Below are 60,948 nucleotides of genomic sequence, written 5' to 3'. Positions count from 1 at the left end.
CTTTAGAATGTGAAATGTTTTTATTTCTTTTTTTGTTGAAAATTTGTATCAGTAAAAGTGTTTTTTATGTATTATTTTTTGAATGATATAACATGCAAGTCAATTGAATGATCACTCTAACGCCAGTGACGTTTTAGCTTAGTATGGGGTGTTTTCAGACGGTCCCTCGCGCACCGTAGGCGAATGTAGACCAACTTTACCCCGCTCGAGCACTCAGCATTTAGACTCGCTACTCGAGTTCTCACAGCACCACCACAAAATGTCAGTCCGTTACTGAATTTAAATGAAAAGTTTTTAAAGAACCTTTGTTTACGTAAGAACATTATCGAAGGAAGTGTGATTACTTGTTGTCAGGTAAGAGCTGTACAATTATTTTCTATTCTCTCTGTAAGAACTACACTAAAATGTAATGTGCTCGTTTGTCGACGCCTCATGAACTCAAGTTTTAAAATTCATAGGCTACTGTTAATGTAATTTCACGAAGCATTCATCACCTTGTGTGAGCCTGCTTAAAAGCAAAATGTGTCTACCGTGGAAACGTTCATTAAAACGTAATACTTTTTAATTAGTTCATGGTAAAATAAATAAATAAAGTAGGCTTGAAACCACCTCAAACTTTAACAACAACTTCTGATGAAACAGGAAATTTCACCACAGAAACCTCTTCCTATTCCCCCATGACATTGAGTGGTGGTGGGACATCAATGCAAGGTGACAGGTCTGCTTTCTGATGATGTCAGCTGTGCATTGACATTTGCTTTACATTTACTCATTATTTTAACATTATAGGTTGATAGCCAGTTTCCTTACAGTAATATGTTATTTTGAGAAGTCTTCTTAAAGGTAACTAAATATGAGAAAGTTCACAAGGATGTCAGAATCACTAAATGGGGTTTAATTAATTGCTGTACAAATAGACAAATGTGCTGTGTAGAATTACATGTTGCATTCAATTTATTACATTAAATACAAAAATGCAATGCAACACCTATTAATGTTTAAACCCTTGATTTAAACAGTAAATGTTTGACTTGTAGAGTTGCACTTAATACATTTGAGCGAACCTTAAAAACACATCCACATGCGCACAATATAGGCTACTGTACATACACACATATAAGCTACTATTGCGGCTTCGTGCTACATTTCATCACTCAAAGACTTAACATTCCAAAAGATTTAGCAAAGGATTGTAAACGTGTTTAATATTTATGTTTCTTCAAGCCAGGACCCACAGCAAGAATGTAGGTCAAGACAACAATTAATTATGCATCCTGAAATAATCAGGATAATTATTGGTATTGGATCTAGCTTTGGATTCTCTCCCATTCGTACTGTCACGCCTCTTGCCTGCATTGCGTCCTGACCCCGTTGGTCAAGGTAAGCTGTGCTGTGTGGACAAAGTTGGAACCATGTCAGAGTTTGGACACGTTAGAGCCACACGGGTCATCAGCAGTGGCTCAGACAAAGATGAGCGCCAGCGGCAGCCACAGCCAAGGGAAAGTCTGGAGAAGAAGGAATCAGGCTGGGGACAGACTGCTATGCTGGACAATACAGAGGAGTTTTTCCAGATCTGTGACAGTGAGGGAAAGGGCTTCATCACACGCACTGATATGAGGGTAAAGAGTACTTAAAAGTTTTTTTTTTTCTTTCTTTGACGAAAGCTGATGAAAGCAATCCACTTGGAGATGTTTGTACTAAAGTGGACAGGTCTACATGCAGGACTAATGAGAGATTAATAGCAGAGCCTTATATTTTCAGCGCCATCACAAACCTCAAATTAAATTTTATAAAATTTTATTTAGATTAAAATTATATTCAAAGATACAGTTTTTTTTTGTTTTTTTTTGTCTTTTTAGCCATTATCTGGCCTAACCAAATGTGTGTCATTATTTTCTTTAGAGGCTACACAAAAAATTGCCGCTCTCTGCTGAAGAACTGGAGAATGTTTTAGATTCACTAGACCTTGACAGAAATGGCTACCTCACCCTGGGAGAGTTCTCCTCTGGATTCAGTGAGTTTATTATCTTGGGACAAGAATAACACTTCAAAATCAAATCACGCTACAAAGAGAGCAAAAATATTAGTAAATGCCTTAATATCATACAGAGCTTAAAAGTGAAAGTTTTGTCTCATAGTAAATATTTAAAGCTGGAGCATTTCTGCGACACTAGCACCACCGAACAGAATGGCAAAATAAGCAATATTTTCAAACAGCTTTCCGAATATGCTCCTTGTCTGCTGTTGTTCATATCGTAAGATACACCATTGCCCTCAACTCACACCACTGGACGAGTAACATTGGTGGGCGGGGTCTTTGCGGGTCACTCTTAACAAACACACTAAAACACTAAACCACAGGGACAAAGTGTTTAGTTTTCGAGAAAATTAACCTCTGAATGGCTTCCATATAGTTGTCTCTGTATATTAAACTGGGATAGAATAAAGCATTTTATAATTGAAAAGGTTGCATACTTAAGCTTTAAGTCTCATTCATGGGTTCACTAGTTCATATAGTCCTGGATAACATTAAGGTAAACGTATTTACCATGCTGTAGGTAGGTGGAGGGATGCTGAAAAAAGCTTCACTGGTGCAAAGGAAGCAGCTGCAAATACATCCTTGAGATATGGCAGGCTTAGATGAACAAGCTTCTCCTGAACTTATGTTTGGAACGTCATTTGCATGGATTACAGCAATGTAGCTTATGCAGTATGTTAGATTTGTTGTATCTGTGACTGTTCCCCAGGTGACTTTCTTTATGGACGGAGGCTTTCCAAAACTGAGGATCTAATGGCTGCAGCCTCTCAGAAGATTCCAGAAGCTCTGCAACAGAACCCATGTGATGAACGGCTTTCAGGGAACGAGGACAAGGACGAGGAAGAGAGGCATTTCAGCATGTTGATGGAGAGCTTGGGTGCTAGCATTGTCTTTGAAGAGTCAGTATGCTGATCTGTTACTTCTGATGCTGCACTAAAGTGCTGTACATTTACACTTTAAAAAGCTTCATTTTGCTACAAACTTTAATAGTATTTTTTTCTGTTTGCTTCAGCCCGAATGAGATCCGTAGTCTTTGGGCTCAGCTGAGAAAAGATGAGCCTCACCTCTTGTCCAACTTTGAGGAGTTTTTGGCCCGTGTCACAAATCAAATCCAAGAGGCACAACAGGAGAGAAAGGAGATGGAGAGCGCCCTCAGGAGGTGACATTTTGATTTTGGAGCAGTTCCTCTGTCTAGAAATATCTATGGATCAAAATCGTCTTTGTTTAAGTCAATAATCTGCTTTTTTTTCTTAAATTTCCCCCATGCCACTTGTGAATAATCCCTGCTCCCAGAGTTTAGAGGCTTATTGTAAATCTCTATAGAATGCAATTCTATCCTAGTCCAGTGACCACTAAGCTTAGGGGTTAATTTAAATTTGTAAATAATATTTTTGAGACTAAAGAATGAATTTATCAAATTGGGTCAGAATAATATCATGCACATTGGACATTTACTGTATGGTTCATTGTTGCCTTGGTGTAGGGCTACATACTATGGTGTAAGTGTCATATACATGTACTATAGAATGTGGGGCTTCATTGTTTTATAAAATCCTATGGTCCTTTAATTATTAGCCAACTAGATGTGCAGGTCTTAGCCAATGTTTTTGAATGTAAAAACTGTGAGAATTAAGAATTTGTGGTACAGTATAACATGACAGGCTTATTTGTGTTATACCTTAACTATTTCAGTACTTTCATAAAAGTTTTTCAGTCCAAAACAGTGACTGTATATTTATGGTAAAATGTTTTACTATTCTACTTATACATTTAAAGCATTCATTTTGCACTTATAAATAATCTTTACTTTGTAAAAATTATGCCATTGTCTCACTGAACAGGAAAGCAGCCACACATGACAGTGAAATTCGCAGACTATATGAGGAAATGGAACAACAAATCATTAATGAAAAAGATAGAGCATTTCTGAAGGTAAACACATTGCTTTGAACTTGTATGTACATGTACTGTGCATTTGTTATCATTTGTTTAAACTAAAGCCTACACAATTCCTCAACTTCAGTAATTAGATTTTACTTGTATGCAGTTTTACAAAATGGCATGTAAAACATACTAACCTAAAAACAGAATCACTCCATTAACAGTCTCAATTAATATAAGACAGTTCAACATGTTTGGGAATTATCATTCATGTTTGAGGATGTACAGCAATGCTGAGTATTTAGATCACATTGGGCTAAAATTCTCTCTCTTCCAGAACTCTGAAAATCTGCAGCTGCGCAGTCAAGACCTTCAGAAGCAGCTCCACAGTAAAGAACAGGATTTGGAGCAGCTTTTCCAGAAACAGAGGAGGGTGAGTGGTGCAGTTAAACAGGAATATTTATACAAAATCTTAGATATACTTGAGGAAACAAAGTTATTATAGCAGCACCAGACTTATTCTGTAAATGCGGCACAAAATTCTAGGCCATTAAGCTAAACCTTAGGCTACAAGACAGCCATTAAATTAACCCAGGAGTTTGAGAATTAGTCTCAAGCTTAAGCATTCAGGACACGTGACTTGAACAGAACTGACCTACAAAGAATCTGCGTCTACTGAACTTGGCAGAAAGTTCCACAAATTTCCACAAAAAGAGAAATCCTCTCATTCATAAAATCTGCACATCCCCAGCCCATCTACTGTTAAATATTTTGGCTAATCTCAGCTCGTGTTAACACATTTGTATTTTATTTTTAAATCTATTTCACACAGATCCACAGATTTTCCTCAAAATCAGAGCAGCTTTTGGACCAAGTTCCTATTCATTTGTTGGTATAAAGGAAATAGTTTTGTGCAACTCACACATTTGTCTTTGTTGAGCAAAACTTTATATTTTGTTCATTTCTTCAGTTGGAGCGACAGTGTTGTGAGCTTCATAGTGAACACCAGGAGAGTCAGTTGGAGAACATTAAACTAAAAATGACCAATGAGGAGCTGTCTCGTGAACTTGAGCACACATGCCAAGAGCTGGTTTTGGCTCAGGAGCAGCTGGGTATTCTACAAGAGCAAGCTTCTCGACTACAGCAGGAGAGAGAGATGTCAGTCCATGCATTTATTACAAATATACTCACAGAATGCACTATTCTCTTTGGGTTTCTCTATTTAGCACATAGGCATACTCATAAGCATGTATGATTTTCCCTCTCTCAGGGAGATGTACAGAATAACAGAAGGACTGCAGAGAGAAAAACAGAGTTTGATGAAACAGTTGGATCTACTCAGGTGAGTACTGTATGCATACTGACATGTAGACAAACAAACTACTGAAATCTCACATGGTTTTGTGTTCTTTCAAACAGAGAAATGAATAAACATCTTAGAGATGAGCGAGACATTAGCTTTCTGGTAAGTTTACCAAAGCAGCTGACATTATCTTTAGTGCACTTTCAGTCAAAAGTTTGGACAGACTGGACCTAATTTAGTTTCTCATCTTAAAAGCCTCTTGATCTTAAGGATTATGCTTGAATGCTTGAAAAGCAGCAAACAAGTGAATATATAAATCATGGAAAAAAATATTATTTAAGACGTGGGAAACCTCATTAAGTTGGTTGATAGAATGCCCAGATCATAAAGAATTGGGTTCTAGGCAAAGGGACGTCTGCTTTGAAAATAATATAAGTTCATGTGCATGTGTGTCCAAATTGTATTCTGGTAGTACATTTTTGTACATCTTCCAGGAACATTTAAAAGCAAAATATTTCCTTGTACTTCACAACAGAAACACAGTAATTCTATGAAAAAATCATCCCGGAAGCAAAGACTGAACACAGCTTCAATAAAATACACAGAGAGGAAACCATCTGTCAAAAAGTGAGAGATGTTTACATGTTCTGCATTAATATAAGTATATGCAATGTAATGAGATGATAGCAGACATTACTTGCCCCTCTTTCTGTCACAGAGAAGTTAACAAAGAGGATGTAATTCAGCGCTCTCATAAGAAGGCCTCCTCTTTAGCAAATGGCTATTGCTCTCCCTTCACCACAGGAAATGAGGAAAAATGGGAGGTGGATGGGAGATCTGAGAAGGAAGCTGGTGACTTAGAAGGTGTAAATGCCAGAGTGGATGTGGAGGATGCTCCACTGGATGGATGGCCTCTACGCAGAGTCATATCCATCGAGGAGGATCACCTACCTCACCTGTTGCAAGGAGACCCTCATCCTCTTCTCCATCAGCTGAGTGAGGAGGAAGAAGAGCGGGGTGGAGAGGAGATAGGTCAGACTGATCTAGAGATGGGCTCCCTTTACCCCTCCAATGCATCCTTGGCTTCTGCTAACTCTCCACCACCAGTTAGGGTGAAGAAGCCCTCTAAGAAGAAATGGATCAGAGGGCATATGCCCTCTTCTGCACGGGGACAGCCTGTTGGCAAAGAGACCATCCAACAGGTAAGTGACTGATTAAAGGGGACAAATAAATGTCTTTGACACACGAATATACATATGCCTATGTTCACAATTTAAAGATGCCATTTATTGAAACTTAGCTGCAAAAATAATTTAGATGAACATATTTCCTCCCACATGTATCTATCAACACATATTCAGTATTCAGCAACTTTGCTCTCATTTCACAGGCAAAGAGGTTAGCCAATCATAACGGAGGTCATCAGAGGTTTACATATAGTAGTCTTTAAGATACAGCAAAAGCTACCTTTTTAATTCCAATGTCAGTGAAATGGTGGAAAATTATAAAAGCAAATGATAAATTACAGCTGTTTTATTTAGTGCAAGAGTCTTTGACTATAAGTGGATTTGAAGGAGTAGAATTCAATCTTACAAATGTGTACAGTATGTCTTATTTAAACGTTTATGCTACTTTTATAGTACTTGTACCACTCAACACATCTAGCCTTTAACTGTAAGAAGTCACTGTGGGTATTTTCGGCTACAGGGTCCTGCAGAGGGTGCAGCTGTGGCCCCTCAACGCCTTTTTAAGGTAATTTTGGTTGGAAATTCCAGTGTTGGCAAAACAGCATTTCTGCGACGCTTCTGTGACGGACAGTTCTACTCTACCACATCAGCCACTGTGGGTGAGTTTCACTCCCACTCCATGTGCTCTTACAACTTATCAGGAAATACAAATTTGGACTTGCAGAGTAGTATTAAATAATTGCAAAATCAGAAGAATGTGTCCATGACTCAAAATGTAATGTTGTGGACACTAGAGCAAAAGTTTAAATGTATTTTATTTTGCAATTTTTCTGTGTTCAGAAGGATGCAAAGATTCTCTCTTTTTTTCTGATTTATATCACTCCCAAAACCACTTTTCAAATCTTTAACATCATGGATAAAATATATGGTTTATTTTTGTTCAATAGTATTTCTCCATAGATGCTATACCGATTAAGCATCTATGGCGAAATACTATGAACAAAAATTGTTCATAGTATTTCTCAGTATTGAGTTTGAATATGTGAGTGTTAACGGAAGCCCGTTAAAGTATGCTATTGGATTTTTTTTAGAACAGCCAGAGAATGTGAAACTACATCACATGAAAGTGCTTGGGAAGTCATACTCCCTGCATTTGAAAGCTGGTACAAATTGCACAGCAGATTATGTCAAACGCCATTAATTCACTTTCTTCAAAATGTCCAGCCTTTAATGTTCTACACACTCCGGTGTTGAGAGAAATATTACTCAACAGTACTGACTTGTGGTCATTAGGCCTTACTACAGTTATGGTTTTGTGGTTGTGATGCTGCAAAGAAATAGGTTCTCAGCAGTGTATCTTATAATTATTACTTACACTTTTTTTTTTTTCCATTTGAGTGTGTGTAAACAGTATATACATATACACTCTGTTTATACTGTACTGTTTATAGAGTATATACACTGATCAGCCACAACATTAACCTGCCTAATATTGTGTAGGTCCCCCTCGTGCTGCCAAAACGGCATCAAATCTCCGCTCTGCACAATTGTGGTGAGAAGAATAGATTGACGCTGTTTTGGTGGCACGAGTGGGACCTACACAATATTAGGCAGGTGGTTTTAATGTTGTGGCTGATTGGTGTATATACACTGTATACAGGCCTATGTTATTCAGATGAAGCTAAATGAGTGTTTTACAAATGTCTATATGACAGAACAAATCAAGAAATGATAAATGATTGTATTATATTGTGCAGGCATTGACTATAGTGTGCGGACTTTAAATTTGGGCGACAGCCACGTGGCTCTCCAGTTATGGGACACTGCAGGCCAAGAGAGGTGATTCACACAAACAGGATAAATAATAATCAAATTATCCATCATTATCAAACATTATTAAACTATTGATATCACTTGCAGTGTTATGGCACAGACTGTTTATACATTGTTATTCAACTTCAAGAATAACAAGATTGTTACCTCATGTCTGTTTGAGCATCTTGTATACTTTCTTTGAATTCCTCAATCTTTACTGTTATCCTTCAAAGCACATCTATCATCTGGAATAATAACACACCCATAACAAAATCTTGTCTGTCACTGTTGATAAACAGCTTTAATAAAAATGCAATGTCACTGTGTCCTTCAGGTATTGCAGCATTACCAAGCAGTTTTTCCGCAAGGCAGATGGCGTGGTGGTCATCTATGACATCACAATGGAGGATAGTTTCAGATCAGTCCGCCCCTGGCTGGCCAGCATACAGGAAGTTGTAGGAGACCCTATACCTGTCATGCTCCTTGGCAACAAATCGGACAAGGAATATGATAGAGAGGTGCAGATAAAAGAGGCAGAGATGCTAGTTGAGGTTTGGACATCTCTTGTGCTCAGACACAAACAACAGTATATTTCAACACCCACTAACATCACACAACAGCTCGTATAAATTGTTTTTAATATAATTTTTTAAGAGAAATGTTTGAGATAATATAAAACATTCTGACATTGTTGAGTTTTCCGAAACTCTAGAGGTGAAACGTGAGATTAATAGGATCTTTTTCTTTGGAGAAACATTAGAGAAACAGAAGCTTTAGGTCTAAATTTAATCTCATTGCCATCTTTGAGAAAAAATTGAGATATTGAAGAGATATTTTGTGTGATTCTTTTAATTTCCTATGGGATAGCATCATTGCACATGTTGCTTTCTCTCTATCTCAGTTTGCATTGTAATGTGTTTTGTGTTATATTCTGCAGGAAACACATCTGATGTTCTATGAGTGCAGTGCTTATACTGGAGCTAATGTGATGGAGGCCATGATACACCTGGCTCGGTAAGAACTAAACCAACATGTTAAGAAATGTTGTCACATTTTGTTAATCTATGATCTCTTCACTCATATCTGCAAACTACATAGAGCAAAAGGAGACAGAAAAAAGTGAGACAGCGACCCAGCAGCAAAGATTATTAAATGTTTTCAGGAAAGAGTGTGGTTTCTATGTACATGGTATGATCTTAATCTGCCTGAGTTTGTGAACCTTGTTTTTTTGTTGTTGTTTTTTTTACTTAAACACCTCTGGGAGGCATTTGTCTAATATATCCAGATACTTTTTTTAATCAGAACATAGATGTTTTTTAGATAGGCTGGGAAATAAACACCACAAGAACAAGACAAAAACAATGTAATCTTCTACTTATATAAATACATTTGTGGAATATTTTCTGATTGGATTCTGTAAATCTAAGTGACACTTAATAAAAATATTTTTTTATTGAATGCTGATGTTTTTGCAGGGTTTTGAGGGAACAGGAAGACAGAGTATGGGTGAACACCATCAGACTGGTGGATCAGCCGTTAAAAAAGAAAAGCTGCTGCAAGTGACCACACACATATGCATGTTGCACACACACCTCTGAATCTATGCAGCAAGTACTGGTGAAAAACCTCTGTGCTTTATGTATCATCGTCTCATACTCAATGTAAACAATTTACTCAGTGTCAACTTAACTGGCTGAGGGAGGCCATATTCACTCATATCTAAATTAAAAATGAATAATGTAAAGAGACTTTTCATGTCCATTTTTCAAAGAACATTAGATATCAGGGTTCTCCTTAAAATGTCTATGCCCAAATGTTGATTAAGTATATTTTACCATGCACTGTATGTTTTAGGGAGAAAACATGTTGACTGAAGATGCTTATTTAAATGAGACTGTAAAATAGGACAATGTGGCTATCCCTGTATAACCATTTTAACTAAGTGGCCGATGACAGTCATAGGTGCGAACATGATTGGTTATTACTCCCACTTTATTTAACATTTCAATAGCCTCATTCAACCCACCTGAAATCTTGCCAGTATCCTCTTTATTTCACTTAAACAAGACTTTTTGAACCAGTATGCATTTAAAGAGGCAGTTCAGTTAATAAAAAAAAACTATGAAAAGCACCAAAAATCTTTGAAAATGTTATTTAGGGAATAACAATGTCTGGAGTTAGTGTTAAACATGTCATGCCTCTTTCATTGTCTTAGGATGAACTGCTCTGTTACAGACTGTACTTGTTTGACAGAAAAGAGGAAATGTTTGCAGTTGTATGCAACATTGACCTGGCCTTTTAACAAGAAAACAAAACTGATAAAGTTTTCGGAGGTTAAAATTGTCATACGATTATAGTCTAATAACAAATCTTGAACATACTGTATTTGATAAGAATGATTTAGAATACAGTAGTTTAACCTCTCTCAATTATCCTTTAAAAAAAAAGTATAATGAAAACTTAATTAATTTAAACAAGAGCAAAGTATGCCAGAAAACATGCCAGCAGTCACTATATTACAGAAACAACTCAACAATAATTTAATACATTTAACATAATAAAATGCACTTAAATATAAACATCAAATATGTGGTGTAAATTGTATAGCTCTTAAATGTCAATCATGTTCTTTTCATGAAAGTTGTCCTTTATACATCAAACTGAAGCCTTATTTTCTATGAGGCATATCCTGTTAAACAGTAACGCTTTCTTATATTAAAAGACTAAAATAAACACAAACTTGGACATTCTCCGACTCATGAACAGTTACATTCAGAGTGATGTTTTCAGTCTATGGTGTATGTGTATTTATTTATGTGACAAGTGATGACACTATTGCTTCAGTGTTGGACTTGCACTGATGATATCAAAGAAGAGTTCTGTTGTTCAGCAGTCTCTTATTCAGACAGAGGCAGAGGAGGTAGCACCATCTGACCCTCTGTTGAATCTCTGTGGGAAATCACACTCCAACCCAGGATAAGCTTTACCGCATCTTGTAGTCGTGGGAGATGGCTGCATCACAAAGCTGTCCTTTGAAATCAAGCTCAAAGGTGAAGTCCAAGTCACGCTGAAAGAAATCAAGTTTATTTCAATGGTTACATCTGTGGTTGTTTCTTACTTTTTAGTTCATACTTTCTCTAAACACTCTGCCTCCAATTTCTGTGTGTACTATCCTTTTCATTGTATTTTCTGTCATATATTTCTCACTTTCTCTGTTTCTCTTTATCACTCCCACACTTATACCCTCACCTCGTTATTTTCGTTGGGCTTCACAGTGATGCTGCCCAGGATTTCCTCTCCTCTTCGCACAGTTAGGTAATCCTCCAGATAAAACACTGTCTGCTTCCAGTGAGTACTTGGAGCATCAGGGGCTTGAAGGGATAATTATCAGGGAAAAACATCAGCTTGATTATAATTCACACGAGTCAAGAGTTTGGACACACTTGACTGAATTTATATTTCTCATGATCTTAAAAAACATTTGATCCAAAGATTATGCTTAAATGCTGAAAATTTTTACTTATTTTTATTTTATTTTAAATTTTTACAAATCTGTAATCTGTAAATTGTTACTACTTTGAACAAGCTAAAATATAGATTAGTTTTGATTTCTTAAACAATTTTTGGTCATTACGTAATTCTCTTCCATTTGTGTTCTTTCATAGTTTTGATGACTTTACTACTATTCTAAAATGTTGAAAATAGTAATAAGTATGAGTAAGTATGTCCAAACTTTTGACTGGTAACATATATGTAAGGGAGAATAAGCTACAGTAGAAGACAGAATGAAAATTAATGTGTGGATGTCAGTGAGGTTGAACCTGTTGAAAAGCCAGTTGTCTTGTGACACTTTGTGAACTCAATGTTGAAGTACGTGACAAGGGCGTGAACATAGTCATTCCTCTGAATCTGCAGGCAGAAGGCCGATGTGAATGACAGGTCTTCAGTCTTAACCGTGTAGATGTCCACCTCCTTAAAAGATACATCACATCCAGAGCACTTAGGTACCCAGAAACTAATGCATTTTACTTTTTGCCATAGAGATAACGTTACATATTAGGTTTTCTTGTCAGCTTTTTTCTGTAACTGGCACACAATACTCATATACGTTTACTAACACAGCCTTTTGATGTATGCCCATGAGATACTCTAGATCTATAGTATAGCTTCATTTTGAAATGGCATTTTTCCAACCCCATATTAATATGGTTTAGGTCATATAGCTTTAACCCAAAAATTACACTGTATCCAGTTTCAAAGACTATTGTTGGCTGTGGCTATATTGATGCCTGTGTGTGAATTCCGCATTGAACCCATTCGTTTGTTCAATTTACATTTTCATTTAGCAAACCTAACAAAGAGACTGAATATCATTCTCCTCTTCAAAGAGTTTCATCCCTCAGGTGATTTAGAGGGGCACTGAAAGCATAGCTCTCTCTTTCTGCCCTTCTTTCTGTCTTTCTTTTCTTTTTATTTGCCAGTGGCTGTCCTGTTCTCTTTATCCCTTGCATTGACCCTTCAAGAATGTATCTTGACATTCATATGTCTTCACTGACAGATCATAAACGTAATACTCACGTTAATTGAAGAGTACCACTTTCAATGAATTAATAGTTTAGAATTAAATACTTAACACAAAGGGACACTAAAAAAATATATATTTTTCAAAGCTAAGAAGACTTAACAGAAGTCTGTCGAAAGGTATTTCACTTACATTTGAAGTCAGAAGTTTACATACACCATAGCCAAATACATTTAAACTCAATTTTTCACAATTCCTGACATTTAATTGTAGAAAAGTCTTAGGTCAGTTAGGATCACTGCTTTTTTTTTAGAATGTGAAATGTCAGAATAATAGTAGAGAGAATTAATTATTTCAGCTTTTATTTCTTTCATCACATTCCCTGTGTGTCAGAAGTTTACTTAAACTTTGTTAGTATTTGGTTGCATTGTTTAACTTGTATCAAACATATTGGGTAGCCTTCCACAAGCTTCTCACAATAAGTTGCACATGCTTTTTCAGATCTACCCACAAATTTTAAATCGGATTGAGGTCTGGGCTTTGTGATGGCCACTCCAATACCTTGACTTTGTTGTCCTTGAGCCATTTTGCCACAACTTTGGAGGTATGCTTGGGGTTATTGTCCATTTGGAAGACCCATTTGCAACCAAGCTTTAACTTCCTGGCTGATGTTTTGAAATGTTGCTTCAATATATCCACATAATTTTCCTTCTTCATGATGCCATCTATTTTGTGAAGTGCACCAGTCCCTCCTGCAGCAAAGCACCCCCACATCATGATGCTGCCACCCCCATGCTTCACGGTTGGGATGGTGTTCTAAGGCTTGCAGGCCTCACCCTTTTTCCTCCAAATATAATGATGGTCATTATGGCCATAGTTAAATTTTTATTTAATCAGACCAGAGGACATTTCTCAAAGTAATATATTTGTCCCCATGTACACTTGCAAACTGTAATCTGGCTTTATGGTGGTTTTGGAGCAGGTGCTTCTTTTTGCTGAGCAGCCTTTCAAGTTATGTTGATGACTCATTTTACTGTGGATATAGATACTTTTCTACCTGTTTCCTCCAGCATCTTCACAAGATCCTTTGCTGTTTTTCTGAGATTGATTTGCACTTTTCACACCAAACTACATTCATCTCTAGGAGACAGAATGTGTCTCCTTCCAGAGCAGTATGATGGCTGCATGTTTCCATGGTGTTTATACTTGCATACTATTGTTTGTACAGATGAACGTGGTACATTCAGGTGTTTGGAAATTGCTCCCAATGATGAACCAGACTTGTGGGGGTCCACAATATTTTTTTCTGAGGTCTTGGCTAATTTCTTTTGATTTTCCCATGATGTCAAGCAAAGAGGCACTGAGTTTGAAGGTAGGCCTTAAAATATGTCCACAGCTACACCTCCAATTGACTCCAATTAGCCAATCAGAAACTAATTGCCTAAAGACTTAACATAATTTTCTGGAATTTTCCAAGCTGCTTAAAGGCACAGTTAATTTAGTGTATGCAAACTTCTGACCCACTGGAATTGTGATATAGTCAATTAAAAGTGAAAACATCTGTCTGTAAACAATTGTTGGAAAAATTACTTGTGTCATGCACAAAGTAGATGTACTAAACAACTTGCCAAAATGTCTGTGGAGTGTTTAAAAAATTGGTTTTAATGACTGCAACCTAAATGTATGTAAACTTCTGACTTCGGCTGTAAGTAGTTTTCCTACATATCCTTAGGAGAGAAAAAAAAATAGTTGTTGGCAAAAAGACAAGAGAGTTATTAAATAAATAAGCACAGAATTTGATCTAAGAAGAATGTGTTAAGAAATGCTTGAGAAAATTGAAATTTGATTGCAGACTTTGGTATTTCTGCAAATCTCAGCACAGTCTGATTTTGTTGACAATCTCTAGAAGAGACACGTGTGAGATTACTGGGATCTTTTTCTCAGGAGACAAATCTGAGAAGGAGACAAAAGCAAAAGTCTCCATTTCATCCCATTGATGTGTTGATTGAGATGTTATAAAAATCTAACTTGTGATATTTCTTTCCTCCTGTATAGGACATACTGTACATCAGACATTTGTACATTAAAGTACAATTAAATATATGGCTTCAAATTATGAATACAGTATTATGATGGAATGATTAGTGTTTTGCAGGTGTTAAGATGAACACACTTTATCATGTTGTCATCAAGCAGCTCTTTACTGAGAATTATTCCATTATGTATCACCCACGTGATGTGTTCAAAAGCAGTGCATAGTAAGTCAGAACTATGATTCAGATCAGGTCTTGTTCACACATACACACATACAAGTGTACAGAGAGTGTTTACTCATACCTTAACGAGGCAAGAGTTAGTCACAACTTGTTTTGGATCTACTATATCTACCAGGGGCTCCATCATAGCAACATTCTGAATACACGTCATATCAAAACCGTAGACATTCTCCCACCCTGCAAGCACAGAGACAGTGAGAAGGAAAGACTATTTTCATATTTAGAAATTACAGTATAAATATATTATGAGATTAAAAAGTAAAGTTTTAATACATTTTTAATGGTTGTTTGTCTGTCTTAATGAATGTGTGCCTGATCCTCTTCATTTGGCCCCAAAATTTCCTCCTCTGTCTGGCAGCTTGTGTTAGGCTAAGACAAATCTCACACTTCCATCCAAGACAAGACAGGAGGAGAAAAAGAGAGGGAGCGCTCTTGCTGTGGGGGAGTAATAAAACCCAACAGGAATGTTTTTTTTTTATTCTTTTTTTGCCAAATGAATGTGAAGGATCTAAAGAGTGACTCTGGAGTGACTCTTGTGGTCTGGGTCACAATGCTGAACTTTTGTTTTGACTGTGTGAATGTTCCTATTTTGCTTTTTTTTTTCTTCTACATTTAATGCAGTTTTTTATCACAAATAATTTGATCAGAATAACAGTTCTAGTGAAAAGATTAATTGAAAAATTAACATCAATTCCAAAAGTTTCTAGTATTTATGTCCCCCTTTTGCTTTAAAATCAGCTTGCATTCGTGATTCACAAGTTTGTGCAAAACCCGATAATGCATGTTATCCATGGTTTAAGGAATATTCCGGGTTCAATACAAGTTAAACTCAGTCAACATCAATTGTGGCATAATGTTGATTACCACAAAAATTTCTTTTGAATCACCATGCATATTGTTTATGTCTTGTGGCTAAACTTTTCAAACAGTGAGTATTTTAATGTAAAAAAATTGGCCCCCATTCACTTCCATCGTGAGATTATGATATTGTGGAGATATCATAGGGAGAACCAGGACTTTTCCCATTGGGCTGGCTGCGAAATGGGGCCAAACAGGAAGCGATTAGCTGAAACGGGCTGCCGCATTATGCTGAACTGGCTGAGAGGGCCGCAAAATGGTGCCGCGATATGCCGAAGGGGGCCACGATATGCAGAAAAGACAGCGACCCCCTCCAACAACTTTTGGGGCAGTGATAACCCCCAACCACTCCACACCCCTACTCAACAACTTTTGGGCCAGTTTCTTTGTAAAATCCTGGGACGATTTCTCTTCCCAGTCCGCCCCTGATATTGCGATTTTGCTAATAATCAGAGTATTGATAATTGCAATAAGATATGTGTAGTAATTCTATTTTATTTGCATTATACTGGCATGTAAATGCTTTAATCGCATATTCCCCTTCTGTCACTCACTCGAAGTTGTGTTGAATGAAGTAACACAAGGGGTCTTCCTTGAGAGCCTCGCATACCTCTGAACTTGAGAAAAGGCCAATGAGAAATTGGCAGACAGAATTTGCATGTCCCGCCCCCAGACATAAGGGTATAAAGGGAAGCGGGCGTGTGTCTGTCAGTCAGATTTTTTCTTCGGAGCCGAGTGGTTATGCAGCAGCAAGCTGAAGTTTCACCACTGTTCCACTCACCTCTGTTGGCAAGAAGCACTGCTGTTGGATCCTACGGCGCATTTCCAGCAGCGTTCTCTCTCTCTGCACGCTGTGCAGTCCACCTCTGGCTGAACATGGTCGAGATGCCCAACGTTGACAAGGCACGCTTCCTCAATACCCCTGTCTCCCAGCTTGGCCTCTTCGGCTACACCGGCGACGACTTCGCCCAGCAGTTTTCGGTGGTAAATAGGCAGATGGAGGCAATATCCCACATCATGCCGCGGTGCAGCCCGTGCTCCACCTGCCTGCCAAGGGTGTATCCCTGCGCCTAAACAACCGCCAGCTCTGCCTCAACCCGGGCCCAGCTCTCAGTCTCAGCGTCAAGCGCCCCGCAGGCGGCGTACGCCCTCTATCTCCAGGACCCCCTCTAGGACCCGTAAAGCTCCTAAGCACTCCTGAGATGGAGGACCCAGGCAGTCAGACGTTCGCTTCAGAGCTGGTATCAGGACCACTCTGTCCCTCGGTGGATGCAGTCACCTCGCCTCCGGACCCGTGACTGCCCATCCGCAGCAGGTCGGCGCTTACGAGTTCCGAAGATGGTGTTCCAGGCCCAAGGTTCCTTCGACCCCCTTCAGGAACAGGTCGTGAACCTGCAAGCGCTGCCCAGGGAGGAGGCAGACCCAGCCTTTTCGTTGCTGTGTCCGGTACGTTCTTTGTTTGCTTTGGCGGACGGCGGAAAGGGAACGCCGTCTCCAAACAGAGGTTAGCTCACTCATTGACACCCTCACTCTGGCTTACCAGACTCAGGCTGTGCCCGCCCCCTCGACGAGAAGTGTGGCATCCTCGTGGGCACTTGCCAACGGCACCTCTCTAGCAGACATCTGCAGGGCAGCCAACACCTTTGCGAGATTCTACAATCTCAGGGTTGAGTCGGTTTCGGGCCGTGATTTGTCAGTTCCGAAGCTGTAGAACTCAGTAATATGGAACAGCCAACCGGGTGTTCCACTTGCTCCTTGCGCCCTTAACCAAAGTGATAAAGTGCGCCTTCTCTCCCAGGTTAGCCACTAAGCTTTCGCTTGATTCTTCCTCCCTAGCCTTCTGGCCTGCGAATTCAGTGGAGAATTTGCAACCAGACCCACTACGAGCCTCAAGAGCTCTGTACTGGGGTAGGGCTCCACAGGCTTGATTCCCTCTTCAGGCAACTCCCTGTGATGTATTTTCCGCTGTACGGTCCCCCTGCCAGGCGGACCCGCGTCTCCCTTGGGCAGTCCCTCTGCCCCCGGTCGCTGTGTTTGTAGAGCTTCTCCCTCTTCAGGTATGACCTGCCACCATGCCGCTCCCACATGTGGCCTGACAACCCACGTGGTGTATTGGCCACATATCACCTCCCTCTAGTATGGGCAGGATGTGGCCTCCACAGGGTCTTTTCCCCCTGAAAGAATAGGATCGGGAAAGACCACCTTCCCCGATGCATTTCTTAGCGTTAAGATAGCCCCAGCCACTTTACACTCTATGCGAGAGACATAGAGAGAGAAAAGGCCCCGGCTGCCGGGCTTGCTCCCACGCTGGTCATGTAGCACCTGTTCCCCCCTCAGGGGTGCTGGGAACCTAAGGTCTGTATACGACACCTTTTCTGGGGGCGTTGGGGAAGGCTACGTATGGCTGATACAGTTGCTTCTAGCCTGCTTGGACCTGTTTCAGCAGTTCATGTAACACGGTCTAGTGCATGGTGCTTTTGAACGGGACCCCTTGTGTCACTTCATACAACACAACGTCAAGTGAGTGACAGAAGGGGAATGTCACGGTTACTGTTGTAACCTCCGTTCCTTGAGAGAGGGAACGAGACGTTGTGTCCCTTCTGCCATGACACTAGACCTACCACTGTAAACAGTCGTACCTTATTCTCGGGTCCTCAGTGCAAAAACCTGACTGACAGACACACGCCCGCTTCCCTTTATACCCGTATGTCCAGGGGTGGGACATGCAAATTCTGTCTGCCAATTTCTCATTAGCCTTTTCTCAAGTTCAGAGGTACATGAGGTTCCCAAGGAAGACCCCTTGTGACCCCTTTATTCGACACAATGTCTCATTCCCTCCCTCAGGGAATGGAGGTTACAACAGTAACCGTGAAGTTTTCCACTCTGACCAAAGTGTGTCTGCACCAGTGCTGCAGACGTATGATGTTCCACTCAAGCACAGTTTCGAAAACATCATGAAAAAGAAGAAGCAGCCCTTCTCAGCTTCATGCGAAACGGCAATAAGTTTGTCCTCATGGGCTGAACACAACAACATCCTGCGTGTATTCCTATTCACAAACAAGTGACTCGTATGAACCGATTCTTTTTAGTGAATCAAATGAGACATCCAGTGTAATTGAAAATGACATGTATGAAGTGGTTCTTTTAACAAATTGTTCAAATAGACTCACAAACTGACTGATGTATTTTCGTTATGCTAAACTGTATTTAAAAATACATATATTATTTTATAAAAAAGCATTAAAACATCATAAATAACATTTATCAGCAATAATCAAGAGTATTGGCAAGTAGCATGTAAACTGGATTGAGAGGTTTGCCTAAATCATGTAAACATCTTAATTTAATTATTCCTTATAATCTGATTATTGCAATAATCAGAGTATTGGTGTTCATGTAAACATAGCATTGACTTTATATGTATTAAGTATATGCATTATATGCCATTCAGTAGAGCCTATGGACCTTAGTCATAGTAGATGCCAAATTTAATTCAATGGGCTGTACCTTTGTTAACCTTGGTGTCAGTTGTTCAGCTGACATAACATTTGAAATATGGCTTTCCAAAATATTTACATGTGACATGGAAACTTAAAGACAGTACAACTTATTTTGTGCATGTGTGTGTGTGTGTGTGCACTTGCATACTCACAGTGAATTTTAAAGTCTTTGTATTGCCGGTCCTCAATGGCGACTACATATAATGTTGCTCTGTCTGGAAACATGAAGCCCCCAGGCTTCTGTAAGAGGACAGGAAATAAAGCCTAGAGATATTACCTCGGCAAAACTTATTCAGAACATGTTCAAAACAAAACCACAATCCATGTTTCTGGCACATGGATATCATATTCCTCATATTATTTCAGTGACTTCATATCATTCTCTTTTCCTTCTTGTTAAGTGCAGCATAACAATAACCCAAGGACTAAACAATGGCCTGGCATCTGCACTATTTTTTTATATTAAATATCTCTGACAGGCCACTTGTCCTCTGGAGAAAACTGTCATTCAGTGGCAGACATTGAGACATTCAAATTAGTCAAACAACCTTGGCCTTGAGACAGTGCTTATCAAACATACAAACACACACCAACACAAACTGACCAGCCATTTGTCCCTGGCATAGATGACTGTATTCAGCATAGACTCGTAGAAAAGACAGTAGCCCATCCACTCTGAAATTATGATGTCCACCTGATCTACTGGTAATTCTGTCTCCTCCACCTTGGCTTTAATGATGGTAATAACTGCAAGACACACACAAAACACATATTAAAACTTACTGAACTATCTTTACTTTATTGCACTGCTATTACCTAACATGCCTGGGTCAAGCTTCTCTGTTACATAATATGTAAAAAAAATTATATATTACATAAATGAGAATCTAATGAGTTTTAAAAAAATAAAATAATTATTACTCAAAATTAAAATGTCCAGCTACTTAATGCTTATGAGAATTAGAATTTGCATTTTGACATTTTTTGCATGTCACAATGCAACCATTCTTGGTACCATAACTTATGTATATAATTTCATTAGGGTGAAATATGACCCAGACATTTTTTTTGGTGAAATTCACCATTGAAGATTTCTTAGCTTAGAATGACAATATGAAGCCACATTTGACTGATGCTGTTCTTCATAGCATTATTTTATCTTTTTCTCTCTTTCGTGTACTCTCTCTCACTCTTCATCCTCTCCAACTTTTCTCATTTTTTTAAAAGGCATGTTGCCAGTTACTGTGCCTGTATGTGTGTGTATACAGCAGTGACTCCTCTCTCATGCTGACTCGGGCTTCTCACTCGCCTGCTGCTCTCCAGTGTTAATGAGAGATGCTTTGGGCAACTAAGCAACTTCTGCCATCACACCGCATGAAGAGAGCGTCAACTACAGGAAGTGCGCTGCTTCCTGTGTCATGGAATTCTACTTGCCATCACACAAGAATGTAGAAAATGTCTAAATATGGCACTGAGTCCTAAAAAGTATGGGCAGCTTTAAAAATAACTTCTCATAGCTTTAAGATAGACAGTGTTTTTGTGATGCTTGGTAAATTGTCTCTCTTGTTCATATATGACTCGAAATTGGATTGTTTGTGTGTGATCTTACCACTGTCCAGGTGATTTAATTTTATGATTTTCTCTGAATATTCTGATATACTGGAGCATTCGATCTGCAGGACAAAATTATAATTAGCTTGATACCATGACAATAAACTAGTACAATAACGAAAACTATATCACATTAAAACTACTTGATATAGGAGTAACCCATGCAAATGCAACCTCTATTAACCTATGTAACAGATATCCAACTGTTTTACTCACACTTAAAGGCTATTTGGAACAATATCCTCTATTGGTTAAACATGCTTTTAACTATAAAAGTTTGTAGATCAGAGTTTGCCAAAATATAAAAATGTCCATGTTTATGCATGCGTTCCCATTGTCTCGCATTTGCATGTGTATGAATGGAAGTGAATGGAACAAAAAGTGTAGTGGGACCACCACTTATGTGCACAGAACGGGGGCCCCTTCCATTCACAAATGTAAAGGTGTCCCTTTAAGTGGAGGTGCATTTAAGTGGGCAGAGATTTAAGCAGAGGTGTCTTTACAACAGCACCCCCCCCCCACACACACACACACAGCTATTGCATCCCCTAACATAAAGCCACTGTATGCAGCAGTAAACATGCTTGTACTAATTAATTTGTGTCCTCACCCCATACACATGCTTGGCCCCTGCCTTGGCAGCAAACATAGAGAGGATTCCAGTTCCACTTCCAACATCTAGAACAATCTTATCCTTAAAGATGTGCTTATTGTGGTACATGGAGTTTCTATAGGTCAGTGTCCTCACCTCATCCTTTAGCATCTCCTATTGATCAGAGCAGAACACAAGTATTTAATAAGACAAAAGTTACATTTTTGACAATTAAATAAATTAGGATCCATATATATATGTATATTTTAAGCCCATGAAAAATATGAATGCCATTGGATTAGATACTTTTAATTTCGCATTTATTTTTAAAGATGTGGATCAGAAAAGTGAAGTTGGTTCAAAGAATCATCATGTCACTGCATCCCATATCCTCTTATATGGACCTTTTCTCTTGGACTGTGCTATGAAGGACATTATATAGGACACAAAGCGCAGTGTCTCCAGGATTCTTTTTATAGAGACAGGACTCCATTTAGCCTGCTGGGATTAACTGATACACATCTTCCCAACCACCCCCTTCGCTCTAATTCACTCTCTACTTTACTTTCCCTCTTCCTCCATCCCTATATCTTACTCTTTTCCTTCTTTTTCTGTTATCACAAACACGATTTTTATTTTATCTGCAGTCAGATCCTATTGACCCTCATGCTCAAAATCATTATCAAATTTGGTGTACTCTTAGTTCATCTTAAAAAAGTTTAGAAGATGTAGAAAAGATTTCAGTGACACATACTGAGGTGTGTTTTTATGGCTGACCACACATGATAAAGGTTATACTATAGGACATTTACTGTCCTAGGTGGTTATAATTAAACATTTGACGTTATCTTAAATTGAGACCCCAAAATAAAATAAAAAATCCCTCATCTTTTACTCAGTCTCATGCCATTCTAGATGTGTATGACTTTCTTTCATCTGCAGAACACAAATGAAGATTTTTAGAAGAATATTTAAGCTCTGTTGGTCCATACAATGCAAGTGAATGTGACCAGAACTCAGTAGGTCCAAAAAGACTCCAGTGGTTAAATCCATGCCTTCTGAATTAATATGATAGGTATGGGTGAGAAACAGCTCAATATTTAAATCCTTTTTTTTTAATCCCACCTTTGACCAGCCCCAACCAGTAGGTGGCTGAATTTAAAAGTGAAAGTCACTTCAGAATGTGAACATGTAGATTTTCAGTAAAATAAAAGTCTTAAAGACTTTAAAAGACTTAAATATTGATCTGTTTCTCACCCACACCTATCATATCCCTTCAAAATATATGAATTTAAACACTGGAGTCTTATGGGTTACTTTTATATTGCTTTTATGTGTTTTTATGTCACTATTCAATTGCATTGTGAGGACTAACAGAGCTGAAATATTCTTCTAAAAATCTTTGTTTGTTTTTAGCAGAAGAAAGAAAGTCATAGGCCTACACATCTTGGATGGCATGAGGCTGAGTAAATGATGAGGGAATTTTCATTTTTGGGTGAACTATTACTTTAAGACCATCTATTCGTACATAATTTATTCAGAAGCTGCCTTTGGTGTAACCTTTTATTGTGTCTTAATTTAGACTCTGTCACCTCATGAATTCCAAAGTGGGCATAGGAGTCAAAGTAGTAGTCCCGTGAAGTCATCTCCTCCAGGTTGAGCAACTTGGCCATCTTGCCTCGACCGGGACATGTGGATAGTGCAGAGACATGCGGAGTATGTGGGGGGTGTGGAACATGGTGCACAGAGGTCACTGGCTTTGGTAGTGGAGATGGTTGCAAAGACATCTGTGATGAGGGCACAGTGGAAATGCGTTTGTCCTGCTGCTTCTGCTGGCGGTGCTGCTAAAGACAGTAATAAAATAATCTGAACTGGTACACTGTCAATTATTGAATGGACTCAAGTAGCCTACTAATGATGATTAAAATGCAGCCTCACCAAGCAAATGTGAGTCTGAATTAGAAGCTATTTAGTACACTTATTAGCACTACTCCAAAATGAAAATGATGTATGCAAAGGTAAATATGCTAATTAGTTCCAGAAGGGGCTGAAAAGAAGGCGAGCGCAAAAAATACTGCAGCACCAAGGACAGCGCTCAGGCGAGTTGTTATAACCCAATTGACTTCGAGGGAAAGGGGAATTTTGATGTCTCACTTTTTGGTCTACAGTAACTAAAGTGCAACCTTTGCCACGTTAAAATGTTATTTGGTGTTTCTAATCTCGTTTTTGCATCGGATGTCGGGATAATCTTGAGCAACATGAGATCTAGCTCCTATCGCATATTTAATATCACAACATTAGCCACTATGCATAGATTTCAGTGTGTTGTGATCTTTATTAGTCAAACAAGATGTGTTCTGCCCTGCTGAGGTCGAACCATCCTTTAGCCTACATGGCTAATCACATAACCAAGCACAGATTTCTCTGACTTCTAAACCTGCGCGTCAGTCAAAAACGATCATGGAAAAATAGCACGATTACGCAGCTATAGGGTTCATTAGTGGCATATTTCGTATAGCTATGAAAGACATTTAATAATGCATTTGGACGAGCGTTAGTTTTTTATTAAACATGACTTAAGGCAGTGGTTCCCAACCCTGTTCCTAGAGGCTCCCCAACACTACATGTTTTGGATATCTCCCTAATCAAATACACCCGATTCAACTCATCAGCTTGTTAGTGGAGACTCCAAGACCTGATCTGGGTGTGTCAGAAAAGGAAGATATGCCAAATGTGCAGTAATGGGGGGCCTCCAGGAACAGGGTTGGGAACCAGTGATTTAAGGAACCTATGACTTACCTCTGAGCTCTCCACCTCCGCCATCTTTCTCCTCAGGAGCAGGCACCGCGATGAGTGCCTCAATCCCATACGGGCCAACGGGATCCGGATAAACTCGGATTAACGATTTAAATCAAAACTGTCTAGTGTTATCACTTAATATAATATCAAAGTTTCAGGATTTATTGCAATACCCAATACTCGATTTGGACTTTAAACATGACACATTTGATCATTTTCACAGGTCTATTTAATTAACAAGAAAAGGCTAATGAAAAATATTGGGAGAATTGTCATAATGATTTTTTAAATAATCCCATAATTCCATGCTTCCGATTAAAAACGCGATTTATGTTCAGTGATAAAATAGTCCGGTCGCTCATCGTGCAAAATTTCCTCCTGAGGTCCTAAAAAGCGCCACTTGGAGACCAGTTGAGCACCGACGTGTCAGCAGCATCCACATCACCTTGAGTCCGACAGATGAGAACAGACCACAATTTAATAATGATCCTACTTAAATCAGGTAAACACTATAATCCATTATTTTCAGTTCGTAGCATGCCATTGAATGTATGCTGTCTACCTCAGTGAAGGAGCGTCTGGATCTCACCGAAAGTTGCACTTCTTCTCGAGTTGCGAAAGACTGAACTGACGGAACACGAGCGCGTGCACGACAAGAGCGATTTCAGTAGGAGATCAGTGCCTCCCACACAAGTACAGTTTTGCACCTCCGCTTTCACACCGATCTTAGAAGGACAAGGACAACTGTTTTTCTATTCATTATTGTCTCAACGTTTTAAGGCTGTATGCTTTTCAGACTTGAGTTTACTTAACGTGGCATTTATAGGATTACTATGGACTCTTGGAACTGCAAAACTGATGGCTTTTGTTGGACAAATTGCTTGTTATTTTCCTAATTTTTAAGTAGTTTTGATAAAAGCGTCTGCTAAATGACTAAATATAAAAGTACAATTATTAATTATTTTTTTATGCATCTTGCAGGCCATCTTTATTCTTTTATTTACAGTATTTATTGGTGCTTAAAGGGATAGTTCACACTAAAATGAAATTTCTGTCATCGTTTTACTTTCTTTATTCTGTGTAACACTAAAGGTGATATTAAGGAGAATGTTATTCTCGGTCACTGTTCACTTTCTTTGCATCTTTTTCCCATGCAATGAAAGTGAATGGTGACTGAAGCTCTCATTCTGCCTTACATCTCCTTTTGTGTTCTACAGAATAATAATAATTGAGTAAATGATGACAGAATTTTCACATTTGCTCTAACTCTCCCTAACCTTTGGATATATGAATCTGAGCCCAGTGACTCAAGTGAGTTTATACACTTGTCTAAATACAGAGGTGTGGGATTCTAGATTGGAGTCAAATAGCTACCCCCTCATTGTTTTTATGTGCCACCCACTCCTCTGCCTTTGTAATCCTTTAAGCTAATGTGGAAAGCAATCCTGGCCAGAAGATACTCTCTCTCTCTCTCTTACACACACACACGCACACATGCACACACTTTAAAATACTTAAGATCAATATGCGTTCCAACCATCATGACATTCTAAAACTTTTTGTGGGTTGGAAAAGTCGGTGTTCAAAATGTAAAAATAGCAGTATGATAAATGGAATGATATGGTTAAAGTTTAGCACACCCACATTATTGGGGATTATTGTGCGATCTACTAGACCAAATTAATATTGTACACTGCTGAGAGCACATGGGCTGCCCATGTAAAACACTGAAGGACTACCCACGCATGCTGAGTAATAGCACACACTTGCACACAGCTCCACGACATACTGTCAATCACACAAAGCACTCACACATACCTACAGTAAAAACATATCCAGGAGAAAATATGCGCTGTCGACAGCAAAACACGAATTATTATTTGAGTTCTTTCTCATCATTGATAGGCCGTTTGTTTCTTTTCATTTTTTTCTTATTTTTTTTGGTCAAGCAAATATCCATGAATCACAACTATTTTCAGTGTTTGATTGTCCCAAACATGTAATTAATTACTAACTACTAATTACATCTTCTACAGTGTAATTAGATTACTGTGCTAATTACTCGGTCTGAAAAGTAATTGCATTACTTATTACTAATTATTTTCTAAAACCCTTATCAACCTCGACCAGATGAAAAATACAAGGATAGACATGAAACTGTTCTTTTAATTCTGTCAAATAAATCATATAAAATCAAATAAATTATTCATGAACTGGCCAAAGAATTTAAGGGGGCAGCATTAAATTAGAAAACGTAAATTTTAACATTAGATGTTCAATTTTGGTTTTAAATTAAATTGTTTTATATAGAATTGTTCTATAGTCTGTATTTAACACAATCATATCAGAACTGTAATTCAATTACTGAAAAATTAAGAGTAATCCCTTACTTTACCTTTTTTATGAAAAAGTAATTTAATTACAGCAATTACTTAGTAATGCATTACTCAACACTGACTATTTTGTTATCTCTCTCTTGCAAGCATTTTGAGAAATCACCACACACAAACTCTTTTATTATTTATTTATTGTTTTCATTTTGTCAGGTTGAAACAGTCCTGAAACGGTAGGAATTTCCTTGGTCTGCCAGCGTGGTCTGCCACCCACCAACCTAAGTAAAAAGACTAAAATCTCAGTATGTGTGAGTGCACATTTTTGTAGCCTGAGTGGGTTTCTTTCGTCTTTCTCTTGGCCCTTTTGACTCACTGCACACACAAATGCCATCAACCATGAAAGTGTCATTCTAATAGCTTAAAACCGAGGGCCCCAAAAAGACAAAACAATAATTGGACAAGGGAGTGGCAGAGAGAACTAAGCCAGAATCACAATGAGTCATATCCAAGTTCAATAGGCTGAGTTCCTTTTCAGAACTCTGTCATCTGCTCCATTGTTCTTGGTACCCATTCTTACCATCTTCCTGTTGTTTATCCGTTTGTTGTCCGTGAAGTCACCCCTTACGCCTGGATGACTGGATGTTTTCTGTCTGATTTGGGTTAGATTTGGTGCTACTTTGCAGAACCATGTCTTCCAATGCATCTGGGGAAAATAAAGGATGCTGAACTGCAATCTCTGTCAGATGTAATTCGTTTTTGTGTGTGCTCTTCCTGTGACAATATTGCAAGCTGTATTGAGAGTCTTAACAGAGCCAGAATACAGATTAGTGATAACATTTCTCACTTTAAGTGGCTATATTGCTCTCTCTGTAGCCAGCCTCCATTAGTTCAGAGATGATGGAAAGCATTCTCCTCTGTTTCAGCTGGAAAAAACAGTGTCATAAGCAGGTGATTTCAGCTCATATCTGCTGCCAATGGCAGTATGTGTTCTCCAATTGGGGTTTTTCCTTTATTAGGTTACTGGGTTTGAGATTTTGAAAGATTTTGAAAAGGAAATTAATGACAGCATGTCTGGAGTTGGAGTCCATTGGGTAGGGCAATTTACTTTGTCATTGCCTCACCAGTGTCTTTGCTTTCCTCACAATAAGAGAAAAAACAATGGACAGGTGCAGGTACTTAAAGAAATATTCCTGGTTCAATACATGTTAAGCTTAATTGACAGCATGTCTGGCATAATGTTGATTACCACACAAATGTATTTAGTCTTGTTCCTAATTTTCTTTAAAAAACAAAAACAAAAATCTGTGTTACAGTGAGGAACAATGGAAGTGAATGGGGCCAATCTGTAAATGTTAAAATACCCCGTTGCAAAAGTATAGCCACAAGATGTAAACACTGTTCGCTGTCCTTTTCTGCATATCGTGGCACCGTTTTGTGGTCCGTTCTGCATATCGCGGCCCATTCGGCACATTCCGCGGCCGACCCACCAGCCCGCTCAGTTCTCCTGATTGAAGTATAAAATGCAAAATTTACGACTTGCAAATCTAAAGTTGGGTCATGGAGAGTTGGTATCGATCCATCCTTCATCCTTAGCTTTGAAGCATGTCTTGAGTTGACCATCGTTGATGAAGCAGTCCATATTAGCACAAGCGGCTCTAGCATGGAGGTAAATATGGCGGACTGTTCGCTCAGGATTTAATGACGATGGATCTAAGTTACTCTGGCGGATCTCTACCCCAGCTGTGGGCGGTACCTTTCCCCTTTTGAGGTCATAAGTGGCTGCAAACCTGAACGGCACTTTCTGAGACACTGTTTTTTATTGATGGGGAAAGGAAAGAAATGAGAGGATGGTCTTTTGCCATATTTTGTGGTTGTCTAGACATAATTAAGTTCCAAAAAATTGAAAAAGTGGATTTTGCATAATATGTCCCTTTAAAGCCTCCAAAAATTGCCCCCATCCACTTCCATTATAAGCGCCTCACTGTGACCACTATTTTCACTCTCTCTTTCTCTTTTTAGATAAAGGGACGAGTCAAAATTGTGGTTTTCACATTACTATGCCGCAAATATGTCAACTGAGAAAAACTTGTATTGAACTTGTATTGAACCTGGAATATTTATATTAAAGTAAATTCCTTTAAAGTAATTAAAAGAAACTTTATGACAAATCCACACAGTACTCCACCTCTAAGCAGCTGGTGTTGCAGATTTCTGTCAATCTGCAAGCCATTCAATCTGAATGCAGATTTCTGTCAATCTGCAAGCCATTCAATCTGAATGCAGATTTCGAATGTAATGTTTATGTGTACCCTGAACTCTGCAGCATGATTAAACTACCCCTTTACATGTCTATCACATGTATTACGAACATTTCTTTTCGGATTGTTCTCCCCTCTGATTGGCTTTCTCTGTTGATAGTTTTGCATCTCACACTAGCAATTTTACACATTGCTACTGCTGCACTAGTTGTTACAGAGTTTATTGCAAATGCAGAAAATACAGCCATGACCTTTCTATTCAACGGCCTTGTTTTACGAGAGAGAGAGAGAGAGAGAGAGAGAGAGAGAGAGAGAGAGAGAGAGAGAAAGAAGAAAAAAAAACCTAGAGAAATCGATAGGGCAACATGCTAAGGTATACTAATAATACTAATATAGCCATGAGCAGCCTTCGAAGATGAATAGCTCGCTGTATTTAATCTCATGAAACGAAGGGGCGGGTTGTTTTTGTATTTCCTCCCCACATCCTGCGCTGACCCTCCGCTACCCCCGAGAACAGGACACACACTTGCGGAGCAACAAGCCTCTCTGTGGAGGGAAAAAAACCTTTATCTGCGTTTCGGTTCTTGCGGAGGCGCTGCCTTTTAAGGTAAGTTTAAGAAGCAGATGTATTCTCGCAATGCGATATAGACAGATTGTGACTTTTGTGTTTGTCCCAAACACTGTAAGATGCACTGCAGGTGTGCTACGTGGTGGTTTTAGAAAAAAAAAAAAAAAAAAAAATAGTGTGACATCACACGATACTGTTTGGATTTTTACGTTAATTAACGCGAAAAGTGTGACAAGAATGAAGAAACTGAGATAAGTTGATTGCGTTTTGGAAAGCAAATGGCAAGGCCAACATCTGTGGGAGGAAAGATAATCTGCTCTACATTTGAATTTACGATATGTTTTACTCGATAAAGCCACCTTGCTCTCTGTACATGGGGGATTGGAGGAAGTATGTAAATAACTAAAACGTGCGTTTTAGTTATTTATATGCTCAGAAAAGTAACTGGTCTGGGTGTTTAGTAACATAATTAAAAAATGACACGCATCCGTGTCTTTTGAATCGATTGACGTCTCGGCAAATGGCGAGCAACAAACTGCCCCGCGAACACAGCGATAGACCCGAAGTGAAACGCAGGAAAATAGACCAAAGAAAGGTTTAAACTTTTAAACCTAACTTCACGTACGTTCATACCTGATGCTTTCTGACGAAGCTATATTGTTGTTGTTCTTTAAAGATCTTTTTTTTCTGACTGTAAATTATGTCAAAACATCAAATGGCAGTTGTTAGAAAAAGAGCAAGACTCAATCTCCAATGCAGAGTGTTTATTTCATAAGCAACAGAATATTAAAAGGCCAACGCGTATCTGCAGACTGGTCAGGGCACAAGAATACTTGCACCACATTTTCAAATTACATGACGAATCCGCGACAGGGGTGAAAACATTACAAGACATTTTACTCTTGACGAATCCCCGACGACTCTGCCTGGACTCCAAATTACGTTTCACAACAGAGTACACGCGAGAAGTGATACGAGATACAAAAACAAATGCATGATCATGTTATACATTTCAGAATATGATGTGTATGTTTTTAATCATATATTTTATTGATTACAATTATGGCTGTCTATCGATTACAATTTTTAATCGAATTAATTACATGGTGTCCCGATTAATTAATCGCACATACAAATATTATAATATTATATAATGTAATGATGAAATAATTATACATATTTATCTTTAAATCTAAAAAAGAATTACATATATATATATTTATGTATATATTTATATATATATATATATTCAGATAATTAAAATGCTTTACATTCTTGTAGCAGAAGAGTTAATCATTGATAAGACCATACAAAAAGCTGTTTTAGAATACAATGTGTTGTTTACTACCATATTATTGATCATAAGTCAATCATTGGCACACAGTTCACAGCAATCCATTTCACAAGTGAATTTGTCAATCAGTTCAAGATTTATTATGAGGGCTTGTTTAAGGACCCGTCAATTTACATCTGCGTCAGACATTTTTTTTTTTTTTAGAAACAAGCCAGGGGTATACATAGTACACAATACTACTGATATATTTTACAATAATGCCAAGTCATTATATTCATTACATAGTGCAATGGTTTTCAATGCTTTGGAGTTACAAAGAGTATTTAAATAATATTTTAAGTCTTTACAAAAAAGTGCAAATAGGGGCTTTATAGAAATAAATGAACACTTATGTGTAAAAAAACTTGGCAAGAAAAATAAACAGATTAATCAGAAAATATTAACTTAAGTTATCAAAACTGTGAAAACCAAATACAACGTCTTTATAAAACAAAGAAAAACTAGTTAAAATAGCGGTACGTACAAACAAACAACATTTTCTCCAAAATACTACAGCGTGGGCACATTCCCAAAAAAGATGAGGGTGCAGATTCATCTACAGCATTACTGAAGGAGCAAAGTGAATCTATTTCAGGGAGCAGGTTTCTTAAATAAAGATTGACTGGGTAAAAACGGTGTAACAGTTTAAAGGACACCTCCTTAACCTTTTTGGTAATTCAATATTTTGTGAGGTAAAGACCATACGACCTGCGTCAGACACGCTTGTGTCACGTCTCGGGTGTGTTGCGTCATAAAATTAAAATGTTTAGGTCACTGTGTCAAGTTAAATATAGTTTAATACTCAATCTTTAAACACATCTTGAGATCGCTTGGTTCGCATTTGCACTCCGTCAAGTGTTTTGAACGCAAGAACATAACGCATGTTTGTCCAAGAGAATTGGCAATTTCTCTCCAACTCTTCTCGTTCTCTACCCGGTTGTGGTACAGTTCAGATGAAACATCAAATAGGCCACTAATGTCTCCTCCAATTCTTTGGTCCAATGAGACTTTCTTGATACCGCAGCCATGCTAGTTGATGTTCTATTGCAGGTACATCAGGACTCACACTGAAACTTCCCGTGCCCTGTTTCTTGCTCTCTCATTGGCTGTAGGTCAACGCTGCAGTTGTATTTAGTCAAAACATATTTCACATTGCTTGATTGGAATCGCAGACAGGTCCAGATATTTAACATGCTAGATATCTTGCTGACATCGGCGACGCCAATGAGCTTAAGTCATAGAGCAATCATTCAAATTAGTACAATTATTCGCAAAACAGTGAGTATATCAATATTCGCATAATACAATGATCAATCAACAACAATATACATTTACAATAACATAAAAAAACACTATTTACACACCCCAAATATTTTTTTTTGTTTAAACTGATAATGAGATGAGACAAACAAGTAAAACTCACATAATTACCTCAGATGATAGAGCACGCACAATATGAAGAGGGATTGAGTCCACTGAATTTTCAGTAAACCTTGGTAAATCCTAAATAACTCATAAAAAGCCAGTTAAATCTTACCTTATTTTTTTAGCGAAACTAGGGCGCCACCATTATCAACCTTGAATGTTGACCACTTCCGGTATCGTACACCACATTAGTGATACAAAAATACTACATTATGCTGCTTTATATTACAGGCTGACATTATATGTCATTTTATTATTATCATTAATTATGATTTTCATAAACTCATTCATTTGACTGCATATAGATTAACCATATATCGCATTTGGCCATTGTTTCAGCAGCCTGTTGCACAGGCAGAATGAATGAGAGATACAGTCTGACACACCCCCACAAACTTTACACAACCAGCAGAGAGAAGAAAGCTGCTGGGCAAACGTTGCTTTATCTTTCTTTGCACCAAAGCTTGTTTCATCTTGACAAATTAAGAAATGCATTTTACTCTCAGTTCTTGTCAGAGAGCATTCTCTCTTTCTTAGCGGTGCATATAAACTGACACGCACATCATGAAACATCGCGTTTGGAAACAAACAAATAAAGTCATCATTGTAGGTTATGCAGGCACATATAAATGGAGGTTTACATGGAGACAAGAAACACTGCGTCGTCCCAATCTCGGTAAAGTTAGAAGCAAATTTTATTACCGTCTCTTCAATACAACAACATGCAGCAATATGTGAATTTAGTAAATCTTTTACTATAAATGCTGATGTTGCAAAATTATCTGATATTATGCCAGCATTCTGATGAACATTATTATTATTATTATATATTATCCTTCTATTTATTTACATTGTGGTCAGTAACAGCAGAATTTGTACACATTCGCTGGAAATGCAGCCGTTGCTTATTTCCGCATTGCAAAATAAGGATAGTGTACCACCATAGGATACATTTGTTTGTTGATCTAATAGTGTGCTTATGTTCAGCCAATCAATCTTTTAGCCGTGATTTTGTACATCCAACATAGACATTTTCGCATTTACCACACTGCAACCTGTACACGAAGTATATCTCATATCATAAGGCGTACCCTTATGTTCATCGGGGAAGGCTCTTGCTTTAAATATGTTAGGACAATGATTATAATGTCCACTTGGGTATGTACATGTAGGTTGTGTGAGCCAGTTTTGCAACAAAGGAGGAGGAAGCTATCTACGTACTAAGATGTCCCGAATGTTAGGTGCTCGATTGTTGGTGGCTCCGGAAACACTTCCCTTAACATAGGATCACTTTGTACTACATCCCAATTTCTTTTATTACGTTTTTGTAATACGTTTTTATAGCCTCTGTGCTATATTGAGGAACAAAATAAAGTTGACTTGTTTTAAAGGGTCTGTGATTTTTCTTAAATAGGACTACATCTTTTCTATCCACAAGTCTCGTTTTTTGAAGTTGTTGATTAAGGGATCCCTGTTTATATCCTCTTTGTTTAAATCTTTCCTTCATTTCCTTTGCTTACGTAATCGACGTAATCGTTTTAACTGCCCAAATGGGATATTATCTATTAGGCTACCTTTATGGAAACTATCTGCTCTTGAAATAGTGTTGCGGTCGGAACTTTTTCGGAAAATTGTCCCTATCTTGACTCTTAATAATGCTTAGATACCAAAAATGAATTTCTGTCTGACTATATGCCAAGTAAGTTTCAAATTTGTATTTATGGATTTAATATACTGATGAAAAAAAAATAAATACAATTATATCATCAATGTACCTGGCATACCATGTAATATATAAAAAAAAGGGTATAACAAGATAATACATTTCAAATTTTAAAATGTCGTTTTAGTCTATTAGAGCTCTAATCTTTTAAACGGAAATAGTGTTGAGTAGATGAGAAGAATAGGTTTCCCTAAAATTCTTGAAACTCTTCTTTGAATACTTGAGGTAACCCATAACAACACAGCCAAAGCCATTGGTCTGTCAACAGAGTGGACAGCAGGATGGATGGGTCTCTTTATCAGGCAGACTTTCCCAAAGAGATACATTAATGCAATTGTCCTGAATTCAGAATCCAGATATATCAACAAATATCATGCTTCACACAAGGAAAGTTGAATATTTCTAAATCATAATATCAAACTCAGCGGTGTACTTAGGTCTGCATTCCATCATCATTATGAATGATATATTACTGTTAAGTGTAGGTAAATAATCTTTTAGAAAAAGCACTCTAAATGATTACTTCTGACACACAGCTTGGGCTTTCTCCATACATTTACAACACGTGATCAGAAAATCAATATGTCCACCAGTCATTCTGAACAAGTTCTTTGTTTGCTTTAGCATAGCCAGGTCTGGGCTAGATTTTCTTTGTGCCCCCCAGTTAGATTGCAAAACAACCAAGAGGACCTACCCCCACCAATCTCCCTGGTCAGACAAAAAAAAGAACCTATTGCTCACCCTAATGGTCAAAATGCCTTTAATGCCACTTTTATCAACAGTACAGTAGGCATTAGAGGGAGGGTGGGATCAACAAGTGACTCGAACTTGTGTCACACACACAAGTGCCGCTTTAGTCAAGTCATTTTTATTTGTATAGAGCTTTTCACAAAAAACATAGTTTCAAAGCAGCTTTACAGATCATTATGATGTAACAGAAAATGATAGTGTGATGTCTTAAAGTCCTCGATGTGTGGTTTGATTAAATAACGTGATTGAAAATCATGCCTCAGATGTGCTCTCAGCAATTGTTTCCTTATTAAAACAAAAATTACTGAGTGCTAATTTAAAAATTGATTGTCTTTAGGCCCCCAGTGAGCAAGCCAAAGTCAACTGTGGCAAGGAACACAGCATTCTATAAGATGCTTGGGCTCAGCTGGGGGAGCTAGTTCACCTCTGGTTATATAGCATGAAAATATTGCCAGTACTAGTTATTTATTTGTAGTACAAGTCTTGATTTATTTACAGTATGTGAACTGAGTATAAGGTGGTCAATGTTTAAAACTAATGAATTGTGTATGAACTGGAAGATTAATGATTAGGTGTCTTTGAAGTCCATCCCGAAACAGCGGAAGTGCATGGAGATGTGTACTGTACAATATATCAGAGCAAGTGCATATCCACCAGGCCATGTCTCTGACAGATACTTTCTGAAACTGGTGAATAAAGCTTAGTTTTGTGTTTTGGTACAGCATGTGCCAATCACCTTTACAATCTTGTGCTGTACTCGAGATCCCTGAGATTTTGAAAACCAACCGTGTGGGATAGGGTGTGCATAGTTTTTCAACAATTTTAAACCAAACACCCTGATTTTAACAGCCTTACATGGCTGCCGTCCTGAGACGGAGCATGTCAGTGGTTTGCCGCATAAACCCAGAGGCCACAGCTGTTAATTACCATGTCAAGGAAAAGAACAGTGTTTGAGTGCCATCTTTCCAAGAGCCTGTTTATGCCCCTGCACACCTCCTCTTCCTGTTCATTTAAAAATATATATTTTTTGCTGTATGTATACTCAAAAGAGTTCCCCTAATATGAAAAACCTCCAATTCCATTTTGCATCCTCTCTTTTCTCAGCTAACAGGAAAGATGAGCAGCATGTATAAGGAAGAGCAGGATGACTGGATAACGGTCTGTCTCAAGTACCTCCTTTTCGTTTTCAACTTCCTTTTCTGGGTGAGTCCGAAATCCACAAACTGTTGAGTTTAAAGACCCCATGGAATCAGAATTACAATTTTGTGCCATGTAATCCATGTGTGTGTTTGTTTTGAGTGTATCTATATCATGGCCAGGTCTAAGGCGGGGCTGGGGGAATTGCTCCCCTAGATTTTCACATCCTACTAGCCCTGATCTATATGTGCTAATGTACTTCTTAACATTGACAAAATTAACTTTTAACAGGTTTACGCATTTAAAATTGGGATTCTTTCTCTTTTGAGAAAACTGACTCATTTTGCACTGCACAGATTTTTGTCCAATCAAATGCTGTCTAGAATGAGAATGTCCCTCCAGCAATTAGCATCAATGTAATTTGAAGATGAAAGATATCAATTGCAAAGTATATTTTTTAATTGTTGTTTTACTCAATTCGTGCTGATTGTAATTTTATGAAAATAATATCACAATTCAGAATATATTCATTTTCTTTATGTAAAATATACTCCTTTTTTTGTGGGGGGGTGACCTTCATTTCTTAAGGTTCACCCATGATTGAGAGAGTGCAAGTACAACGAATGAAGATCCATAACTCTAGATATTAGTCTTGTTCTTCTCTCTCTCTCTATCTCTCGCCTCCAACTCTCACTTCTCTGACCTTTTTTCTCTTCCTACCCACTCGTGCCTCAGCTCAACAAGTACAGCACACTCTAGGTTTGAATTTCTTTTTTGAAAGCATTAACTGTGCTCAATGAAAAGAGATAAACCTGCTATTTGACTGCAAGTATCTCTCACTATAATGCATTTTTGGATTGAATTTATGTTTGTGTACTAAATGCTCCCCAGTGATTCTGACATTTTTGTGAATTTTGTGCTGCTGTGCTTTAGCTTGAGCCCAAGACAGACCATTCCAGGAAATGATTCAAGAGCCACACCTTACATTTACATTTATGCATTTGGCAGACGCTTTTATCCAAAGCGACTTACAGTGCACTTATTACAGGGACAATCTCCCAGAGCAACCTGGAGTTAAGTGCCTTGCTCAAGGACACAATGGTGGTGGCCGTGGGGTTCGAGCAGTGATCTTCTGATTAACAGTCCTGTGCTTTAACCACTACGCCACCACCAGAATGCAGAATGCGTTTCATTTGTCCTCTCTTTTAAAACATAACATTTGAAATATAGTGGGGTCCTACAGTCTAATGAGGCCACATACAAAATCTGTGATTTTTTTTTATTTTTAATTTTTTCATTTTAACTTTGAAATAAGAAAATCTTTAGGATAATTTTTTTTTTTTTAAATCATAATCTAAAATGAATATTAAATATTTAAGTTTCTGCTCAATTTCTAGTTCACGAACCAAATATAACAAATTTGTGACATAACTCCCTTGTACAAAAGGGTCAGAATTATTTGCTTGAATCAGAGTGCATAAGATGCTCTTTGGAACATTCTCAAATCATGCTGGATTACATGGATCATTATTTTTTGCACAAAAAAAGTCAATCCATGCCAGCTCAAGTGTATGCTGTCAGTGAAGAAAAAGTGGGACCAAATACTAGGAAATTCTGGAATTCATGTACATTTTTGAATTCAACTTTTCATCTTAAATTATTATACATATAATATAATTTCTAGTACAAATTTATTTGTATTTAATAATAATGCAAATTAGAAGCATCATTGCAAGCGAACTCTCAATACTCAATACGTTTGGACCTAACTTTATATTCAGTATTAACTGCATGTAATTCATTTAATGCAGTACTTTTAGTGACGATATTATTTACGCCTTTAAAATTGACCAAAAGTCCTCTTCATGGGTGACTGGACAGTGTGTGTGGTATGCAAGCATCACAGGGGACTGGAGAAGGTCAAAGTACTCCGGGAAGGCTGTGGTTTGAGTTTGGTAATGGAAAGTGTCAAAGAAAGATGGGAAAGCTGAAGGGAAGAACTGTTGGAATTTTGGAAATGGGTTACATTGAGGCACTTGCAATGAAAGTGAATGTGGCCAATTTTTGGAGTGTTCAAACACATAAATGTGAAGCTTATAATTTTATAAAAGCACTTGCATTCATTTGTATGTTAAAATGTGTGTATTTTTATAACAGAGTTGTAAAATTGGCTATAATTTTACACAGAAAAGTTTAGTAAGTGATTTTATCACACTAAAACCTTGCTTACAACACATATCTTATCTGTCTTGTGGCTATACTTTTGAAACAGTGAGTATTTTAACGTTCAGAAATTGGCCCCCATTCACTTCCATTGCAAGTGCCTCTCTGCTTCTTTTTTTTTTTTTTTTAAAGAAAAGGCAAGTCAAATTAAATTGTATTAAATCTTAAATAAAAAAATTAAATATTCCTTTGAGTCATGGTGGAACAATGAGTAGTTTGCAAAATCATGAAATAACTGTTTGTCATTTGAAATTAGAGAGTTTGATATCTGTAATAAACACTGTGGTTTTCACACTCCATCTCTCAGATTTTAAGACAACATTTTAAAGATTTTGTTGCTTTAGTTAAGCTCTAGCAACAGCATTTGTGACATGCTGTCGATTACCACAGTGAATAAGTCTCATCAGTCAGTTAGTGAAAAACAAACAAAAAGCATGTTCACAGCAATGCACTTACAATGGAAGTCTATGGGGCAAGGCATTGTGAAAGTTGGATAATAATTTTGCAGAGATAAAGTTATTAAGCAGTTTTATCACACTAGTCTGCAATTATCAATAATTGTGGCTATACTTTCAAAAACAGTGTGTATTTAACATTTATCCCAGTGCAATGTCTGGCCCCATAGACTTCTATTGTAAGTGCATTGTTGTAAATGCAGTTGTTTTCATGTCAAATACAATATGTTGTCAATAGAGCTTAATATGGGTTATAATATGTCTTTCAAAAGTAGTGTTTCTAATGTCTTTCTCCCTCTCAGATGGGTGGTGGGGTGGTGATGGGTGTCGGGATCTGGACGCTGGTCGACAAAGGAGACTACCTGAGTCTTCTGGCCTCCAGTACATTCGCTGTGTCCGCCTACATTCTGATTCTGGCGGGGGGACTGGTCATGGTCACTGGCTTCCTGGGCTGCTTTGCTGTCATTCGAGAGCAGAGGAGCTGTCTGTCCACGGTAAAGGGAGAGTGATGGACCAGAGGCCCACTCTGCGAGGGTGTGATTTAATAACGTCTACGTATTCAATTTTCATCACCAATATTTTTGACGTTTTATCCATTTACTTCACTTATTAGATATAATGACTTTACGTGACCTGTCTCTTTTTGGTCACCTCTGGCTCTGTTTGATGACCAAGTGCTAATTCAAGTTGGGTGGCACTGAGTGCTCTTTGACAAAGCGGAACAGACAGGCTTCTTTTTCTCTCCATTTTTAAAATATTTGTGTGTGTGTGTGTGTGTGTGAGAGTGAGAGTGAGAGTGAGAGTGAGAGAAAGAGAGACAAGGAAGGTTGTGACTGCCACTGCAGCAGTGCTATTTATGTATAGCCCAATTTCACTCATATGTATGATTCTATGAAGGAGTGCAACCTCTGGATATATATGCATAAACAACAGCATCACACACATACAAAACAGCTACCACAAGGTTAACAGCTGTTCGGTGCGCTGTATTGTTTGAACAACCTTGAAAAGGTTCACTTCATTTGCTTTAGTTGTGTCAGCACTTGTGTTGGTGTTTATATAAATAACATTGCACTTCCTGTTCTTTGTTTGGAGCACTAGAAGATACAGCATGTGCGATGTGTGTGCGTGCGTGCGTGCGTGCATGCGTGTGTTTCTGATTTTACTTGCTTACATTTTAATCCTGATAATTAGTGATGAAGAAAATAAACAAAGAAAGGATAGATACTTTTTTCAGCTTAAATATTTTAATATGCAATTAGAATGAGTGATGATGAAGTGTATTTGTAATGAAAAGGTGTGTAGGTGAGTGTGAAAAAAAATAATTGTTCTGTTTGTTGGTTGGTTTGTTCTCAAATAAACCATTAAATAATAATAATAATAATATTTTAACCATCTATCACACTGAAAACATTTCCAGATTTGGGATTGTTATCATCTCTCTCTCTCGCTCTCTCTCGCTCTCTCTCTCTCTCTTTTGCTCCCACTCATTCTCCCAGGCTGGCACATTTTTGACAACTTTCCTCTGAGGAATAAATGTCACTGTGTCTTTTAGTTTCATTTGTCAGGACCTCCTCCTCTGTCAGCACCAAGCAAGATTTTTATTTTTGATTTATCAGTTTTTACTTAAAGTGCAGTTTTTACTTTTTTCCTCATTAAATAAGTTTTACTCCTAAATAAATGAATAGCAAATTAGAAACACATACATTTAATCATAATGACTCACATGAGACGAAGACTCCAGTCATATCAGTAACCTTATAAAAGCTGTTTTATTCTACATGGAGAGGGTCTCCTCATGGGGGCTGCTGCCATGTTAGGATCACATGACCAGCCAAATACTGCTGCTCACTTAGTCTCAGTAACCGTCCTGTTTTTGGATAATTTCACTTGTGGATTAAATTAATCATGACTGACTGTGAATAATGAATTTCTACAATACCATCTTTAACTGCAAACTATTGCATTTGAATGATGCTTCCTCCATGCCTCTAGGTATCAGTGTAAGCCCAAGATGACAGTAACAGCAACTTACTGATTGCACTTTTAAATCCCTTGACAGTGCAAACATGGTTAGGTTTGAAAGTCCTTGAATGAAATATCATATAAATGTTACACTTCTCATGGTTAATTATGATTTATGGTATATACATGAATGTTTATTGTGTTTATATGTTTTGGAGTATTCATTTTATTTGTCGTAAGTGTTTGCTTATTGTCTTTTTTTTTTTTTTCAAAAGTACTTCTCGTGTCTGCTTCTGATCTTCCTCATTGAGTTGGTGGCTGGTGTTCTGGCCTATGTGTATTACCAAACGGTAAGTGAATTTACCATACACATACTCACACACTTACGTCAAGACTCTAAGGCCTATTTACATCTGGTATTTGATTAATTTCACTTTATTTTCAGAATTTCTTCTGAAATGTGTCTTTTTTCCCCAAGACCAGTGTTGGGAAGGTTACTTTTACAGATTACAGAATACATGCTGTAAAATGTCATTTGTAACGTATTCCATTAGATTACTCAAAATCTTCAAAACTTTGTTCTTCAGTACTGGCAAATTTTTCACTTGTTTTGACAATAAACAAGTAAAGTAAGAAAATGTATCTTGCTTTAAGGATTTCTACAGAAAAACAATAATTAAATTCTCATTAAGAATAAGATACAGTACATCTTTGCTCTAACATCAAAAGGTCTTACTAGAGAAAACAAGTTATTCTCCAACGTGCATTTTCGTCATAGATATATTGGTTGTAGCTTTCTATACGATGTTAAAGGCTACATTTGTTAGCATTCCTTGTAAAAATACCCTAACCTCATAAAAAACATTGACAATGTGTGTAATTGTGTATTTATTGGATTTATGTTTCATTTGTTAAAGCGTTTCGAACTGTTTTCTTGTTAAGCTGTAGAAACGTGATGTAGCTCCTCTATTAAACTATTAAAGGGAAAAATCCTCAATGACGTCATATCCACCTTTTCACTCACAACAGTATAAACTTTTATGAATGTAACATGTCTTAAGAAGGGCAGTTTAACTGCTGTTCGAAAGCTCCTCAAATTGCATCGTTCAAATGGATAAATGTTTTCCAAGTGAATAGTCTAAAAATTAATTGAAAGAAATGACAATAAAATGCAATGTATTCTCTTCAGTAATCAAAATACTTTTTGAATGTAACTGTATTCTGATTACCAATGATTTTAAATGTAACTGTAGTGGAATACAGTTACTAATATTTTGTATTTACTCCGCAACCCTGCCCAAAACGTACACTGTTACTCATCAATTAACATTTACACAACATTTACACAACATTTACACAACAAACAACAGAAACAAATACTACAACATATTTTTCGTCAGACATCTGCTCAGTCAAGCCTGTGGGACTCTAAATGTTCTATTTGATGGCAAAAGCGGATATTCTTCTGCCTGCCAGAGACAACATACTTTTAATATATGCAGCTTGAATATTTGACTCAAACATTTGACTCACAATCTTTGAACAAATATGTAGAGTCAAGAGAGACAAGTGCACCATGCACTGATTCCATACTGCACAACACATAATAATGGGATCTGTTTGTGTGGTCCAAAAGACTTTAGTCTCCTAAGAAAATAAATGCATTGTTGTACCATACTACAAATATAATCTATGTGTGCTCTCCAGGATAAAGCAGCTTCCACATAGATACCCAGACATTTATAGGAGAAAAATAGTTCAATCTGAGTGTTATGAACAGTGACTGGTGGAGGATACAAGTTCACTGGAAGACCAACAATTATTTAATGTGTCTTCTTTGGATTGATAAAATGTTAAATATTTTCACACCATTCCACTAATATATCCATACAATATTGATGAATACTAGGATCACCTTCAGTGCCTAAAAAAGACAACAGCGTAGTATCATCTGAAAACTTCTGTATGTATTTGGAATATCAGTTTTGCAATCATCTGTGTAAAGTGTGAAGAGTAAAGATAAGCTCACACAACCCTGAGGTGCTCCTGAATAAGAATGAACATCTTGTGATCAGACACAACGCTATATGCATCTGTAAATGGCGAAGGCACGTCTACTCATCTAACACCTAATCATTACGCCAAAACAAAGGTTTTAAATGATCAATCATCCAATTGAATAATCAAGAAGGTTGTTATTACCAGCTGCAAATTGGGCCTTAGTGCTGTAGCCGTATATATATATATATATATATATATATAAGCGTCTGCTTTCCTCACACCGATCATTATTCTGCCATACCTCTACCTCCCCATCTTCCCCTTTATATTTTATATATTGTCTTTATTTTTCTTCTTTTAGTCAGATAGTTCAGAGGAGTGATCTCAGAGCTCCTTCATAATGGACAGCACGCCAAATCCGTTTACCACTCCAGAGTCCAGGACTATAGTATATGAACCAATGAATTTGTACAATTATTTTATTTATAAATGTCATACAGTACGTATCAATTATTTGCTATGGTTTTTTTTTCATTATGTATTTTTAAAAAGACCCCCCCCAAAAACTCTTGATTGAAGAACCCTTCAAATCAAGTGTGGGGTTTTTGTACATACCCCGAAATGAAATCCTACAATCGCCCTTGTCTCTAGGACAATATGTCTACGAACAAACAAACTCCAAATTGCTTTTATGATGGATTTAGTTTAAGGATCATACCAGTCTTGCACAGATGACACAATTGAGAGAAGAGACACTGCTTTATGTCTGCTGTTCCTCTCTCAAACTCTGTATCTCTTTCTTTTTTTGATTTTCTCCCTCTTTCTCTACTCTTTCACAGCTGAGTGAAGAGCTGAAACAGCACCTTAGTAAGACGATGACAGAGAACTTCGCTCAGCCTGGGAAAGAGAGTATCACTCAGTCTGTGGACAGACTACAGCAGGATGTGAGAAACTCCAAATCCCAGCATGTGTCTAGGCCATTTTTTACAAATGTCAGAGTTATTATAGAGCATGTTGTTTAGTTAGAGCTGACACAAAAGTACTGTGGTGGTGCTATGTTGCTGTGATGGTATCAAATGTTAAAACCATGGTACTTTAATATACACCATGGTACTAAATAATTGGTATTTACATGGTACTCCAAGGTACTTCAAAGATAAAAATGTTTCAATGGTGCTTTTTTGTAAGTGAAAAGTCAAGAGTATTTGGATTGTGCAAATGTGATTTTCATAATTTACTGAATGATTTTACAGTATGTAAAAGAACATTAATGATCCCAATAGTGAAATATTCCATGCTTTTTTCCTTTGTTTGAAATATGAAATCATATCTCATAAAATGTTACTCTATAGTTCAAATGCTGTGGGAGCAACAACTCTTATGATTGGACAAACAGTGTGTACATCAAATCCCCGGAGGCGGAGACAAGGTTGGTCCCTGATAGCTGCTGTAAGACCATGACCCCTCAGTGTGGGAAGAGGGACCACCCATCAAACATTTACAAAGTGGAGGTGGGTCTGACACTGTTAAATCGTAACATACACTTTAGGTTTTACCCAACGTTTTACCAAACGTGCTTCTCAGTTTTAATAGTGCTCAATTTAATAATTAAACTTAATTTGCTTGACAAACACAGAACCTTATATATACCAATCGGGCTATGTAAATGTGATGTGGTGCTACATCAGTTATATTTTAAGATTTGAAAACCAACCTGTCCCATGCTTTGATGCTTCCTCGTCTATGGGAACTACAATAGGCATGCAAACTAAAACATCATGAAGTCTTTGATATGTCCCTTGGGAATTATTTAGTCTAAGAGACCACAGCTGTGTGTGAAGCAGGTGCAACCGAGAACATATTTGAGCTTGTGAAGTGTGGGGTAACATTACAGTTAACTGCTGCCAAGATTTTTGTATATTCTTTGGGAAATGACTTTATGCATTTAAACATAATACATTACAACACTGGATTAACTGGCCTCTTGTGAGGCATTAGTTTAAGCCAATATGTGAAATGTTGTGGCATATTCATGATACAGTCTCATAAATCACTGAGAAACTAAATCACCTATATACTGAAACACTGAGTCTCACATGACAAATGCATTATGAAGTGATAGTGTGGTAAAGTGGTTTATAATGCTGTGGTTTCTCACAGGGTGGCTGTATAACTAAGCTGGAGCAGTTTCTGGCTGATCACTTGCTCATCATTGGGGCTGTGGGGATAGGAGTGGCCTGTTTTCAGGTAAGCCCCTCCTCCTCAGGTGGATTTTGCAATTAAAGGAATAGCTCACCCAGAAATAACATTTCTGTCAGTTTTCTGCTTATGCCATTTCAAACACATATGCCCTTTCTCCCCAGTGGAACACACATTTTTTTTTCACGCTTTTCCATAAAACAGCTCCTAGTTACCACGGCTGTCAAGCACCAAAAAGCCCAAAAATACCATTAAAGAACCATAAAATCAATCCATATGATCCCAAGTCCTTTGAAGCCAAACCATAGCTTTATATGAGAAACAAGCTGAAATTTAAACTGGCCCTGACATGCTTTTTGTTATTATTTATATATATATTCCTTGAGGTTCACTTATAATAGAAGTAAAAAATGTTTTGCGTGAAAACAGTCATATATTTGTAAAACATTATAATTTTTCACCCTCATTAATTCTGACCCTTTGTCAGAAACACTCTGTTTTGGTGTGGCATTTTTGACAGTAAATGCCACACTGTTAAGATTGGCTCTCTGCTCTTGGCTGACCTGCTCCTTGCGATCTTACTGCTCACTGCTGCTAGGCGGGCTATGAAGATGATAAGGTAAAGTAGTCATTCATTTGTTGTTGTGGAGGTGGTCAGATACAAATTACATTTACATTACATTTATGCATTTGGCAGACGCTTTTATCCAAAGCGACTTACAGAGCCCTTATTACAGGGACAATCCCCCTGGAGCAACCTGGAGTTAAGTGCCTTGCTCAAGGACACAATGGTGGTGGCTGTGGGGCTCGAACCAGCATCCTACTGATTACCAGATTACCAGTTATGTGCTTAGACCACTACACCACCACCACACAAATGTCTACAACAGTGTGACATCACAATGTCGATCAATCAGAGAACGAGTTGTTTTAGCAGCTTGGTTTCAACAAATGGTCATTTTGCAGTGAGGATGAAGTTTTGAGTTCTAAAACTTACATTGTGTTTTTATAGTACAATGGCCTCTTCTATGTTAAAAGATCCAGGACAATTTGATTCCTCACGGCATGGCCCCTTTAAGTTACTATCCGCTGCAGCTCTTAAATCTAATTTTCAAGTTGCATAAAAACCTCTCCTTGTGTTCCAGTGATGCAACACTGATCATTAATTATTAAGACTTTTTGGTTTGTTATTTGAAGTTATATAGCATTGGTATTTAATTTTCAGCCAAACTCAAGTCAAAGTACAACCTGTTGACTGTAAAATGTGCACGTTTTGAGGTTTATGTTATAAAACAAACCTAATAGAGATGGTCTTCTTATGTAGTTCAATAACATGAAAGCCTTACCTAAATAGCTGATGCAATGGCCTGCGGGTAATCGTTTAATGGACTCTCTTTTTGCATTCAACCAATAATGCACATAGTCGTCTCTGTTAAGCTCTGCCCAACAGAGGTGGAGACAGCAAGCAGGTCTGAGAAATAGAAAGAGATAAAGAGCTCTTAGCTTAAGTGCAGATCTCACCGTGAGTGTTCTGCATTCACTGTAGGGTGCATAGGACCATTGATCTTTTTCCATTGAATAAACTCTGTATATAAACTCTAGTGAAATGGGACCTTTTCTCAGACATCATATTGATTACCTCTCTGAGGTGGGAGTGTGTATTTTGATGACTTTTGTTTTTGTTGTCAGACATTGATTGATTTTGATTAAGTTGTGTTCCTAGTAGGAGCTAATGAATTTGGATCTGAATTAAAAGTTGGGATGATGTGTGTTCTAAATAGTTTTCAAGTAGGAAAGTAGTATGCAGTGTACAATGCATAGTATGTTGTGTGGATTAAGCAGTTTATGGTCTAAACCCCCTAATAAGTGAATCAATGTCAATAGAGTTGGCAGTTAAAAGTTTGAAAATGTGAACTACAACATTTTCATGAATGTTTATTCAAATTGTTCAAAACGCCTGTCCACACTTGGAAAATTGATGAGCACTTCTAAAACAGTTGTGTTCCCAGTAACAAGGCTTCATCTGCTGGTCATGTGGTCATTTTACCCTAGAAACATGAAGCTCTGGAGTGATGAGGTGGCTAAAAATAAGTCCTGTGTTGAAAAAATGTAATGATTTTACAGTAAAAAGCCTCAAAGTGGCCTGAAGCAGCTCTCTATAGGGTGCGCTAATTAAATTTGGCCTCTTCAACGATCTTCCATTATTACCATCATTATGCCAGTAAAAACAGTGCTACTCTGCCAGGGTCTAGACAGTTCACATTTGCAAAAAACAAATGGTTTGTGTTTATTTTTCTGTGTAATCCAAGCATTGTGATACATTTGTTTCATGCTCCAATACAGATATTTATACTACGTACACATTAATCTGGATACATTTTAAAACAGCGTTTTCTTTTCGAAATGCTCTCCATCCACAAGGCTGTTTTCAAACATTTTCCATACGTAAGTGCTTGTCCAAAAAAGCTCAGTTTTCGCTGGACAAAAATGTCATCTCAGTGTGGACAGAAGGCCAAAACGTATAGAAAAATATACGTTTTCAAATGTTATTGCGATTAATGTGGATGTAGTCTTAGTCAGATCACTTGGTGGTCAAATACTTCAGTTGTGCATGTAGACCGAAATCTCAAAAACAGTTGGTCAAGATTAGTCTGATAAAGATGTTATCATAAAAGTAGTTACTTAACCGCAAATCATGCAAAAAAATACAAAATAAAACAGCTATTTTTCAGCCTGGAACAGCTAATGAGCATGCACGTTTTCGAGTAAACGGACAAGCGATGTCTCTTATCAAAAAAAGAGTGATTGACTCTCTCAACTGTAAGGAGGAACTTCCATTCCTACACCTGCCATATTGAGCATTACAATTTCTCCCATTCATATGTATACGAGAGACCCATCTCACTTATGTCTCTGGTTGTGTCCAACTTGTTGTGTTTATGTGTCTATTTCTTTCCTGAATATCTTTGGCTAAAGCCAACACTTTAAATGATCACATTGTATTTCAGGAATTTGTCATGTTTGTCTTCAATTACAGTATGTGTCTCTGTTTTGTCTTGGTTTATGTCTCTTTCACTCTTGTTTCTGTGTGCTGTTTGTGTGTGTGTGTGTGTGTGTATGTGTCTCCCGTACCTGTAGATAGCAGGAGCAGTGCTGACTGCCTGCTTTATTTATCTGCTCTATAAAGAAGAGGAAGAGGACTTCTCTGACATTTGATTGGCTAGTACCACTTTTTAACTCCAGAACAGATATTTGAGGACAAGGTTGCCTGTATTTGTTCATATGTCTGTGTGAGTGTGCATGCTGCTGTGCCATGATCACCTCATGCCCATGTTTTCTGACTTTTATGTAAAGCTTTAAACTCTGGTTTGTCTGTTTGGCATGATACCACATGCCAAACAGAGTCTTACTCAACACATGCTGAATACTGCATGGCAAATGAGAAAAATCCACAGCTCGCAAGTAATAATGCCACTGCAACCAGAGCATTTTATGTGCTAAACGGGGTCATTAACATTGAAGTTTTTTGCAGATGCTTTTATGTGATGGATTTCTTTACAGAGTTCAGCATGAACAAACTGTTATTCAGTTAGAAATCTAAATTTTTCTCATCTTATTTCGAATAGACTATACCTTTTACCTGATTTAAACTTTCATCTGCAACCTACTGTGGGACTCCCAGTGTGCCTGATCTATTTCAGGCTTCTAGCTTCCTGTCTATTGTATCTCTCACTGTGGACAAAGACTTTTGGAGGGGAGGGAGGGTTCTCCCCTTTTCTCCCAAATTTGGCATGCCCAATTCCCAATGCACTCTAGGTCCTCGTGGTGTTGTAGTGACTCGCCTCGGAGGACGAATCTCAGTTGCCTCCACGTCTGAGACCATCAATCCGTGCATCTTATCACAGTGCTTGTTGAGCGCGTAACCGCGAAGACCTAGCACATGTGGAGGCTCACGCTATTCTCCGCGGCATCCACATACAACTCACCACATGCCCCACCGAGTGCCAGAACCACATTATAGTGACCACAAGGAGGTTAATCCAATGTGACTCTACCCACCCTAGCAACAGGGCCAATTGGTTGCTTAAGAAGCCTGACTGGAGTCATGGGAAAACAGCAATTTCTTTGTGTAGGCCTGCTGATTGCTTACAAGTCTCAACTCTTGGTTTATTCCCATGTCTCTCTCCTGTGCAGTTAATCTTCCTTTTCCTACATAGTTATTTACCTCTAGAGAAGCATTAGAAGGACTGGAAGACAACAGTAATACTGCTCCTCACTCAGTGCTTTATGACATCCAAGAGAGTTGCTTGATAAGCCCAAGCTTTTTAAATGGATTCAAAATAAATACTCTGTTAAAATGTACTCTGATGCCATTCCAACCCCATATGATTCTCATTTTTCTTTGGCGCATAGAGATATTTTGCCAAATATTTAGGCTATTCTTTTCAATACAAGGAAAATGAATGAGGACTAGGGCTGTTGAGCACCACAAAAGTACTATAAAAGTGGAACATATGACTAATGCACTACATTCTAAGTATTCAGAAGCTAAACAATAGCTTTGTGTGAGGGAAAGACCAAAACGTAAGTCCTGATTTCTTGAAATTGTTCCCATCCGCCGTAGCTCTCAAATCTCATTTGCACTTGAACACATTCAAACTTGGCACCGACTAGTTGGCGGTTTCAAGTTTTCAAAACACTGCCCCATTTAGGGAAATTTTAGGAAATAGACATAATGACTAATAACTATATATGAATGCACCATATTTTAAGCCAAATAAAGCAACCACACAGTGGGATAAAGATTAAAGTCCTTATTCTATGTATTTGAAACCTCTAAAACCAATCATAAACCAGCAGTCCTTTCGGAATGTTCATTTGCTCTGCATCACACTGCTACAGTTAAAACAGAATAAAAAAATGAAAATAACTGCATTATTAAGGCAAGGGAATACTGGCATTGAATTGAACTGCCAGCTCTGGTTTATTTCTGTGTTTGTGGGTTGGATGAGGCACCATGCTTTTAGTGGAAATGGTCGCCCACTAAATGCCCTCCTAGGACCTGGCTTCCAAATTGTCTTCTGATGCACTGTACTTTTTCCAACTAAGAGAGATAATGATTCACACATATTTAGGTGATGAACCAGACTATTTTTGTGACTATTTTTAGTTTACCTTTTTGTATCCTGTAGACTGAGTTTTTAGAAGTTCTGTAGATTTGCAAGACTTTAGGCACATACAGTGACCCCAAAAAGTATCTGGTCACTTTAACCACACTTAATGGATGTTTTTGCATTATAAAATAAAATAACAAAATAAGTGGCAACTATATTTGTATCTCCTTTTTTAAAATGGAATTACTGCTTTTTGAGGTACATGAAATAACCTAGTGAGTTTTTTATGCTTGGTCATGAGCTTTATCCTAAAAAGTACGCCACAATCTCCCAGAACTTGCCTATATGAATCTTAAGATTGTTGCTTTGGATTAGTCTATAGCTCATTTACTGGCACCTGGATACCCTTAAAGGCATGTTCTGGGTTCAGTATGAGTTATGCTCAATTGACAGCATTTGTGGCATAATGTTGATTACCACAAAAATACATTTTGACTCGTTCCTCCTTTTCTTAAAAAAAAGAAAAGAAAAAAGAAAAATCAAGGTTACAGTGAGGCACTTACAATGGAAGTGAATGGGGCCAATTTTTGAAGGGTTTAAAGAGAAATGTTAAGCTTATAATTTTATAAAAGCACTTACATTCATTGTTCTGTGAAAACGTGCATATTATTTGAGCTGCACTGTTGTTTAAATTGGAATTTTTACTGCCATTTTTAGGGGTTTAGTGTTTGTTGACATTACATTGTCATGGTAATGAAGTTGTAAAATTGGCTAGAACTTTACATAGAAAAGGTTAGTTGGTGATTTTATCACACTAAAATCATGTTTACAACGCATATCCTGTGGCAATACTTGTGGCATTACTTTTAAAACAGTGAGGATTTTAACTTTCAAAACTTGGCCCCCATGCACTTCCATTGCAAGTGTCTTGCAACTATTGAGCTTAACTTGTACTGAACCCAGAATATTCTTTAAAGTGAAATCTGTTTTGAAACATGGAAATCTTTAAATTAATGTTTATGCTTAGATTATCTCTCTCTTCATTATGAGAGTTAGAAATGGTCTGACTCTGCCTACACAATGTACTGTATACTTCATAAATACTGGCATGCGCACACACGCACCATACACACACACACACACACACACACACACATGCTAATTGACCCAGTTACAACACTGCTTCCATAACGGCTTCCTTGCATGTAGGTTTCCATAGTAACTGTACACTGCTTGCCTCCTCCTTCAAGCCTTCTGTAAAGAGAGTTTCAACAACTGCAACAAGGCCATGTCAAACCATGCCTGTGCTTTCAAATTATTATTTTAGGACTGAATGATTTTTAGTTTGCATTTCACAATTTGACATTGTTGTAGCTCTGTTTATGAAATGTAGTTTTTGTATCACCCTGCCTGATCCCCCAAATTGGAGTTTCTCATTCACTGCAAATTATAGTATGTCATCAGTGCATGCCCTTGATTGTATTTGAACAGAAAGATGATCCAGTGACTAGAAGTTTCAAACCAAGCTGGTTTCCACTGGTCAAGCTGGTCTGGTTTTGTGGATTTACAGGGTTTTGGGCCCTTTCCAGCTGATCATGCTGGGAGACCAGCTGGCTCACAGCTAAACCTGCTGAACACCAGCCTGGCCAGTCAAGTAAACCACTTGGCTACTTTAAAAAATACAATAAAATGTAATTTAGCACAGTGAGGGCCTACTCTTTTTGTCTTATTCAAAATATGGATATATTTTTAATTGTCTGTGTGTGTATGTATTTGTGTTTCAGATGTGTGGAATGGTGTTCACATGTTGCCTGCACAGGCAAATTAAACTGGACCCATACTGACCATTCTACATCTTTATACCGTTCCTGAAACTTCAACACACACAAACATGACCTTGCTACTGTGCCCGCCTTTAACCGCATGAGGCTTTACTACCGTAAATAATAACTGTAAGGGCTTTCTTTTAGCATTTGCCATTTTTTCAAAGGGGTATCGGGACAGCCAAATATCCAGGCATGTGCTATATAGTCTTTACTGAGACTACTTTTGGTATTACCGCCTTATGATGCTAATGCTTTTTATAAAGTTGTTGCATAATGACCTAGCAATGTAGATAAAAAGGAAACATTCAGAAAATGCCTTGAAGATACCCGCAGTCATGCAGATATAAAAGAAGAATTCAGTAAAGTCCTTTTATTTTTTACCTTTGTGTAAATTATAAGGTATGTCCACTGAATATATTTGTTATTTTTTTTTACCAACCATGTATTTGCTTTGATTTGGTTATGTTAAATGTACTGTATGTAATGCGCTGCTACTTTAGATCTCAAACAGGAGTTGGAACCTGCTTATAGGGACTAAGAAGTACACTGGACCAATCAATCAAATTATCATTCATGAATATGGCCTAACAATTTTCTCAACTAGGATGACTGAATATTATGCTTACAGATTGGAGCTTTCAGTGAACTCCCGTTTAGGTTCATGTCATAAGTTGTTTCATTGAGTGAAGGAAAAAATGAGCAGTATTGCTTTGTCTAACAAATCACAGCTGCAAACTCTTCATGTAGTTGCCACAGCAACATCAGCCTTGTTGAAATTCAGTGTCATTTGGGGGGAAAGTGGCTTTTCACTTGAAACGAATGATTTAATTGAACATCCTTTATTTGCTGTACTGATTACGATCTGTAATAATTTTGCTTCATGCCGACGACAGATTATTCTTATATTTCAAATGTAAGTAAAAGCATTGTGCGCAAGAATCACTCATCTGAGCTGCTAGAAAGTCTGTTGGTTGTGACTTATATGCATTTTCCCATCACATTAATTATGATATAATAGCTGTTATATGCAGTCTTTTATTAGAGCACAGTTACATATTTGTAGATTGAATGTCTATCACCAGTCGCTCTGATAAAAATGGAAGTTCACTTCATAAATGATTTGTCTTAAGACTATTGCATCCTTTTGAGGGCAGTAGAAGAATTCGCTTCAAAATGTCTCTTTGTTTGATGTATGTTTGTAGAACTTGTGTGTCTTAATAAAATTGAATTTTCTTGATGTGTTCTGGATTGATGCATGTATTGGCACATTAGGTCAGTAGATGGAGACAAACACTTTGATAAACTGGCTTCTACTGTAGGTTGGACAAGAACTTTTCTCCAACAAAAATAGAAAATACATCTGGTTATGTGCTTTCCTTTAAATTAAGTTAAAAAAAAAAAAGAAGCAAAAAAAAAAGCTTAATTATATGCAGCTGCTCATATCCGGATACCAACACTCATATCCAGATTATAACTGGCCACATATATTTGTCTCTGTTTTCCATCTCATGTCAGATAGATATCCGAAATGTAATGCTTTTCCCATGTTACCAACAAATGTGGGGAAGCTTATTTCCTGGTGTCCATTTGCAATGGTGGCAGGTGCTGCAGAAATGTCATTGTTATACTGATTTATATGCATTAGAACAGGACTTGGATTGGTGTTGTCTTTTAGGCTTTCTTGCCAGTTTAAGATTTTTAATTTTGTGCTGGCATTACAGCCATACAAATTTGTGGTGGTGTTCTGCCATTTCTTATCACATTTATCATCCTTTATTAAACGTTTGCTTACAAATTCAATTGGGGTGCGTCAATGAAGACTTTTTCTTTCCACAATGTGTTGAGGACCCCTCAGTGTGGCAATCCCAGTGCAATTCATTTAATTGCAATACATTTAGGTTCATTTACACTTGCCATTTTCTGTTTGAAAGCTTATCGGATCGTCCAAGACACATTAAGTCTTGTTTATTTAATTTCCTCAGTACACCATGCATACCCGAGCCTGGCAACCCTGCCACCCCACCCCTGCTGACTATCACCAACAAGTAAGGGTGAATAGAAGACAGCTGGTGATACATAACGCTCTTCACACACACACATCACTGGGTAATGCTATACCTATGAGAGCTGGTTAATTTGAGCTGGCTGTACCAATTAGTATGGGGGGAAAAGAAGCTATGACATCCATCCATCCATCCATCCATCCATCTATCTATCCATCTATCCATCTATCTATCTATCTATATATCTATCTATCTATCTATCTATCTATCTATCTATCTATCTATCTATCTATCTATCTATCTATCTATCCATCTATCTATCTGTCTATCTATCTATCTCCGTCCATCCATCCGTCTGTCAAGATATGAAGAATAAGTCCAAGTCCATATCAAGAAATGTTTAGACAACAAAAGCTGCATGAATGTCAGTAGGACTAGGACTGGAGGGCCGTCAAACAAGCAAAAGTTTTATAGTGTGTTCCTGTCAGCATGTGGACATGTGACTGAATCAAAAGCAATTCCAACAAGAGATGAATAGTGCCAGATGTTGCTTCTTGGATTTGAGCCTGGAAAGATGGCCTCCAGACGTCCAGGGCGAAGAGCTTTCAATCTAACTCAAGCCAGATAGACAAGTGAATGTCTTACATCTGTCAGGTCTTCAATTTACAAAGTGAATGAAATTAAATCATGTTTGTCAATGTCATTGAAAAGTAATAACAATGTTCCAATGTTTTGAGTGGATTTTGTTGCACTTGGTGAAATGTATTTCCCGGTTAGATTTGTTTTGTGCATGTGTATATTATTCACATGAAACTGTTTATTCAGTCTTACAACATACAATATGACATTTGACCCTATAGCATAATGATAATTTAGATTTGTGTGGGCCTAGTCACAAACATATCCTTGACACTTACTTTATACACTCCATTAACAAATGTTCTGTTTGTTTGGATATAATTGTCTTTCCAACTTTCCTCTGATGTTTTTCCATAGCTTTTTTTTTTTTTTTTTCTCAGAACAAGCTGTAAACAAAAGCAAGATAGACCATGTGGAAGAGAAAAAAAAAACATGACAAGATGGACCCAATTTCCTATGACTATAAAATATGTTACAAAGGCAAAAACATTTTCAAAGAACAAAACACTTTCATGAATCACTGTTGCCAATGCACATTTTACACAACACATGCATCAAAATACTCAGTCTTATTTTTTCAGTAAACATTCTTATTTGTTTTTTAAAACACATTTTAATTAAATAATAAAAATAAGATAAATGTACTTGTAATGTAATTGTTTTCAGAGAATACGTTTTCTCAGGGAAATTACGTAATTTAATAAAGATATATTGTCTGAAAACAAGTCTCAATATTTTATGCAACTTTGCATCTCTATAAAAAATGTATCTTGTTTAAAGGATGTTTATAGCGAGTTGTTTAGCAACATGAACACAAAAGTGCATGCTTTATTTAAATATTCATGATCTTTGTAGAGTTGCAAACTTCTGTCTACACAGTTAAAAATGTAGGACAATTGTATTAAAGGTGCTGTAAGTGATTTTAGCATTCTGAAGCTTTCACATGACTGAGCTGTTGAATTAGCCACGCCCCATCAATCCAAAACCCTGCCCTCCAAAGATAATTTTGAGACCAAAACCGAGCAAAAGAGCAGCATTGTTTGTTCCTGTTGCTGTTAAATTCAACAGTGATACGGCTCAATAGCGCCCTCAACTGACAAACATTATGAATCATAGCCTTAATTATCCGCTTCAAATGAGAACAAGCAAAATGATTGACAGGTGAAAATCGTCAGTTTTTTGTTTGCTGTTTACAAAGTGTACAACTGTCACAGAGACTGGTGAGATATCTCAGGACACTTAATTAATTAATACATTTTAGGGAGTAGGACCATTTTTTGCATACTTTTCCATGAAAAAAAAATTATGAAATTGCGCAATGAAGAAACTGTTTTGTTTGAAGAAAACCGCAGTTATTCAAATATGTTGTGTGCTGCACTTGTCCATCGTGCACCTGTTTTCAATCTCATAAATGTGCAACTAACAACATTAATCCAGAGTTTATTCATAAAGGACTATGTGAATTTTCGAAACCCAACTAACCATAATTAATTACTAACCCAGGGTAAGATAAGAACATTTTTAAACAATGGAACAAGGTTACGTTACTCAGGGCTAATGTGAAAATCCCATTAGATCTGCGAAAAGCAAGAGATATTGACATTAGATGCACTAACAGTCAGTTATTCAGTATTTCAGGTTGAGAAGTGTAAAGTACACCTGACTAGGTAAGTTAGCTAACTAACTGGATTTTACTGTTGACAGATTGCTTAGGTTTTCTTTTTGTCAGTTTGTTGTTTGTTTGCCCTGCTTTTATTTTAAACCGATGGTTGCTTGTGCTTTATTATATTAAATTTGCAAGTACATTTAGTCAGTATTCTGTCTCTGTTCATATATCACCACTCAGGCATTTACGTGCCCTTGACACACTCTCCAAAATTGTAGTGAGAAATTACATGTTCTGCAAAAATAGGAAAATATCTCTGGTTACACATGTAACCTCGGTTCCCTGAGATGAAGGGAGCAAGACATTGTGGTAAACGCTTTTAGGAAATTTCTTCTCCAGTGACCTAGTTGAAGCCCTTGTGTATGTAACACAGTTCAATGGAAAGAAGGAGGCGAGAACCGGCTTAACAATATAAATAATAATAATAATAATAATAATAATAACTTTATTCTTATATAACGCCTTTAAAGCAGCTTCTCAAGACGCTTTACATAATAAAACAAGCAAAACAAAAATACATCACAGAAAAACAAAAAACAAAAAAAAAAAACAAGATAAAATACAATAAAATAAAAGTCAAATAAAAGCTAGCCTAAAAAAATGCGTTTTCAATAAAGATTTGAAATTACTTAAAGACTGTGCATCTCTAATATTTGAAGGGAGTGCATTCCAAAGTCTAGGAGCATAGGATGAGAAAGCCCTATCCCCTACAGTACGCAACCGAGTCTGTGGGACTGCCAATAGACCAGCTTGTGAAGAGCGTAAATGACGCTTGGGTGTGTATAAAGTTAAAAGCGCAGACAAATACTGCGGTGCCAGACCATGCAGTGCCTTATATGTGAGCATAAGTATTTTAAAATCGACTCGGAACTTGACCGGGAGCCAGTGCAAAGACTTTAAAATAGGTGTAATATGCTAATTTCAAATAATATAATATTTTAATAATAAACTTAAGAAAAAACACACACAATCGTTGGGCAGCTGCCCATAACTCTCTCTCTGTCGCACTGCCGTCTCCAATTGCCTTTATCCCTCTGGGGCTTAATCAGCCTAATTAGGAGCCTGGTGTGCGGAATCACGGCCCGGCTCGGCCCTCCGCCTTGCCACAGTATAATAATGGCAATCTTATTATTGGCGATGGTGTTTGAGCCCCGCCCCTTCAGGCGTGCAGTTGGCCTAATTTAGCAGGTGCACGAACACCATTTCAGTTCTATCGATTCAGTTCACTCGGCATTGCAGTAAACGCTTTTGAAGAGTCCCACCAATCCGCACTACATGACGTCATACCCCGAGAGATACACTAAGGTATAAATATGAGGGGCTCAGGTGGTAGAGCAGGTTGGCCACTAGTCGCAGGTTTGGCGGTTTGATTCCTGGCCCACACGACTCCACATGCCGAAGTGCCCTTGATTAAGACACTGAACCCCAAGTTGCTCCCAATGGCAGGCTAGTGCCTTGCATGGCAGCTCTGCCATCATTGGTGTGTGAATGGGTGCATGAGACGCAGTGTAAAGCGCTTTGAATACCACTAAGGTTATAAAGGTGTTAAGTGCAGACCATTTATAATTTATAAACACTAGTAAAAGAATATGTATATGAAGTCATGGGCCCACCAGGCAATGACTTATCACAATCATATTGGTATAATGAATAACCCCACATGGTGACAACCAGACAGTAAATTAATCTCATGCTGGGAATATATATGAGTCATATAATACACAGTAAAAATGTAAACCTTTCATAACCATAGGTAGGGAGGGAGGTTTATTCTTATTGGAAGTGCTAGTGACTTCTAGTGGGAGTAAATTGGATGGCAGCCTACACAGCTTGCTGTATTAAAATTATAACAGGTAGCTCGCCTGTAACCACTCAGGCATGTGCTGAACACATCAATGATTGCCGGAAGACCTGACACAGCATGATGCTGTTAAAAGGTTGGAGCTGTCCAAGGTGCTAGAACAGCCAGACATTGGCGAGTTATGCCAATGCGCATGCGCCCCTGGCACCAGGTGTGCCCCCAGCAATGGAAAGGTCTCATGTAAAAGACCTAACAGTGCAATGGTGGATCCTTTTCACCCAGTTTGACATTGCATTTATACTGTCTTGGCCTCAGAGAAGTACATTCCTGTGCTCACACAACAGAGCCTCTGATCGTGCTAATAATAGCCCACCATCTGGGTAGTTTAAAATGGACATGCCACTCAGCATCAACGTAGCTGCACTGATAAACTTTGAGAGTGTGGAGAGCCAAGCAAACAACTCTGAATTAATAAGCTGTTCCTTCGAATATGAATCTCAAAACAGCATGAGAAGAGATGCAACTCGTACGCTTGTGTCCTTTAGATCTATTGACGCAAATCAGCCCGAGGGCATATGTGTGGTAAGATCTGTTTCTGAGATAATGTTCTGAATGGGAGCTTTGTAAGCAAGCATCTCAGATCTAAAATGGGCCGAAGCCCGCCTTCTCACTCAAAACTGTAATACATTGGCTGTAGAACCTTTGTGTGTGCCGCATTTCGGAACAGTCTCTATCGTGTTCTCTGCAAGGAGATTGTGTGTTTCTCTCATAACAAGCCCTTTCTCTTTTGTGCGAGAACATTGGTTGTGTGAACACAACACACTGAAACACATTTGTGTCATCTCAGTGACCTACAGTGGTGAAAGAACTGCATATGAATGTATGTGTCTCAATATTTGCGACTAGCACATTTCAGATTTTTATGAAAACCTAGTTTATGTGAACACAATACACAGAACAGCCTGCGTGAAGCCTGTCAGCGAACACCAGCGGGGAGGGCAAGTGAACAGCGTGTAAATATGCATGTGTGGAGCATGTGCAGCACAAGTAGATGCAAAAAGCACTTTTTGCACCCCCCACCCCCACCCCCCCCCCACACACACACACACACACACTGTGCGACAATATAAAAAAGCTGTCCGAACATTTCTGTGCCACCACAGACTGATCACTTGCCACTGCCTGTCCACCCCTCCTGGCTCCGCCCCTGATGGTGAGCATCTGAAGCGAAGAACCCATTAAACGAGAAGTGTCTTCGTCGGCAAGGCAGATGGATGCAGAGGTGGGGTGAGTCGTCTCAGTGCGTGCGCTGAAGAAATGGTGTTCAATCACCTGCTTATATAGGCCAACTTCACGCCTAAAGGAGCGGAGCTCAAACACTATTGCCAAACTTAAGATTGCCGTTGTTATACAAGGGCTTCAACCAGGTCATCGGAGAAGGAATTCCCCAAAAGCGTTTACCGCAATGTCTCGTTCCCTTCATCTCAGGGAACCGAGGTTACATGGATCGATAGGGAACTGCAATTCAGTAATTCAATTTAAAAGCACAGCCAAGGACCTTTCTAATAGTCAATGAAGCAGTTGTTCCAAATTAATCATTACAACCTGAAAAAGCTCTTTCATTTCTATCAACCCCCAAGAAAAATCAAGTTAACAGGCATTGCCTTTAGCTGGCGCGATATACAAAGACACAAGGCTGAATATATTAAGGGCCACATCACAAAACCCATCTTAACAGTTATACTGTATTTGTGAGAAAAATACATCTGATGCTGGGACAACTATTTCAATTATTAATTTCAAACATGAAGTGTGACATTTCTGCACCGCTTTATTAAACAGGTTTTCCCAAAAGCAAACAGTTTTGAGACACACTGTTTCAATTATCTGGGAAATTAACCCACTGGGTTGGTAAACTTGTCTCTGTATATTAAGTTGGGATATGAGATAGTTGTCACGAATGTAAGGCAATGAAGGCAGACGAAGGTTGAGGATCCAAATGCAGCTTACTTTATTGTTAACAATAACAGAAAGGAAAACCCTCAGTGGGGAAATAAACATAAATAGAGAACTCGGGCAGGGAACGCAGACCAGGATAACAACATTCACAAACATTCAACGACCTACAGAGAGTGAACAAACAGACAGGGTTTAAATACAAAAACATGGGACAAAGGGGCCAATGAACAAACAGAACACAAACTGGATGACAAGGTGATTAACAGAAACCAAAGGCAAATTAACAAGGGCAGGTGAAAACAATGACAGAGAACACGAACGCTAACAAGGAGACTATGGAATGCAAAAGTGACAAAAATGGCAAACAAAAGGGCAACAGTGAAACAAGACAAGGTATACATAACAATAGTATTTTAACATTAAAGAAATTACTTGTATCACCTTCAAGATTTTGGAATAGGGGGTTTAGGAGGTCAGGATATCATGTACCAGAGGATGTATGTATTTTCATATCTCGAGTATTTACAGAACCATAGAGCCCTTCATAACACGGTCCCACCAAAGGGGAAGGTAAACTCATTGGAGCAGATGCTATAATGTTTGATAGGAGATACCGCTTCTCAATAAGTTTCCATTATGTGGCCAATCCTAGGGTACTGGAACTCTTGGAAACAAAATGCAGGCTAGTTGTGTGATCTTGTTAGTGCAGTATTGATATGGACTGCATGTCTTGGGTTGGTTTTACTCTGTTTTAGGTAACGGTTAGCAAAATGGGCTAATAATTAGTCAGTTTAGTTTCCATAATCAGCTGTTTAAATATAAAATGTGTAATTATTAGGATTTTTTAAATACATTTTTCTATTCCAGCTTAAAATGCAGTGCCAACTAGGGCTGCAACTAATTAATCAAACGATTATTAGAACGATTATTTGACTATTCAGCGGTTATTGCGAAGATTAATCATTAGCTCTTAACCGATTATTCAGCTTGTGCCATGACTTAAAAGGTTGTATTAAATGTGCTTACTAGAGGACAAATCATCTTTTAAAAATACCTCTAAATGATATTAACTGAATTAAAGGCTGCTTCTCAGGTGAATGCATCTTTTTTACAAATATTTGTATTTTTTATATTATACTCAACATTCTCAAATAATAATTTTTTCCTCTACAGTTTATCTGCTAAAAA

At 37.8% G+C, this 60,948-nt stretch overlaps 3 protein-coding genes across 5 annotated transcripts; 2 read left to right on the top strand and 1 right to left on the bottom strand.

Annotated features, from left to right (window-relative positions):
• The first annotated feature begins 213 nt into the window (after nucleotides 1–213).
• Nucleotides 214–9,831, top strand: LOC127639295 (EF-hand calcium-binding domain-containing protein 4B-like). Of its 2 annotated transcripts, none has more exons than XM_052121232.1 (17): nucleotides 214–354; nucleotides 1,229–1,619; nucleotides 1,903–2,014; nucleotides 2,748–2,937; nucleotides 3,051–3,197; nucleotides 3,880–3,970; nucleotides 4,257–4,352; nucleotides 4,890–5,077; nucleotides 5,190–5,261; nucleotides 5,339–5,384; nucleotides 5,758–5,849; nucleotides 5,941–6,424; nucleotides 6,930–7,068; nucleotides 8,167–8,248; nucleotides 8,559–8,775; nucleotides 9,162–9,238; nucleotides 9,700–9,831. In XM_052121232.1, the coding sequence occupies exons 2-17, from the start codon at nucleotides 1,413–1,415 to the stop codon at nucleotides 9,785–9,787; spliced, it is 2,328 nt and encodes a 775-aa protein (XP_051977192.1). In that variant the 5' UTR covers nucleotides 214–354; nucleotides 1,229–1,412; the 3' UTR covers nucleotides 9,788–9,831. The 2 variants fall into 2 exon arrangements, with proteins under 2 accessions (XP_051977192.1, XP_051977191.1); XM_052121231.1 differs by having other exon boundaries at nucleotides 228–354; nucleotides 1,225–1,619.
• A 1,328-nt stretch (nucleotides 9,832–11,159) lies between these two features.
• Nucleotides 11,160–24,997, bottom strand: LOC127639296 (protein arginine N-methyltransferase 8-B-like). The gene is made up of 11 exons (XM_052121233.1): nucleotides 24,945–24,997; nucleotides 24,383–24,827; nucleotides 23,176–23,427; nucleotides 21,602–21,757; nucleotides 20,990–21,053; nucleotides 19,985–20,127; nucleotides 19,533–19,620; nucleotides 15,084–15,199; nucleotides 12,046–12,196; nucleotides 11,474–11,595; nucleotides 11,160–11,291 (listed from the first exon to the last, which is right to left on the bottom strand). The coding sequence occupies exons 2-11, from the start codon at nucleotides 24,449–24,451 to the stop codon at nucleotides 11,208–11,210; spliced, it is 1,245 nt and encodes a 414-aa protein (XP_051977193.1). The 5' UTR covers nucleotides 24,452–24,827; nucleotides 24,945–24,997; the 3' UTR covers nucleotides 11,160–11,207.
• Nucleotides 24,998–29,379: 4,382 nt separating this feature from the next.
• Nucleotides 29,380–52,935, top strand: LOC127639222 (tetraspanin-11-like). 2 transcript variants are annotated; one of them, XM_052121130.1, is made up of 9 exons: nucleotides 29,380–29,580; nucleotides 35,877–35,975; nucleotides 38,890–39,081; nucleotides 40,828–40,902; nucleotides 43,393–43,497; nucleotides 43,906–44,064; nucleotides 44,714–44,800; nucleotides 47,891–47,971; nucleotides 51,651–52,935. In XM_052121130.1, exons 2-8 carry the CDS (start codon nucleotides 35,889–35,891, stop codon nucleotides 47,966–47,968), a joined length of 783 nt encoding a protein of 260 aa, XP_051977090.1. In that variant the 5' UTR covers nucleotides 29,380–29,580; nucleotides 35,877–35,888; the 3' UTR covers nucleotides 47,969–47,971; nucleotides 51,651–52,935. The 2 variants fall into 2 exon arrangements, with proteins under 2 accessions (XP_051977090.1, XP_051977091.1); XM_052121131.1 differs by lacking the exon at nucleotides 47,891–47,971 and having other exon boundaries at nucleotides 29,382–29,580; nucleotides 51,651–52,934.
• Nucleotides 52,936–60,948: the final 8,013 nt, after the last annotated feature.

Source organism: Xyrauchen texanus, chromosome 47 (assembly GCF_025860055.1).
Source record: "Xyrauchen texanus isolate HMW12.3.18 chromosome 47, RBS_HiC_50CHRs, whole genome shotgun sequence".
In the NCBI taxonomy this organism is placed as follows: domain Eukaryota; kingdom Metazoa; phylum Chordata; class Actinopteri; order Cypriniformes; family Catostomidae; genus Xyrauchen; species Xyrauchen texanus.
Note: the sequence above shows the minus strand (reverse complement) of the source record. Positions and strands in the feature narration are given on the sequence as shown.

Bases quoted from the DNA above. Each gene is read 5' to 3' on its own strand.
- LOC127639295 (XM_052121232.1), top strand. From the start codon at position 1,413: ATGTCAGAGTTTGGACACGTTAGAGCCACACGGGTCATCAGCAGTGGC. The intron at 2,938-3,050 runs GTCAGTATGCTG...TGTTTGCTTCAG, and splicing joins GCTAGCATTGTCTTTGAAGA to CCCGAATGAGATCCGTAGTC. The intron at 9,239-9,699 runs GTAAGAACTAAA...ATGTTTTTGCAG, and splicing joins GCCATGATACACCTGGCTCG to GGTTTTGAGGGAACAGGAAG.
- LOC127639296 (XM_052121233.1), bottom strand. From the start codon at position 24,451: ATGGGATTGAGGCACTCATCGCGGTGCCTGCTCCTGAGGAGAAAGATG. The intron at 23,428-24,382 runs GTAAGTCATAGG...TACTGTCTTTAG, and splicing joins CGGAGGTGGAGAGCTCAGAG to CAGCACCGCCAGCAGAAGCA. The intron at 19,621-19,984 runs GTCAGTTTGTGT...GTCCTCTTACAG, and splicing joins ATGCCAGGGACAAATGGCTG to AAGCCTGGGGGCTTCATGTT.
- LOC127639222 (XM_052121130.1), top strand. From the start codon at position 35,889: ATGAGCAGCATGTATAAGGAAGAGCAGGATGACTGGATAACGGTCTGT. The intron at 40,903-43,392 runs GTAAGTGAATTT...ACTCTTTCACAG, and splicing joins CCTATGTGTATTACCAAACG to CTGAGTGAAGAGCTGAAACA. The intron at 43,498-43,905 runs GTGAGAAACTCC...GTTACTCTATAG, and splicing joins TGGACAGACTACAGCAGGAT to TTCAAATGCTGTGGGAGCAA.